We start from the raw sequence: 70,937 nt of genomic DNA on the forward strand, positions 1-70,937 counted from the left end.
TAATTGGGGTGGATCCAGGACAAAAAATTCCAACAGTAAGTGAATTGTTTATTTATAATTAAAAGTGTGTTGTGTAAATTAATGTGATGAGCTAAAATAACTGTTGTATGTTGTATGATATTATAACATATGTTGTTGTTAATTTATATTTTGTATTTATATTATATTAGTATACAATGTCACTGTGCTGAAATTTTTTATCGTCTCACTCCAAAGTATCTTATAAAAATTCAATTATATGTACAATTAATTTATACATAAATTATAAGATATATTATAATATAAATATATTCGATCTAGTTAATCAAACGGAAAAAATATCAAATGGAATCGAACAAATATCAAATGTGCATAATGTATGCTCCCTCATTCCCTTAACAATCTATTTATTTTTTTATTTTTATTCGTCCTATAAAAGTATCAATTTACTTTTTTTTTTTAAATAATGTACTATCTACCTGATATTACAAATATTGTTTTAATTTACAATATATTATACAAATATCGTTACATTTATATTATACAAAACTAATAAAAATTAGTTTAATTTTTCACCTTTATTTATATTACATTTCAATCTAATACTAATATTTCTAAAATTTTATCCCAAAACAAAATGAATATATAGATAGGGAGTATTTGAACTGAAATTACTCAATTAATTAAAAATTAGGTTCAAACTATTCGACGTTTAATTCGATTTTTTTAACAAAATACTACAATCAACACCGCAGCCGCTCCCCTGCCCACCCCCGGCCCCAATAATTTCTTACCCTTTCTTTCTTCCTTCCTCCCTCCCTTCTTCTTTCTTCGACTTCTTCGTCCTTCTTCTTCTTCTCCCTCTCCTTCCCCTTCCTTCTACTTCTGCGTTGCGCCGACGCCAGCTAAACATCCGGTGAGTTTGTTTTCTTTCTTTCTTTTCTTTTCTTTTTTTTTTTTTTTTTTTTTTTTTTTTCAGCTTGGTACTTCCACTGTATATAAGGAAATCGAGTTTATGTTATCATTTTTATTCTTTCTTTTCGCATTTTTTTTACGAAGTTTCTTCCGCCGGTGGTCGTTGCTGTCATTTCATTGGTAGGTTAGCTTTGTGCTTGTTTTGTTGGAAACTAATTTTTATTGGTGTTGTCGGAATTGGTTTAGGTGCTTACTGTTTACTTCCTGTCTTATACATTCCCGTGTGATTCTTTTGGAAAATTTTGTAACATTATCTTCGGATTAATGAAAGATGAACTAGAAGAAATGAGGAGTATTTTGAAGATGATATGATTGATTTTGATAAAATATTGTGTTTGTGCATTTAAACTTTGGTATTGGGGGCTTGAAAAGCTTGATGTTTATGTTGATAAAATAATATGTAAATTTTGTTTATTTTTAACTGTTTATTGATGATCAATTGTTTTCTGAAAACTATTTTTCTAGATATTTCTTATAAATAAATCGACAACTTTTTTATATGATGCATACAAATGTGAATAATGTAAATATTTTTTTAATATTGTTGCCTGCTGCTCTGACAGAAGTTTTCACTAAAAGAGCTGCAAATCTGCAATGGCGTCCACTTCTACTCCACATGCCAACATTGGCACAGGAAGAATGTCAACTGCCGCTTCGACACTTTATGCAGACAATCAGACTCTTATTACTGTAATCTTTGCCGCTCAATATCTAAAATTCTAATGGTGGTGATTGTAGGTTTGTTTCGTGTTCTTATTTGTTCCTTGCTGTTTCAGGAAATTAGGAAGGCTGTGATGATGATGAAAGATGTAGGGATCGACTTTGAGAGGGACAACAATTCTGAAATGGTACTTTTTGTGTTTGTAGTCTAAATTAATATTCTAGTGATCAAGTGATGTTGGATTTGTCTTCCCAAGTGATTTTGATTGAAAGCATATCCTATGTGGTGATTTTGGATATTCATTGTAAACAACATTATTCGGATGGATGGGGAAAGAAAATAGGCGTTTCTTTTTCAAATTGTGCTTCAGATTTGTACTCCATATTAATCACCATGCTTTATATAGCTGGTTAGCATATAGTGACAGCGTTTTGGTTCTAAGCACCATTCGATAAATGCAAAAAGAAATATGTTTAATCGAACTAATTGTCACTGTACATTGTTTGTTATTTTCACAATGCACTAGCATCATTCAACATGAATATGGTTTCTTTCAATGCTTTTTTAAACTTGATCTAGGTCCCAAAACCGAGCTTACTAATGGTTTCTTTCAACGAATATTATGCTCACTGCATTTACTAATGTTCTAGCAACTAGGGATTTGTTCACTTTGTGTTTTTGAAAGAATTTGTTTTTTATATTAGGTAGGAAAATTGTATTGGTAATATAAATAAAGATATTTTGTATTGAATTATTGATATTTTGTAAGTGAATAAAAGTATATATATTATACATATTGTGTTAATGTGTTAATGTATGTATATAGTATTTTTTAATAATATTTATGGAAAATCATTTTATTAAAGAAACACTAAGTAACCTCAACTTATTGGAGTGTCATACATTTGCTGCTGCAAGTTACTAGTGTGCTAGCAACGTAGAAAGGCACGTGCAAACATATGATATTTATTTATTAGCTCAAAAGCTGAGTTGGACCGCTGTGAGAAACCATTGTTCGTTTAATTATCAAGATGTTTTATCTAATGGCACTGCAGGTGAAAGTTCTTGAAAATGGTGTTACTGAATTAATGAAATCTTCAGATGAGTGCACTCAGCTTTCCAATGCTATACAGTCTATCAAAAATGAGTACCAGCCTGGTGCCGAGGTAGTAGTTGCCCATGGGCTTTGATCTTATAGTTGAGATGAGGTAATCTAAATATTTTTTCTTCTTTTTCTTGTTATATGTGCTTGGACTTTTGGTTGGTGCTGCAGCTAACCGATTTCACAAAGCTGTTTGATGAGAAAATTAAAAGATCCAGGAAGGATTCTTCCTCTGTCTCACAGAACCAGACATTGCTACGGCAATTCCGTGAAGCTATCTGGGTATGTTAGTAGTCACTGTCAGCGGTCGCTGATTCAGATTTACATTCTTTCTTGATTTATATGTGGTGGGCAATGGAAGTAGCTATTTCCTGTTGCTTTTAATGATCATGATTTTTTTCGCATATATTCTAATTAATGATAATGTTTTCTCTGTTCTTGGGTTGTTATATCCTGTAGATTCAGGAAACAATGGTATCTGTTGCAATTACATTTTTATTCTAGGTTTAAAGTTATGAAAAAGCTTAATTGGATCTCAATCCAATGATAACTGATTAATTTGCCGATGCTGATCTATTAAAAAATAAAAAATCAAGTTCATCTCTCATCCTTATAAAAGGCTTGATAAACTCCTCGCCTTGGCACTTTGTTTAATTATAGGCATTAGGATGTACATGCTGGCTTCATATCATACCTTCTATTTTGAAATGCCTTTTCTCTGAACTAGAAGCTATTCTTCTGTCCGCAACACTCACTTAATAGTGTATGTGAGATTAAAAAAATGATGAATATGTGATTATGTGTAGCGATTTCCATTAGCAAAACCTTTTCGAGCACTTACAGAAATAGGTAGAGAGATTTGCATGAAAAATTTAAAATTGATATAGTAGAATTAAGGGAGAGACGCTTGTCTAACACTGCAACCTCCCGAGGAAGCATCCTTGTAAAGTAACAAGTTTTGATTCAGTTTACTCTCCCGTGTATATTTATAACAAGTGAATGTCTGAAACATGTAAAAAATGTTGTAGAATCAAAATGAGTCATAATTAATCTTCTTGCAACTACTGAATCAAGGATTGGATGAAATTCACAACTTCTCTTAATTTTTGTGCTAAAGATTCCTAGGCACTCTCAATAGTTCTTGTTCTGTTCTCTACATACAATTAATAAATAAAATGTGTTTTTCACTTTGATAGCTTTCGGTTCACAGTCTTTTCATTTTTCTTTGCAGAATGTTCATCATGCAGGGCAGCCTATGCCAGGTGAAGAGCAGGAGGACATAGTAATGACTAGCTCACACTGCAATCTTTTGAATATGACATGCCCACTGACTGGAAAACCTGTCGAGGAATTAGTAGAGCCTGTCCGAAGGTATTATGAAGTATTTATTTTATCGTTCAGATTAGATTTCTGTTATCTAGAATATCCATTAGATTAGATTGTTATTACTTGAGTTTATTAAGTCTGTGTCACATCTATCTATAGGTCCCTTATTTCATTATTAATAATAAGCAACTCTGGAACTCCGCAAGATGTAACAAAATCTTAATTTGAATTTAGTACCTTGCATTTTTCATTGGCTTGCTGAGGCGAAATGGTGTCTATTTCCAAATAAATTGTGAGACATTAAAATCTTCGGCTTGTTTTGATATATTGGTAGTATGGACTGCAAGCACATATACGAGAAGCAACACATCATGCAGCGTATTAGGTCCAAGGTTGCACAGGGTCAATGCCCGGTATCAGGTGCGCTGCCTGCCTTCTCCACTTGTTAACAAGAAAACAATGTTACCATGACAAATTTAAGTTATTATGAAAATCTCCTGTTTTAGGTTGCCCAAGAAGGCTGCAGGCAGATAGAGTAGTGTGCGACGCTTTGTTGCTTATAGAGATTGAGGAAATGCGATCTATGAAATTACAAGAAGCCTGCAATGATGTAATAGAAGATGTTACAGCTGATTGACGAAAACAATTAGGTAATGGAGACTACTTGTGCTCATTTTGAAGCGCCGTTGTTGTCTTTCTTGTAGATTTGTAGCTGTTTGGTAGTAGTTAGGTGATATACACTTATGTTCTCCTTTTGGACTGATGATTTAATTTTGAAGTTCTTTATATTGTGTATATATATATATACTATATCCTTTTTCTTAGGTTGCTTTTCCTTTGTTCCAATTAAATGCACACAGCACACACCTCATCTCCCTCTCTCTCTCTCTATATATATATATATATTTGTGTGTATATATATTATATGTCTTATGGTTGATGAGATCAGGCTATAAAGATTTAAAGAAGAAGATATATCTTTTTGCTCTGTGAGAATTTTAATTCAGCACCAGGCTTGAATCATGTTGGTGACTGTTCTTTAGAGCCAGCCCTGTGAAGATGATGATGATGATGATAGTGGCAAGGCAAAAGCTGCTTGAAGAGTGCTGGTTTTATGGTAAGGATTTGATTTTGATTTGAGGATGCCGAGAAGTTTTTTCTGACAGGCCCTTCTTAATTTGTCGACAGACAGGCTATTGCTGGAATGCCCGGAACTCTCGGGGGACTGTCAAGATGAATAGACGGAGTTTTGATGGGGAAGTTGATCAGACAGGCTTATGTGATTGATTCAGATACTTCTTTGTGCTAATTAAGGTACCGATTACATGAACACATGCACGCATACACATATATTGTAGAGTTGGAATATCATATGATTTGTTTTGTTTTGTTAAGTTTTGTTTCTAAATATCGAATTCCAATTCCGGCTCATCAAGAATGAAGGTAGATGATAGGTAAGTCTAACTGTATGAACACAACCGTGTTCGACGTAAGATCAATATTGATTTTTGCTTTATATTAATATTAAGGTGATGAATAATACTATTCCCTCTGTCCCGGAACTATAGTTTTGGTTATGTTGGACACGGAATTTAAGGAATATTGATATTATATTGATAGTGGGTTAAAAGTATAGGTAAAAAATATTTTTGTTCTGTATTAGTCTAAAAGATAGTGACAATTGTGTAATAATAGCGAAAGAGTAAAGATAGTTATACAGTGATATCGGATAGAAATAAAACTATTATTTTGGGAACGGACAAAAATAGTAAACATTGGGACGGAGGGAGGGAGTATTATTCAACAACACATGTTCCTTGACAATCTATCTATTTTTTTATTATTCATTTATTTTTTTTTTAGTAATTGTACTATTTATTTAACATTACAAATAGTCTTTTAATTTACAATATATTATTTATCCAAATATAATACTAATAATTCTAAAACTCCGTGCAAAAAGCAAATAGATATATATATGGGACCGTGGGAATACTTTTTTATTTTTATATACAAAGTAAGTAAATAATAAGTTTTTTTTTTAGAATAATGAAGGGGTGTGTTTACATGTGAAATTTTGTTTTACTCTTCCAATTTTTTCTAAAAAATAAAATCAAACTAATGTGTTTACTTGTGAGATTTTAGTTTTGGATTTTGATTTTGAATAGTAAAATTTTGATGTGATATAAATATGTGTTGATGTGATGTTTGATTTGATTTTTTGAAGGGAAAAAAAAAAGTTAGAATAGTAAAATCAGGTCTAAAGTCTGACAAGTAGACACACCTTAAATATTTATTTTTTTATTTATTATATTACACTAAAATTTTATTTTATATCTAAAACATCTCATTAGTATATATTTATATCACAATAAATAACTATTTCAATTCAAAATTTTACTATTTAAAATTAAAACAAAAAAATCAAAATTCTACTGATAAACATCTTTAACCATTTTATTCTTTTTCTTGTATTCAACGTGTCCAAATGGGTCGGCATAGGACCATTGACCCAAGCCTTCAGTTTAGCCCATGATAAACAAGTATGGTTGATTCTAGATTGTAATATATTAGTTTTTTTTTTTATATAAAATACTAAAAAAAAAAAAACAAAAAAAAAAAAAAAAACAGATAAAATAAATATAAAAATAGGGCCAGACAAGTTCCTAACTACTGGACCATATAGGGTACATATTAGGACACGAACAGGCTTGGATGCGGGCCTAAATTCGGGCCAGGTTAAAGTGGATTGGGTTATGTGGGCCTAGACCAACTGGGCCTGTCAGACAAGTCGGTGTGATGTATTTATAATTTTAAATATTTTTATTATAAGAATTGTGAAAATATTATAAAAAATATTGTTTTATGTGTTTTTGTTGGATGTTATTGTTATATATATATATATGTATATATATTATACATTGTATAATGTATATTACACATTTACACATTTTAATATAAATGTGTGCTTTTTTGTTATTTTATGGTAATAAAAGTAAAAAAATAAATAAATAATATTACGGCTTCCTACTAAAAAAACATTTTTTTTTTGAAATGGTAATCCTAAAAGAAAGTGTGAATAAAATTGGAGAGAAAAAAAAATATTTTTTCGGTAATATTTTGGAGAGTTTAAACCATTAAAAAGTTAACACACTCTATCAAATAATCCAAATCTGAAATTGAATTATTTTGTTTAATGAATTTTGTATGGAAGTTAATAATTTCTTTTCTTTTTTTTTTTTTCTAATTTATAATACAATTATTAACTATGATTCCACAAATTCAACATATTGGTTACCTTCAACAAAAATGGTAGCAGAATATATATACTACTCTATCATTTCACATTCAAAGTAAACATTTTCATTACAGTGAGTAGTTAAAAGTAATGTAACGACATTTTGCCATTTTTTGTGTAAAAGTAATGATGTGATATAAAGTAATGGTATTTGTGGAAAAAAGTGAAGTATTTAATAAAATGTTTATTTTGTAATTGGACGTCCCAAAATAGAGATATGTATACTTTCTAGTTGGACGGAGGGAGTATTATTTAATTTTCATTAAATAACTTTTTTTTTTTATTAAAAAAAGAACTATTAAAATTACTATAAGTCATTGTATTGGGCTGCTTATGGGCTAAATTTCTTAACTTCGGGCCCATAAATTTAGTTTTTCTCCAACTCATAGTGTTGATGAGTGTGAGGTTAATTGTCTTTTATAGTGTTATCTTTATCGTATTTATTTGAATTGAATTACATTGATTGGTCACATGGATAGATATTATATATATATATATATATAAAATTAAATAAATATTTGTAACGACAATATATTGTTATCAATTAATTATTGGGAAGCACAGTAAAAGGGTAGAGGAAAATATTGATTGAAAATACCAAACTCCATAATAACCCATAACCTTGGGTTGTTATTTTTAGGAAAAAAGAGGCAAATAAAGGGTGTCTTATTTAATAAAGTTTTATCAAAATTTTACAATTTTTTATTATTATTTTTTTTAAAAAAAAATATCAAATCAAAGTACCCATTTTTTCTTTCTTTTATATTATTAAAATTAATTTTATATTCAAAATATTGCATCAATATTTATTTATATCGTATTATATAACTAATCTAATTCAAAATTTTTAGTATTCAAATCCCAACAAAAAATTGAAAGTGCCAAAACAAATACACCCTATGTTAATTTTTCCTTGTAGCACAGGATAAAACAAACAAATAATAGTGATGGTTAGAATACTGATTTGATTCGATTAGCAAATATAATTAAAATAGTTTGCACAATATTGTACTCCCTCCGTCCAGTTAGAAAGTATACATATTTCTATTTTGGAACGTCCAATTACAAAGTAACCATTTCATTAAATACCCAATTTTTTCCACAAATACCCCAACTTTACATCACATCATTACTTTTATACCAAAAAAGTAAGGGCAAAAATGTCATTTTACTACTTTTACCTACCCACTATAATTAAAATATTATTATTCCTTAATCTCCGAGCCAAAAGTAATTGCATACTTTTAGCTTGGATGGAGGGAGTATCATATAAAAATATGTATTATGTAATGTATATATTACTCTCTCCGTGCCAATACAATAGTCTTGTTTATTATTTTTGTCCGTCTCAAAACAATAGTCTTATTTCTATAAATAACCATATCACCATAAAATTATCCATATTTTTTCATCTTTATTATACAATTGCTACTACTTTTTACACTAATACACTCGCAAGGGCAAAAAAGTCTTTTATCCATATTTTTTACCAACTACCAATATAATAACAATATTCCTTAAATCTCGTGCCCAACCCAATTAAGACTATATTTAAGGGACGAATGGAGTATATTGTATTGTATAAATAAGTTTTACTGTGCTGAAATTAATAATATATTGTACTATATAAAATTATATTATATGCTTTCATAACATAAGTTGCATATTGTATTATCATACATTATCGAGCATATGATATCTACTTTTATTAAATATACTGATTGAATCAAATCAGCACCACGTTGATTTGATACATTGGACCAGTCAAACAACGTATAATTATATCGTATATGTGTCCTATATTAATATTTTTTTGTGTTGAAATCAATATATATAACATGTTCATTGTATTCTTCTTATATCATGTATTGTGCAAGACTATATAAATATAATGTATTGTATTTGTATTATATTAATATAATTGATGTGTTATTTGTAACTATGTATACATAACGTGCAATTGTGTGTAATATTTCCGTATATTGTATACTATCAGCACTGTACTAAATTTTATATGTTAGGCACAGTAACTACTGTCTTCAAACATAAGCCAAAATAAAAAGAAAAACCAATTTATTACTAAAAAACACACCTAGAAAATATTAATAAATATTAATGAAGGATATAAAGTTTAATGCAAGAACACTACTTAAACAATCAAAACAAATTTTAATAGAAAATATATGGTGATAAATAATATTTACCGTGGCGTCCAATTGTGTGCTATTTGATTGAGTACGACTGGACGAGTTTTAAGAAAAATAAGTAAATATCATTTTTTTTTTCACTTTTTAGAGAAAAAGAAAATAAAAAAATATGGTACTCAGTATTTCAAAACAATGGTCTCATTTTGTAATTTTGTTATGTCAGTCATATTTCTATTTTTAGTAACTATCTCTCCACATTTTTACAAAATTATCCTCATATTTTCACAATAATTACATAAAATATAAATATTTTGGTCTTTTAAAAAATACTTTTACATCAATTATTAGAATAATACTATTATTCCTTAATTTCTGTGCTCATCCCAAATATCGAAATAGAGAGAATATTTTTTACTAAAAAACAAAGATAAATTTAAATTAAAAAAAGAGATAATAAATTTAAATAACAGAGATAATATTTTTTACTAAAAAAACAAATATAAACTTAGATTAAAAAACAGAGATAATAAATTTAAATAATAGAGAAATACCAAGACAATAATAAGATTACAAGATGATTGCAAAGACAGCAACATCTATGGTTGTGTTTGGTTATATTTTTTTAATTAATTTTTTGTTCCAATAATTAAAAATTAAAAATATTATATTAAAATACTATTTAATATGAACAACTCAAATGTAGAAGATGTTTTCTAATTTTTCAAGGAGTTTGAACATACACAAATTTGTAACAAAATGATTAAATATTTATTTTTTATATTATATTAAAAATTAATTTTATATTTAAAATATCACATAACATCTATTTATATCATATCATACTATTATTATAAGTATCATGCTAACTTGACCGAATCAGTATGTTCGCAGTCTATTTTTATCATATCATAATTAAAATAAATACTTTTCGGTGAACAAACAAAAATAATACTCCTAGGGTCCCAATTATAGTAACATATTTATCATATACATTGAAATTTAAGAGGGTTACTTAGTAAATAATTAATAATATATTAGTAAAATTAATTACAATATAATACAAATTAAGAGGGTAATGATTAATAAAAATTTAAAAAATTATAAATTATAAAATTTAAAATATAATTAACATATACTCCCTCCGCTCCAATAGAGTTGTCTTGTTTTTTTATTTTCGTCTGTTTAACAAAAATTGTCTTGTTTCCTTATTTAGTAATTGTGGTCTCAATTTTATAATAAAATTATTTCTAATTTTTCCAAATTATTCCTAATTATTACTTTAACCTACTTTTTAAAATCATTGAAAAAGAAAATATTTGAATCTTTTATTTTCTATTTTATACCCACGTTCAATTAATTATTATTATTTTTTAATTCCTATGCTCACTCCAATAAAACATTATTTCTGAAACAAAAAAAATAAAATACTTTTTTAAAAATAAAAATTGACATAATATATAGAATTAACTAAAATAACCAAATTTGTGACGTAATACATGGATGGAGTAAAAAAAAAAAATTTCGTTAGGTATATTTGAAAAAATGCCTAAATCCAAACTAGATCCCCAAATGGGCCCCTGAATTTGTGGTGCATTGTCTGTCTATCACATGAAACTGAATTTTGCTATCGGACAACATATGCCAACTCAGCCTCCACCCCCCATCACTCATCACTACACCCATCCTCTCTTCACAGCCGTCGATCTCCATCATCTCCGCCCCAAGAGTTTTTCATCCAACGGCCCTAAATCCACGCAGCAATTCCCACCTGTCCTTCGCCATTCATATCTCCTTCCCTTTTCCTACCGAGCGCAGAAACTGTACCAGATTCCAGACCTCAAAACCTCCATTAAAATTCGTCAAATTCACTGTTCCATTTCTCCAATTATTCAATTCCATCTCTGCTTTTGCTTTCACACTCCACCCAATTAATCGACGACAACCCTAATTGAATATTATTTTCCCCATACCTTCCTCTGCTGCATTTAAAAAATTACTGCAATGTGTGGAAAAGGAAGCATCGAAAAGGCGTTATTCGATTGATTGATGTCTGAGGTTTATTCTCTAAGCTTTATGTTTCTTCGTCAGTCAAAGGTCAGTTCTCGCGGAAACCCCCTTTCTGCGTATTCGCTTCGTTTTGTGCTTTCAATTTCGATTTCGATTTTTTGAATGGTGTAAGATTCTGGATAATTATTGGCTGTTTGGAATCGTTTTACTGATTATTGATTGAAGCAATTAGAAATTTCATGTCTGGGGATGTCGATTGCTGTGTGTGATTGATTATTGAAAATCTCATAAAACTGCTAGGGTTCGTAAAAAGTGGATTTCAATTTGGGGGAAAATGTGCCCTAAATTTTCCCTTTGTTAGTTGTAAGTATGCGGCGGAATTCAGGATCCGTTGGGTACTCCGGCGCCCATACAAGCCCAGGCACGCCGGAATACGGCGACGGCGGCGAGTTTCCGAAGCCGTGGTCGTCGGAAAGAGTGCCATTGCCGGCGAGTAGTAGCAGCAGCAGAAGGCACATTAGTGCAGCTGCATTGATGCCCTTCAACAGCGGTAGAACTCTGCCGTCGAAATGGGACGACGCCGAGAGATGGATCACTAGCCCGATTTCCGGCCATGGATTGGTCAGAACTCCGGTGGCTCAGCCGCAGAGACGGCCAAAGTCGAAGAGCGGTCCGTTGGGCCTTCCGGGGATTGTCTACGAATCGAGATATTCTCCGACGATGCCTGGATTCGATGCCGGCGGGAATCCGAGGAAGTTCATGGAGCATTCGCCACTTACTACCGGCGTATTCGTCCCTGATGGCGTATCCATTCGCTACGGTTCTTCGATTGTCGCCGCAACGAAATGCGTCGGAGGTGAGAATCGGGGAGTCGAAAGCGTTTCACATTCGATAATCGATCGCGTTTTAATTTGGCATCGGTTCTTGACGTGTCGTCTATGTTTTTCGAATTGAAATTGTGTAGATGATAAGGTTAACGACGCCGCCGCCGAGGAGGAAGAATCGCCGGCGGCAGCGGGAGACGTTCGCCGGAGGGACTCGGCGACGCAAATGAGCCCCGAAGGCAGCGGTTGCTCGTCTTCTGATGCGAGGTTTTCGTTCTCCGCAATGCCGTCGACGACCCCCGCGGCATTCGCTCCGCCTGCCGTTAAAGACGAGGTTCGAGATGTCCAGGTCGATCGAGGAACGACGACGTCGAGCCACGGGAAGCAATCGAGGCCGAGAAAGGCGAAAAAGACGCCGAATAATGCGGAGAGCTTCCGGTCGTCGCCGTGGAACGCTTCCGAGGCTTCGAAGGACGCGGCGAAGTAAATTCGACAGCGAAATTAATGATGTTTTTTTCGAGAAATATCCTTCTCGGGTAGTTATGATTAACGGTTAACGTGTTTTTTTCTTCGGGTCGAAACAGGATGCGGCGGGAGGAAGCGAAGATTGCGGCTTGGGAGAATTTGCAGAAGGCGAAAGCGGAGGCGGCGATTCGGGAACTCGAGGTTAGTATATGTTCGTTCGTCGTCGTTTTCGTCGTTGTCGTCGATTTATTGATTGATTGATTGGTAGATGAGATTGGAGAAGAAGAGGTCGGCATCGATGGACAAGATAATGAGGAAGCTGAGGGCATCGCAGATGAAGGCTGAGTCGATGAGAAATTCGCTGTCGGAAAATCGGGAGGATTCAGACAAGGCTTCTGGTTCTGGTTCTGGTTCTGGTTCTTCATCGTCTTCTTCGCGGCGTATGTTCGTGAATGTTTTGTCTGTGCGAAACTGGTTTGTGTGCCGCAGGAATTAGTAATGTTTGATTCAATGATTCGATGCATCGATCCCTGTTTATGTTCTGATGCTCAGATGAGATGAGATGTTCTTCATGAACTCATCCAATTGAACTACATTAATATATATATATAAAACAACATAATGATGTATTAAATAGTACTGCTTTCTTTCGGGTTTCATTTATTTTTGCGTGTTGATATTTGAATATTAATTATTATATATAAATTAAAAAAAATTGCAATTAGTGTATATTTGTAACCAAAAAAAAATATATAAATATAATAATATATTTACTGTTAAGTATAATAAAATAAAAAATAAATATGATATAAGACGGACGGAGGAAATAGTATGTAATGTAAAATTTTATATAGTGTTGTGTTGTATATATATTTATTATGTTGAAATCATGATATATGATACTATATAAAATTATATAATATGCTATCATACTAATTATAAATTGTATTATCATATGCTATAAAATATGCACGTGCATTTGAAAAGAATAGTATCTATATATTTTTTTAATGTCCCATATTTTTCTATTTTCATGTACGTCCACTATTTTATTGTTTTAGGCCGTCCACTTTTAATGTATGTGTTTTTAGTGATTGTATGTTTTAATTCAATAAAACAAAAAACTCTTATATTTGACACAAGCATATAAAATATTATAAAAAAACAAATGAGTTTAAAGATAAAATTATTATTATTATTTTTTATCTCTTCTCTATTCTATTTGTATTGTACTACTATTATCTGCATAAAAAAAAAGTAAGTGATTACATTCGCTATGGACATAGGAATTATTATTTTTACTATTTTTATTTTGTTTTGTTTTTATTTTAAAATTCAAATGTATATTTTTTCTACACAGTAAATGTGTATATATATATATTGTATTTCCTAATAATATTAAAAAGAAATATGTCGAAAATATTGCATATTTGTTTGGTAATTTTATTTTAGTTTGAAGTAGTCTTCAGGTTTGTTTTGGTTGTTTAAATAATTCTCGTTTCTTAGCACACATATATATAAGATTGTGAACTCCTTTTTTGTTATCTTTATTTTATTTGTTTCTTGTAAAGCTATATAAGCCATGGAATATAAGCAACGACTGCAGTCTCAAATTAGTGAAGAACAGACTTTGAGGTCACTTCTACAGAATCATGGAGATGACGACGACGAGGTGGAATGAAAGGGTACGATCGAAGTGGAGCTAGACACAACTTTGACAAATCATCTAATGATGTTATCATTGTCATAACTTGAATATTTTTGTTAGAATATGAAACTGAAATTCTCTATTGCAATCATAAGAATACGTACATATATATAATAATCTCTTAAATAAGATAACTACCATAGATATAATATATGATCAAACAAACTTGAGTTTGTCAAAAGTGATCGAAAAAAATATAGCCGAGATTTTCCATATACGAATTTGAATTCGCCAAAATTGGCTGAAAGTGGTGTAGCCGTCCACTGGATCAAAGTCAGAAGCAGAACTCTCAACACTGTTAGAGTTGAAAACAAGAGTGGCTCGCTCACAACGGAACTAGAGTCGAGAACAGGACTCGCTCACTCTATGGAGATAGAGTCGAGAACAGGACTCGCTCACTCTATGGAGATAGAGTCGAAAACAGGACTCGCTTGCTCACAGCAGAGCTAGAGCCGGAAATAGGACTCGCTCGCTCTCAATAGAGTTAGAGTTGAAAGTAAACTCTGTCAGTGGAGTAGTAAAGACGAAGACGACATGAAAATAACAGCATCATCATGAATAGAAGCAAATACATGAATAAAATATAAAAATATATGCGAGATATAACGGGTCATTGAGGTACCTGGAGAGAATTTGACTTTGATACCATGTTAGAATACGAAACTGAAATTTTCTATTTAATCATAAGAATACGTACATATTTATACAATACTATACAAATCGTTTAAATAAAACAAGAATCCTATAATCTCTTAAATAAGATAATCTTATAACTACCATAAATATGATATATTACTTCTGAATATATTTTAACAATTTCTACAGGAAAGTTCGTAGAGGGCAAATAAGATCCTTGAGTTAATACATGCCCGACATTTGTAGAAAAGGTAACCGATCACTTTTATTGATGATTTGAATCGAAAAATGTTGCACATTTTTAAGATAAAAATAAAATTTCATATACTTTGATGAATGAAAAATTAATCGAACCATTGTATTAAGAATGTGATCATTGTGACTTCATGGCCTCTTGGGAAACCATGGAGTTAAAAACATCTGAAGATCCGAGGCTAATCGAATTGACGTAATCGGGCGGGCAGTGGGCGGGCAGTCCGGCGACCAGAAGCCCGGCTGCCCGGAGTATGCGAATGAGGCCGGATTCCGTGTATTCGAAGTTTCCGGTGTACAAAGGAAACGTGAAACTTCTGATGAGCTCCCAACAGGCGTTTAGGAACTTTGGTATTAACCAAAATATGGAGAAGTAGTTCTTGTTTGGCTCTTCTGCCACCACCTGAACAAAATAATTAAGCCTCTAATTAATTATTTGTGTTTCTAATAATTGTACTATCTACCTAACATAATTAATACCCTTACAATTTCCAATATATTACACAAATATCATTATTTTTATATCACACAATCTAATATGACATTTTTGTCATTTTCACTGTAAACTAATATAATATTAATATTTAAAAATTTAAGTGCAAAAAATAAATGTTACTCTTTTTACGGAACAGAAGTAGTATTATTTTTTAAACAAAGATTACTGTGAATAAATAATGATAAGTTTTAAAAAAATATTGCTGTAATTTATTGGTTAGAAAGGAAGTTAAGAGTTACCTTGCCCTGATAGAAGCTGTTGTAATAAACGCACGTGCCGAAATGTTTAAACATCATCAAAGAATCGTCGTACGGCAACCTGGGAACCAAATCGAAGCTGTAAACAAATCTGTAGTGACGGAATCCGTACGTCGTCATGACGCCTTCCATGAATTCTCCGAACGCGCCGTCGCCCACGCGCGGCTGCCCGTACGTGTACACACCTTCCAGCCTCTCCAGCACCGCCGCCTCCTCGTGCAGCGCCAGGACCGCCGGGAACAGCGCCGCCAGCGCGCCGCCGAGGCTGTGGCCGGTGACGACGAGCCGGGCCTTGTCGTTCTTCTGCAGGAGGTCTTTCAGAAGATCCCGGACGGCGTAGTAAGCCGTCTCCGGCTTGGCGGCGGCTTGGCGGCGCGGCCAGCCGTGGTTCCTCTGCAGGCCGAGGGCCTTCATGAAGCCGGCGTGGATCCTGCCGAGTCCCGGGACCTCGTACCAGGAGATGTCGACGTCGGTGGACCAGTCGTCGGAGTTGAAGGTTTCCGTTCCCCGGAAAGCTACGACGACGGTGCCGAGGTTGTCGTGGAATATGAAGGCTTGTGTTGTGGATTTTTGCTGGTAATCGTTCCAGAAGTCGTATGATCCTATAAGCTTCATCTGAAATATCATAATCGGTAACTTTCATTACAATCGTGATGGTATCAAATATTTCATTTTTTTTTCCATTTAAATTATTATTATTATTTTTTTCTGATTTTTTAAGGTGGTATCTATTTGCAATCTTCTATTTTTATCTATTTTGAATAAATAAATATGGTTGATTTTGTTTTTGTTAGTTTTTTATAAACTAATTTATGTTAATTTGTATAAATATAAGATTTTATTTTGTAGAAATCATGTTCATTTGCCAATCAAAAGTTCTGACATAATATACATATATATATATATCTAAAGTATTTTGTTTTAGAAAAAATTAATATTTAACAGAAAATATTATTTTTTAATATTAAGGATACAATTTTTCTAATTTAAAAAACTAAACAAACGAACCTGGTATCTCTTTAATTTTTTTTTTTAAAAATCTTTTATTAATTTATATTTAATTATATATAAATATATAATACTCCACAAGATTTAATTCTGTAAAAATAACATTTAATAGTTTTCTAAATAACAGTTTTTAAAACGTTTAAAAAATATTTTAATAAAATATATATTAAATTATAATTCAATCTACGATCAATTAAGATGTTATTATTCAACAGCAAAACCAAAATTAGATAAATAAATAAGCACCGACAATATGAACATAGCCAAAAAAAGAAAAAAAAAAGAAAAGCAATATTTAAAAATTCAATAATATATATATATATAATAATGAATATGAATTAAAATATTGGTGTAATAAATTAATCAAGGAATATTAATAATTATGGCCATAAATGGATTATTGGTGTCGGATACTTAATTGGCTAATTAAAGTATCCTTAATGGATAACTATATGTAGAATTAATTATCAGCAATATAATTAATATAATCCCACGTGATAAACATGCGTTAAATAAATAAATGGATACATACGTTCCAGACGTCATTTACGGTTGTCCGAATGAAATTGTGATTCTCGTAGGAGAGCTTAGCTGCCATGATGGACAAATAGGCAAAGTAGGCTTTATCGCCTTCTCCATGTCCGAATAATCTGCTCTTCTCTAAGTCCAATCTCTTGTCCATATTTCCTATAAACGACACGAAACTTGCTGATGCCCGATCTGGCTGTACAACCTTCCCTGCACAATGTACCACTCCCCCATTATTCAATTAGAGAAATAGTAAGCACTATATGATACTATTTTTTACGACCGATTCTAAGGATCATATTTAGTCTTTATACGTTGATTTTTAAATATTAATTGTTATATTAAAATATAATACAAATTAAAGAAAAATGACAAAAATACTTGTATCAGTATTTTATAAAACTATATAATGATATTTGTATGAAAAACTATATAAATATAATTATATTTTAATATTAAGTAGAATAACGCAAAAGATAAATGTAATTTTTAGAGATGGACAGAGGTAGTACATTTGAAATATAAAAAGCAACACAAGCTTGTGTATTATGAGATTTACAAGAGGGAAGCCATAAAAATTTGTTTGTGGGAGCACAATTTTTTTAAAAAGATATATTTTGTCCGTCCACTTACAATATTTACATATTTTTATTTTGGGATGTTCAATTACAAAGTTAACATTTCATTAAATACCTACTTTTTTCCACAAATACCCTTACTTTACATCACATCATTATTTTTACATAAAAAAGTAAGGGCAAAAATGTCATTACACTACTTTTAACTACTCACTATAATTAAAATATTATTATTTCTTAAACACCGCGCCAAAAGCAAATGTAAACATTATAAGTGGATGGAGGGAGTAATATATAAGAATTTTAAAGTTATACTCCCTCCGTTCCATAATTAAAAATTTATTTATTTTTTGCACGTAATTTTAAAAATATTAGTATTATATTGGGATGTAAGTAGGAATAAAGGAGAAATGACTAAAATAACCTTATTAGTATGTGTGATATAAAGGTAATGGTAATTGTGTAATATATTGTAAGTTATAAGGGTATTTATAATGTTAAGTAGACAATACAGTTACTCAAAAAAGAAATAGATATTTTGTTATGAGACGGAGTAAAATAAAAAAATTTATACTTTTGTTATGGAGGGAGTATTATAAATTAAAATTTCAATAAAGAAATTACAAACCACTAACATTATTGTTTTCAAATATGTTTGAATATTTAGGGTGTTTAAACTATATATATATATATTTGAATATTTTTTAAAAATAATATTTTTATTAAATTCATAAGGATAGCCCATTGCTTAGATTTAAATTTTTTTACTAGTACTATTTAAAATAAAACAGACACTAAAATAATTAGACACCCTTTGGGCTCCATATTCAGCAAAAAAACAATACAAGTTTAAAACACATATTATGTTAATAAAAGCAAATAATTGTGCTGTATGAATACACTATTTGTGCTCATAAATTCAACTATAAAACTGTATTGTTTTTAATATATATATATATATATATTTTTTTTTTTCTATTATATACGATAATGTTCATGTGTTAACATAAATAAAAATTAAATACATAAACCATCATAGCAAAAAACAAAACAATTTATACTTAAATTCGACAAAAGTAGTACATTCCTATAACATAATTACGCACTTCTATTTAACATTTTACGTATTATTTGTATTTAAACCGTATGATGACTGACCTTTTACTATATATTATTATTATGGTGCTGATTTTTTCAATTCAACAAAGATAAGGGCCGCCTTTTAATTTAATTAAAAAACATTAACATGATATATCAATTCAACCATAACAATTAATATTGCTATACAGCCAAAACCCTAAAAAAAGGCCCTCATTAAGGATTATTTTTTATAATATATATATATAGTTGAAAATGATAAATAAATAAGGATAAACTATTTTTTTAGTCCCGTAATTAAACACCTTTTATCATTTTAATCCTATAAGTGGAACCTGTCGCAAACTAGTCCCATAAGTGAAAAATTTTTGTTGTTTTAGTCCTCCGGTGCCGGAGACGCTCGCGTGGCTCGCCGGAGGTGACGTTTCCGCCAGGTGTCCCGCCAGGTCAGCGACACCTGGCGGACACATGGATTTATTTATTTTTTTAATTTTTTTTAATTAGATCAAATAAAAAAATACAAATAAAATTAAAAATAAATTATAAATACGTTTTAGAAAAATTTAAAATAATAAAAAATAATAAAAAAATCCACGTATCCGCCAGCTTAGCGACACCTGGCGGACACGTCACCTCCGGCGAGCCACGCAGGCATCTCCGGCGTCAGAGGACTAAAACAGCAAAAAATTTTCACTTATGAAACTAGTTTGCGACAGACTCCACTTGCGAAACTAAAATGATAAAGGGGTCCAGTTAGAAGACTTAAAAAAACAGTTTACCCAATAAATAATTGATTTTTGTGACGTAAATGGTCATGAGGAGAGTGGTTGAGATGATTCAATATATATTGGAGGACAGTGCGTGTATACGTAAATAATAAGCCGTGAGGTGTAAAGCAATATAAATGAAATAATTCAAAAAAGTAATTATTCACTAGTAAGGCATGTTAAATAATTATGGACATGGAAGACTTTTCTTAGTCTTATATATATATATATATAATTTTATTATTATTATTTTTAAAATCAGTCACTTCATTTTTCATACAAATATTATTTTCAATAATTATTCTATTTTAGAGCTATAAAGGCGATCCTTCTTAGTCCGGGTACTAGCTTGAGCCAGTTAGGATTGACAACTTTAGCTTAGTTGGAGAACTCCAAAAAAGTATGTTCTTTAAAGCGAAAGATAGTTTCAGTCTTTTTAAAAATATTAATATTTAATACATAATGGTTACATTTGATATTTTTTTTGTAAAAAATTATTATATTGTATTAAAATAACAAGATTGTATAATAAACAAAAAATTGAAAAAAATTTAAAGAGAAATATGATGACTTCCCATTCTTTAACTTTTATGGGATGGAGATCTATCGACTTTATGCGTGTTTTTTTAGATGAGTTTCCATAAATTTAGTTTGAATTTAGTATTAAAATAATATTTTGTCAAATCTTTTATGAGAAAAAAACACTATTATGGGTGTGTTTACTTGTGAGATTTTAGTTTTGAGTTTTGATTTTGAATAGTAAAATTTTGAATTGAAATAGTTGTTTGATGTGATATAAATATACGTTAATGTGATGTTTTGAATGTAAAATTAGATTTTAGTGTAATCAAATAAATAAAAATTGGATGTTTGATTTGATATTTTTGGAGAGAAAAAAGTTTGAAATAGTAAAATCAGATGTAAAACCTAACAAGTAAACACATTTATATTTTTTTGAAAATACTGAATATAAGTAATAAAATTTGAGAAAATTTGACAAAAGAAACATGTTCATACTCTATCCCATAACCTAAACCGATCTCATAAGGGACGAGCTATTGTTTAGATATATTTTTTTATAGTGTTAAAAAATTTTTAAAATATTATATTTCACGTAATATTCTACGAAAATTTAGGGATGTTTTTTTTGATATAGGTTTTGAAAAATTTTGGTTTTAGTTTAATATTAAAATAATGCATAATGAGATGTTTTACGAAAAAAATTATTTTTTTTTGAAAAATATATAATTCAAATAGTAGAAATTTGAGATTTGAGTGATAAAAGAAATACACACTTATATATTTAATGTCATATTAAAAATTATATATATATATATTTTACATAAATAGCTTTAAAACTAATTTTAAAATTTCTTTCCCTTACACAATTAATTTACCTCTGAAGAAATTAAGGATTAGTGTAAAGAAACCCCCATTTAGGGACAGCAAATTCAGCCAAAACTCGACGGCGGAGCCGAATCCCGACAGGGGTCCGGCGATGGCGTGCAAGAGCTTCATGGCAACCACCGACACGAAGACGAGCCACCGGCGGCTCAACGGCTCCCGCCGCGGCTGAGCCGCCGCCGGACTTTCGACAAACTTTCTTCTTCCGACATCACTCCAAAACAACAACCTCAGAATATCCACCCACCCTGCTTCTTCAGGCTTCACCAGAAAATAATCACTGCAAAAAGATTTATTACAAGAATTACCAGAAGAAGCCATTTTGATTACTTAGAAATTTTTTTGGCGACGAAAAGGCAGATCATTGAAGGGGTTTTATAGACCTGGAAAAGGAATGTGAAAAATATTTATTTTATTTAAGGATGACTTGTCGTTATGCATGCAGGAATAATATTAATTTATTTATTTATTTACTTTGGAAAAAGGTAAAATTAAAGTGTGTTTGTTCGAGGGATTGGATTTTTTTTACTAATCCAATTTTTTTCTCTAAAAACATCAAATCAAACACATATTTTTTATTTTTTATATTATACTAAAAATTAATTTTACATTCGAAACATTACATCAACACCTATTTATATCACATCATACAACTATTTAAATTCAAAATTTTTACTATTTAAATCCCAACTCAAAATCCAAACCTCCAAACAAACACACCCTTCAAATTTGAAAATCGTGAAAAATATGGGTGGGGAAATTTCTGGGGAGGTGATAGTTGAATTTTCTTCTGCAATTCGGTCATTGGAAAGTAAGTCCAATCTGACCAAGCCAAAAACGTGGGTTTCAAATTTGAAAAATTTAGGGTGTCTTTCTTTTTTACGTGTTCGAAAAAAAATTTGATTTGAGTTTAGTATCAAAATAATATTTGATGTGATGTTTTATGAATAAATATTTTTTAAGACAAAAAAAAAAATATTTCTTTTCAAAAAAATGCAGAATCAAAATAGTAAAATTTGAAAAAGCTTTGATAAAGAAACATACTTTAGTACTTTTTCTTGTAGGATAGTGTCAATTTTTTCTATTTTATCAGTTGTATATAATTTATTATTTTTTTAAAAGATGATTATACACTTTAATTGTATTATAAATTTTATATATTTTTATTATTTTTAAATCTTATTTAAAATATTAAGTTATAATTATTTTTACTTATACATTTCTTAATTACTAATTATACTTTACTTAAATTATCGTGTCAACGACAACAGTTGACACGGGATGAAAGGAGTAATATTTATTTATATGTACATATTTTTTAAATAATTAAACGTTACTTATTAGTGGGATTTGAAAAAAATTTTATTAAGTCAGTTATTTTTAGAGAAAACAATTTTTCAGACAATTTTTTTTAATTTTTTGTTTGGAAGAGGTTTTAGTTGTATGACTAGTCAAAGTACTAATTTAATTGCTTCATATATTAATTTTTTGAAATATTTTATTGGTTTTAAAATTAGAAATATTTTATTAGTTTTAAAAAACTAATTTTAAAATGATTAATATTCCAGCATTTTAGAATAGTATTTTTTTTTTCTTTTTGGTCCTAGCAATTATATATAAATTTAATATATACTAATATATTTTTTATTGCACTGATTTTTATTTTTTAATTTTCTTTTTGGTCCTAGCAATTATATACTATAAGTTTAATACATACTAATATATTTTTTATTGTACTAACTACTGTACTAATTGAGTTAAATCAGCACCAATTAACAAATATCTATTAAGAAAATAACAAATATTAATATAACATATATTTGAATAACATATAATATAATTATATATAACAAAATATATAATGATTATAACGTGCTAACTTAGTAATCTACTCCCTCCGTCTCAGATACCGTGCTACACTGTAAACACGGTATTTTAGGAGAGGTGTAATTAGTAGATAATTAAGAATGTATCAGTGAAAATAATTATCCTATAATATAAATAATTATAAATTAAGATTAAGATAACTAAAAGTTTAATTAAAATTAAAAAAAATAAAAAAATTTAAAATGAGATTAAAGTGTGTAATCATTTTCCAAAAAAGGAAAGTGACATAGTATATGGGACGAGCAGAAACAGCAACGTGGACATAATATCTAGGACGGAGGAAATACTATTTATTGTGTAATAAATTGCTAATTACCTAGGTTAGTTTGCTGATATGGGCATTCTAAATGAGGCCACATTTTTATTGCATTATTTATAAATTGATTTAATATAGTTTTTTAATAACTTATATATTTACTTTTATAAGTTTAAAGTAATTGAAATTTTTTTTTTTTATGTATATTATTTTTTTTGTAAATTTTTTTAGTTTGTTAAAATAAAGACAAAATAAAAATATTACTCTATATATTTTTATTACATATAATTTTTTTAAAAAAATGAATATATTAAAATAAAAATATTTAAAATTATAATTTTAATAAAAAAATTAATTAATTAAAAATCAACCTAATAAAAAAATATATACAAATAATTGTTCTTTTACATTTTATACTATTCCTAATGAAAAAAAAGCTCACATTTTCAATAAAATATACAGTACTATCTCCATCCAACTTCAAGAGTCTCATTTATATTTTAAGTATTGATATTTGAATATTAATTATTATATTAAAATGTAGTACAAATTAAGAAAAAATTATAAAAATACTTCAATCAGTGTCTTATAATATTAATAGAAGGACATTTGTACAAAAAATTATAAATATTTTTAATGTCAAATATAATGACGCAAAAATAAATATGACCATGCAAACAAATAGAGTATTTATAATTTTCTTTAAATATAAAAACAAATAGTTTTAATAAAACTTTTATAATTTTTAATAATTAATAATAAATTTTCTTAAAAAAATATATAAAGAATGCAACTAAATATTTTAAAAATAAAATACAAAATATTTTTAATTAGTATTTTACCATGGTTAAGTGCAGATCCAGAAATTGATGGCAATAGAGAAGTGTCGTGGGTCATCACTACAAACAAGCTCACTCCCCGAAAGGAGAACCTCAAAATCCCCAAAATCCAAGATCCAGATCCGCCCCAATCTCTAACAGTCCACTTTTTTACCGTTTTAAAAACCCCTCTCCCCCTTTACACGAACCACTCATTACAGCATCCAATTCCTTCTTCACTTAATTAATTAATCAATCAATCGATCAGACAATGTCGCTTCTGGTGGAGAAGACGAACTCCGGTCGGGAGTACAAGGTCAAGGACATGTCCCAGGCCGACTTCGGCCGCCTCGAAATCGACCTTGCCGAGGTCGAAATGCCAGGTCTCATGTCCTCCCGCTCCGAATTCGGGCCCTCCAAACCCTTCCAGGGGTCCAGGATCACCGGCAGCCTCCACATGACCATCCAGACCGCCGTCCTCATCGAAACCCTAACCGCCCTCGGCGCCGACGTCCGCTGGTGCTCCTGCAACATCTTCTCCACCCAGGACCACGCCGCCGCCGCCATCGCCCGCGACAGCGCCGCCGTCTTCGCCTGGAAGGGCGAGACCCTCCAGGAGTACTGGTGGTGCACCGAGCGGGCCCTCGACTGGGGTCCCGACGGCGGTCCCGACCTCGTCGTCGACGACGGCGGCGACACCACTCTCCTCATCCACGAGGGCGTCAAGGCGGAGGAGGAGTTCGCTAAGTCCGGGAAGCTCCCGGACCCCAACTCCGCCGAGAACGCGGAGTTTCAGATCGTTCTTACGCTGATCAGAGACGGACTGAAGGTTGACCCCAAACGATACACGAAAATGAAGGAGAGGCTTGTCGGAGTGTCGGAGGAGACGACCACCGGCGTCAAACGCCTCTACCAGATGCAGACCAACGGCACCCTTCTCTTCCCCGCCATTAACGTCAACGATTCCGTCACCAAGAGCAAGGTACGTACGGACATTCATTTACAAAATATTCTAATTGTAAATTAATCGAGAAAATTCAATTCAAATACAAATCAATTTTTTTATATTATTGTATTTAAAAATTTATGTTAATAATATATATTTTATAAAGAAATTTTTATATGAATATAATTACACAATTAAATATAAATGTAATTGTAATATAGTTCTATTCGATTTGAAATATTTGTAAATATACTTTTTTTTTTCTATAAAATATTTTATATAGAGTTTGTTCTTCTGACTCTTTCTTCAAACAATCTCACTAAATAAAAAGTCATATAGTTTTTGTTTTTGTTTTTGTTTTTTTTTTAAAAAAATTCAATTCAATTTAAATTATTTGCAAATATTTTAAATATTTTTTATTAACAAAAAAAAATAGTTCAAATATTTCAGATATTTATTTGTTCGAATGACAAATATCTGTGTATTTATAAATAATCTACCCATGCTAACCCTTGTATTAACTCTTTACTAGTTATAGTACTTATTTTTTATTGAACTTTTTACTATTTATAAAGTGCACTTTTAATCGGGTTTCTATGGTAGTTCGATAACTTGTACGGCTGCCGTCACTCCTTACCGGACGGCCTAATGCGCGCCACCGACGTAATGATCGCCGGGAAGGTGAGTGTGGTGTGCGGCTACGGAGATGTCGGGAAGGGCTGCGCATTGGCATTAAAACAAGCCGGTTCGCGCGTAATCGTGACAGAGATCGATCCAATCTGCGCCCTCCAGGCGCTAATGGAGGGCTTCCAAATACTAACTCTCGACGACGTTGTGTCCGAGGCCGACATCTTCGTCACGACCACGGGCAACAAGGACATAATCATGGTCGACCACATGCGGAAGATGAAGAACAACGCGATCGTGTGCAACATCGGACACTTTGACAACGAGATCGACATGCACGGGCTGGAGACCTTCAAGGGCATAAAGCGCGTGAACATCAAGCCGCAAACGGATAGGTTCATTTTCCCGGACACCAATTCGGGTGTCATTGTCCTCGCCGAGGGCCGGTTGATGAATTTAGGTTGCGCTACGGGGCACCCGAGCTTTGTGATGTCGTGCTCGTTCACGAATCAAGTGATTGCGCAGTTAGAATTGTGGAACGAGCGCAAGAGCGGAAAGTACGAAAAGAAAGTGTACGTCTTGCCGAAGCACCTCGACGAGAAAGTCGCGGCGCTTCACTTAGGTAAGCTCGGCGCGAAGCTCACCAAGCTTACGAAGGACCAAGCCGACTATATAAGCGTTCCCGTCGAGGGCCCGTACAAGCCGCCTCACTATAGGTACTGAGAGAAGACGACCATGACCACGACCGCGACCAAGATCTAGTGATCATGAGATCAATATTATTTTTGTAGTTTAATTTTATTAGGGTTATTGATTTTTATTTTTTTCTATTGGATGAGTGAGAGAAAATAAGTTGATGGTTTATTTAGTTTTTGGTTTGATTTCATTTATTTTGTTCCATGATTGAAATGAAAGAACATACTAGTATGTTGAGTTCATGAAACTTGACAGCTAAAGATATACTCCTTTCGTGTCACATATTGTGTCAACATTATCATTTTTGTATATTTTATATTTTATGTTAGTTTTTTTTTTGGATGAGTACATGGAACTTGATGCCACCACTGCTCTGTTGCCACAGCCACCGCTACTGCTGTGGAGAAGGAGGAGGAGGAGAAGGCCGCTCCGCCGCCACTGCCACTGCCACTGCCACCGCTCCCGCCACCGCCGCCGAAGAAGAAATAAATATGCTCAAATTTAAAATTATCACTTTTTATAATTGTATATGGTTGATCTAGGATTTTGAATTTGATCGGTCGATAAATTAATATAATTAAATTAAAATTAAAATAAATAAATGTATCAACAGAAATTTACATTAGAAAAATACGAAATTTAAAATTAACAATCACTTGTACATCAAAATAGTTACAAGTGTTCACGACGAGATCTTATATTTTGGTATAGGCTAACAAGAACATCTATACTAACTTTCGTAAACACGTGTATTTCTAGAAAAGTAATTAAATAATCATTTACTAATTACTCTTTCATGTTATTCCGTAATTTTTTTTTATGATAATTATAGTTGAAAATGATATTTTTACCGTTTGTAGTTGCTATTTTTCTTTTTCTCAACAAGTTTCATAGATAGTTCATTTAAATTCTTTAAATCCCAAAATAATTCATCACATTAAATATCAATAATGAAATTACCTAATAATAATTCGAAATTCATCAATTTTGCTTCTGACAATTCTGTAGAATATAATTATGCAAGTAGTTACAATATCTTTTTATTAAAAGAGGAAAGTCGATTGGAGGGAAAAAAAGTACGACATCAATAATTCTTTTGGTGGGTCTTGTCAAATACCGAAACTTATTCATGAAATAAAAATAAAATTAATATTTAAAAATATATTTGTAATTTAGTGATAATTAGTATTATTTTAATTTTTTTTTTTTCGTGGGGTCAATTAACCCACCTTGCCTAATATTGGATTCGCCCTTGGTTATTTTGGTTGTTAGTTTACGAGTGTTGAGAGAGAAAAGAAGAAAAGTAAGAGAGAGGGGCAGCCCCATGGCATTCCCATAAGTTTTTCGACGTGCTTTGGCGACCATTGAGTTTTTTAAGAGAGTTCTTAGCAAGGATTTGAGGCCCCTTTTTATGAAAGTTTTATGGTGAGTGTTGAGGCTTAGAGTGTCACCCGAGCTTTACCTTGAGGGCGTGAGTGATTACCATGGGGTCATATATATCTTGGGTCTGAGTTGATACTACCTTCCATTTCCTGTTTGTTTTGTTCAATAATGGAGAAGATCAACACTGTTTTGGAGTTGTTTTCCATCGGAAAATGAATCGTTGTTGGAGTCTATGTTTGAGCGATCCAAATGTTGTTGCACCACCGGAGAAGATGATATTGGATGAGTTTGTTGTATGTCACCAAGCCGCTATCGGAGATGTTCATTAAAGGCCTTGTTTGGTCCTCATTCTTACTTTTAGAATATGTTTATATCCTTAGTTTATATTTCAGTTTCAATTATGGTCTATAATGTCGTCGATTATTTGGTTTTAATTTTGTAACATAACTCGTATAATTCTGTATTTACTTGATATTGTTTCAAAGACCCCCCTTAATATAGGAATAAAAACACAATAAATATTTTTGAAATTTTTTATACTATTCATCAATAGTAATATTTTCTTAAAAAAAAAAAACTTCACATTAAGTATTTATTTTCTATTGCATATCATCATATTAAATACCTATTTTATGTTACGAAATATTATATAAAATACTCCAATTTTTTACTATTTATATAAAAGTGATCAAAAAATTTTGAGTCGGTCGTACAGAGGAATACTCCCACCGTCCACAATATTTAGTCTATTTGGGCTTGGAACTTAGATTAAAAAAAAATAAATATTTTATTGAAAATGTAAAAAAGGTAAAAGGATAGTTGAAAATATTTTTGAAAATTTAGTTAGTAATTAAAAAGAATGAAGAGGAAGAACAAATAAAGTTAGTGGTATTTATTGTAAATAAGTGTTGAATGAAGGATAGTAATTAAAATATTGACTTTTTTAATTTTCTAAATATAATAATAAAATAAACTTAACAGACAAAAAAAATGAGAATAAATTTGACGGACGAAGGGAGTAATAATAATAATAATAATAATAATAATAACAATAACTAAAAAATTATAAAATATCTCGGAAAGCTCAAAGTTGTATATGGTTGTCGGTTGGGCCATAAATTCATATTGTGCGGTATTGTATTTTTATTTTGTTTTTGTTATACTATATTCACGTTATTTTCGACGCAGTCCCCAACTAACTTTACTAAAGCCTTCCATCTCTCGCATCTTCTCAGTCGGTCATAGAAGTCTCACAACCAAGCCATATATCTTAAATCCTTCTTTTTTCTTTCCTTTATTGCCAAAGAGTGCGGTTTGTTGTGGGAACAAGTTTTTCCTTTCCTTTATTGCCAAAGAGTGCGGTTTGTTGTGGGAACAAGCACCGGACGAGTAAGGTAAATATTGAATTTCTTTCAATTTTTCCACCTAGATCGCAATCTATTCGGGTTTTGTAATTTTTGTGGTTGATTTCTATCCTTTTTCTAGAAGTGATTTATGCCCGTTGTTTTTCAATTGTGCACCTGTATTATTAATAGTAGTTTTGGAATTGTTTTTACTCGATGTTCGAGTTGCAAACGATTATATGTTGTTCTATCTTCTTCTTTTTTGACTAGTTTGCATTTTATGTTGCCTGAAGTATCTCACGCCGCTTGGAATCCAGCTTGTTGGTAGGCAATGCTTTTATGTTCTTACTTTAAATATTTCCGATTTTTGCAGAGAATTTTTCTCTAGAAGGTAAGTTATTCTTATATTTTTTATGAGCTATGGTCTCTTGACCAGGGCCAGTCCTGGGCCCAAGCGAGAGGAGCGCCAGCCCAAGGCCCAATATAAATAGAAAGTCCGTTATATATTTATGTTATATATGTATAATTTTTATATATAAAATTTATTTGATATATACATATATATATATATATAAATGAAGTAATTTTGTGGTATGAGAGTATATTTACATTAATGAAGTTTTTAGTCAAATCGTTAGTGTCTCAAAATTCTTTTAATACTATTTTCATTTAAAAATATTAGAAAAATTATTTTATTTAATTATTTATATTTTTATTATAAATGAAAAATATTATTTATATATTTAAGATCTTTTTTTCACTCTAGGTCCTTCGAAAGTCAAAACCGACCATACTCTTGATATAAGGAGTGTTGGATTGTGTCACGGGGGGAATTTCCATAACGGTTTCTTGTAATTGAAAATTGCATTGTCTTAGTTTATAATTTTCAAATATGGTTTTGTAATGTTAGCCTTTCATATCGGTCTCGAAATGGTGCCATTAATCATTCCTCACGGTTAAAATCCATTGTTAGATTTTGAAATTTGTTGTGTTGTGTAGGTTAATAAATACTTGTGTCATTCATAGTTTTAAAATATAATTTTTTAAAGTTAGCATTTCACATTGGCCTCGAAATGGTATCATTAACCATAGCACAAGGTTTACATCCATTGTTAGATTCGACGTTTGTTGTATAGATACTCGTATCATTCCATTCTAAGGCGATATTTGCATAGTATTCGAGTTCAATGATATTATACCTTGTATATTTGTTCATAAAAAATTCAATCTGCTTTGATTGTATATGTAATAAATAACCCAAGAGTGTTGGTCTTTTTGCAATTTTTAATTGTGTTGTCATTTTTTTATGGGTTTTAGTGGTATGTTGTGATCTTTATACTTATAGTAGAAGATAAATTTTGTGTTCATTTTGATCTGTCTCGTATAATTAGAACTATGTTAAAATAGATGAAATCATGTTCAACACTTTGTTGTAGAGTCGCTTCAATTGTTAGTTAAAGAAATATTTGTGATTAATGAAGTGAATGTCTCATTTATTTTTATTTATTCTTTTAAAAATAGTTGTCCATCAATGCTTGGTTAAGTGGTTGTACATGGTATTTCATTTGCAATAAAATTATCTTCTTCTTTTTTTTAAAAAAAAAATTATGAATAATGTTGAAGTGCCTTTTTTTTTTTTTTTTTATAATTGTAGGGGAAGTGTGTGGTGTATGATACTTCAAACCTAGATAATCAACCAATAAAAAACTCTCAAAGCTCCGTTAGAAGTTCAGATTCTAAACGCACTCAGAAAGATATTTTAAGGTACGTGTTGTTGTGTGAATTACAATATCAATGTGTTGTATGTGTTTATGGTAGTTATTATAAGAAAAACTTCTTGTCCGTATCTTTCTATCAGATCCATCCTCAATGGCGTGCATTCCTTAACATCGGGGATCTAGACACCATTGAGGTCGGGTACCATCCGTTGCTTAGCCTACAATATGCACCGGATGTGGATAGTATTTGGTCTTTTGTTGCATATGGCGTAGTGCGTTAACTATATGCGTCATAAGGGCACCTGCAGATATCTATATTGATATGGATGTCTAGGCCTTATAATTTTTCAATGACTTGAAAATAATATTTGTGTCGATCTCATGGGATTATTGACACTTGAAAAATCTTATAGACAAGAATTTCACTAGATTGTATAGGACAACAATGCACGAAATTTCACCCAAAAAATTGGCAAAGCCTATAAGTTTTTTAAATTGCATGACTAAACCACAATCACAACTACAACCATAAATCAAATGTCACTTTAATAATTTTACCGAAAAAAATAAAAATAAAAATAAAAATAAAAATAAAACTCAATCGCAAACAATCAAATAGACCCAAATCCAAAATCTATGGTTCCAATAAATATAGTATTAATATAATGAACTTGTGTAAGTAAATAAAACTAAAAAAAGATATCTAATATCCGTAAATAAATTTTAATTTACTTCAAATTATCCAAAGCTATTAGAAATGTTAAAGATTTATTCTTTTTAGGTTAAGTAGTATTTTATTTGTCTCAATTTAAAGTATTACTTTTACTTTTTTTTTATTTTTTTTATTTCAAAGTATATATTTCCTATTTTAAAAAATGTTACGATGTATTAATATCATAATACCCTTAATTTTTACTTAAATTACAAATATATCATTACAGATGCGTACAATTACTTTATACATAAAGTCAATTGACAAAATATCAAAAAAAAACTTTTACGCACTTCCACTAACTAATAAAATAAAATTATTTCTTAATCTATTATAAAATTCCAAATGACTCATTTGATTTGAATTGGAGGAAGTATAATATAATATATATGTGTTGAATTTATGAACTTACTCGTTGGACTATATTGTTTCATCTCAAACATCCTATAATATTTTATTATTATTATTATTATTTGTCTATTTTAATCACTCTACAATATTTTTAAAATAAAAAATATGTTCGAATTACTAAGTATATTTTTCTCTTCTTCTTTTGTGAAATTGAAAATTCTTTTTTGTCGTACCCGCCACGTGGCAGTCATCAATCATGTCCTCTTTTTCTTTTAAAATACGTAGGAATTTTTATTTTTATTATTTTACTAGGATAACACTTGTTGCAATATAAACGCCTATATTGGTTTTTTTGCTTCATTAGGCCATAAACCCTAAACCCCTTCTTAATTTTAGCTAAAACGGTCTCTCACTAATGCCTTGTTTGGATGTAAACTTTTGTCAAAATAGGTAATTAGCACGTGTTATTGGAGACACGTGTCAAGATTATTGGGTGGCATGGTTGTGTGTATAAATCCCATGAATTAGGACATCAATTATCAATCCCCCCAAACTTGCGGCTGCCCAACACTTTCTTGACACATACATCTATAAAATTTATTTTAAATAATAATAACAAAAATAAAGATTAATTAATTAATTAATTAATTTCACTACAGATTACCGTGTTAGCCCAAATGCCATTGAAAAGAAGCTTTTGATAGTAGAAGTTAGAAACGAGGCCAAGGAAGTCAATATATATATATATATAAAGCGGCAATTTCGAAAAAATGTATTCCATAGAAAATTTGAAATTTTAGAAAATATTAGAAATAGTAAATTGTCATGCATTTGATTTAAAATTTTATGTGATACTTTAAAAAAATAAAATTAAATTAATTTTGTTAAATAGTATTAAAAATTCCAAATGACTTTATTAGCATATCCATCCATAATCAACGTATATTTTTGTTATTGATCAATTATCTACAATCACTATATAAACTTTCTAATTTAGTAAATATAATATTCATAAGTTCAATAAGGAATAAGCTAGTGGTGTAACGATAAATTAGTGATCAAGGCATGCAACTTTCGTGAGTAAAACACTTTCAACATGATGCCAACACACAAAATATATGCAAGTAATACATATAATGCTACATAATAGGCAATATCATATAGTTTATAATAATATATAGATTGAATAGACTATTTATATCAACAATGTTCATATTTTTTTTCGGGAATCCTATTGAAAGAACTCTAGAATTAAATGTTTTTGCCGTAGAGTAATTTGATGATAGGTGACCCCCTGGAAAGTCTCATAGGGTGCGCGTGAATGAGAACAAAAGCTCGTTGGAAGAACACGTGTTCACCTATGGAGTCAGTCTACGATCCCGACCCACCCGATTTTGTGTTGCTTGCAGGTTGGGGTGTCACAGTATTTTTTTGGATAGATCATTAATTCTAAAATTTTGGCTCACTTTTAATAGCTATTTGATGAATCTTGTCCATAATCTTCTCACTTTCCCATTTCTGTTTCACAATTTTCTCCACTTTCCTATATTTTAGGAAAATTTTTTGACTCACCATACAAAGTGGCTTGTCGTTATCCATACCCAACCTTGGGCCGAAATGGGTTTGTTCGGTCCGGACTATCCACTCCTCTGAATTAGGCTGTCAATCACCTCCGGGGGGCTCAAAAATATTTGGGAGTAACAAATGTCCCCCACAAAAATATAACGTTTGCCAAACTTTTAAGTCCAATATTTTTGTATGAGATTTCAGCAGTATGGCTCGAGCTTCACAAGATACTTTCATTACGGTAGCTCTTTATGCCCGAAATTGGTTTATCCATCTTTATTCGTCTTTTTTTTTTTTTTTTACCTTAGACAGCAACTCCGAGTTAGATCGTCGTGGGCACTGCTTGTGGAGCTTGAACGACGACTTTTTAGGTCACTAATATCCCACTAAACTCCTAGATAAGCCAGGCATCTCGTGGTGATCCCACGCAAAGCAACCTTGGTACTCCCAAATCAAGCCGTAATCGTTATTTCTGTTCCAGAGGTAACAATGAGCTGATCTACATCATTTGAAAGTAGTAACAAACTGATCTGCATCATTGGAGGGGCTGAATCGTCACCAAGATTGATATCTTCGACAGGATCCTAAGCCTCGATCAATGGGGTAGCCTTCTGGATAGGCGATGAAAGTTCTGTTTCGTTCTGATCCTCCGGGGAAGGCGGCAGATGTGAAGAATTTGTCTGCTTCTCAAATATACTTCATATTTTGGTCCTTCGATGTCACTATATGTCTCATTAATCCACCACTTCAGGTTCCGTATCATTCTCGATCCTTATTCATCACGAAAAAATAGGAAAAAAAACTGTGTGTTTGTCTATATGTGGATTTTGAATTCTTTAATAGCGAGATTGCATTCCGTCAAAATTTCTAGAACTTGTTTTGCAAGAAGACGCTAATATTTACCGGAAAATCATTTTTGTAATATAGCGCTCGCTTCAAATCCCGGTTGAAATAGACGTTAGTAGTACCTTCAGAGGTGTTTGTTGCTCTAAATTGTCTGTCTTCTGAGACAACCTGTTTTGGCCTTCATTCTCGTCGTCTTCTCCTCCGGGGGGTAATTCCTTCATCTTTGGTACTTCTTCATAATCAATAGTAACCCTTGACTTTTCTGGGGCTAGTTATGTTGTTGCTCCTGTTTTTTCGAGATAAAGCGTGTAGCCCAGAGCTGACGACGTCGCCTCTGCTGTTGAGTCCTATTAAGAGGCTGATTCTTCAGTTTTTGGTTTTTTGTCCAGATCTTGTCTTTTGTGGGTTGTTTCGGTCGTCACATGGCGTGAGGAATCATCCCCACTAGATCAACCAAAATCGTTCGTCACACATCGCCGTCTTTTTCAAAGATGGCCTTGACGACGGTATTATGGGGCAAAAATGATCCCACATCGAGCTTCTCCATGGAGGTTTGATGGACTTCTCGAGACACTCGAATGCATTCCTTCTTATGGCGGCTCGTCCAAGATTACCTTCAACTCCCGGTGCTGACTGGTTCCCGCCGATGGCATTAATCGGAACTGGAACGGCTCAATGTCAATTTTCATTTATGGCTTGTTGGTCAGCCGAATGAGGCCCTCCTTAATGGCTTTCTGTATCGCATTTCTGAAAGTTATACAACTCCAACTTGATGTCCGTATAGGTTGTGCCACTTACAATAATACTTTCTATTCAATTTTTCGTTTGATGGCATCTTATGGCCTTCTTTGAATCGGAGTTGATTTTCCTTTAACAAAAAATAAAAAATATGTTCATTCTTAGAAATATCAAACATATATTGTACCTTAGGATTTTCTTTTATCCTTCTAGGTATTTGCAATGTCGAGCAAGTATACGTTTTCCCTTGTGAGATCTCGACTGAAAAGGTCTCCTCCAACTTGTCCGAGCAGTCCGGCTCCTCCTCATGGACTTGGACAAGGTGTGCTTCATTTTCAAACTTCTGATTTCTAGCAGCATAGACGTCTTGGAGGAGTTTTTTCGCCTTCGCTACTTTCTCGGTAAGCTCAAGGAGGTCGTTGTATTCTTGAAGGCCAGCTTCCTTGAAAGCTAGTGTGCTATATTGTTTATGGCTACATCGACCACTTGGTTTTCGGAGATACGGACCTGACATTGTTCCTCCGTCCTGCGAAATATTTCCTGAAAATGCTCCACTAATTTGTCGTATTTTTTCCGAAGATAGATGTTGTTACCTCCGGCAATGGACTATAAAAGTGCTTATGGAACGCTCTCTCGTGGTTCGTCCATGTGTGGAATGAAGTTGGCAACGAAGATGCATACCATGTGAATTTCATCCCGGTGAGGGACAACGAAAAAAATAGTTAGAGGTTGAACCACTCATTCCCGAATTCCCTTTCATATTGCACCGTGACCCAGCTCAAGTGTTCGATGGTGGAGCGTGTATTTTCCTCTGAAAATAGTGTGAACTTCGGAATCTAAACATTCCGGGAAAGAGGGTGGTCGATAGCAATCTGATCCAAAAAAAGCTGCTGATAATGCAGCTTGACGGCCAACCAGATAAGATCGCTGAACAATCTCCAAAATTCCTCCTCGATCGCTTGCGGGTTGATTATTGCTCGCATTGGAGGATCAGCCTCGGCGTGTCCTCCGGGCTGCCCCGGACCTGTCGAAAGTCGAAACGCACGAGAGAAATTGTTGATGTCCCTGTGGAAAGTATGCTGGAGAAGGTGGGCGAGCTCGATTCTCCTCGGCGGGCACTCTTTCCAATATTATCCGTGAAGGGAAAAAAGTTCTCAAATTGAATCGGAGCCCCCTGGTGCGGAGATCCATATCCATGGGGTTGTCTGGATGCCTCGGGAAAAGTCACCTTTTGTGCTATCTGCCCCCCGGCGGACACAGCACCGCTGGAGCTGGTAGACTAGATTCTCACGCATCCGCTACTACTGACGGAGTAGCACCCTATAGGCCCAGAGGTGGTAGGAGCGTAGGGCTGCCCCTATGATGTGTTCAGAGGTGGAGATAACGCCCCCCAAGCAGCTCTAGGGGTCGATAGAGTGAATGGAGGTATCGAGGCCATCGTCGGGCATACCCCCAAGGGTCAGTGGCTCCTAGTCCGGCCGGGATGTTTCCTTGAGCGTTTACATCCGTTGCCAATGTAGGGGCGCCCATTCCACCGAATAGAGGGTTGGTATACTATTAGGACGTAAGTAGTGCACATCCGCGGCTTTTCGGATGTCCTTGATATGCTAACGGCCCTAAAATAGCTTGTCCCGAAAACCGCCCAGGTTCTTCACCCTTAGCTTTGTCCAAAAAACTCCTACCTCCATTTCCTTTGACTAGTATGGTCACGTTGTCATACTGAAGTGATGCTAAAAGTGGTCCGGCTATGCCCTCCCTGCGTTGTCTTCTTTGGCTAGTATGTCCAATGTTTTTTGGGTTGGCCGCTGATATCTTGCCCTTGCACGTTTTCTTGTTCCTCATCTATGAAAATTCTTCGCGGATGGTAGACTTTTAAGACATTCGTAACGTACCGAGAAAGTTCTAGTGCTGACTCGTGAAGAGCCATTTGGATCTTTTTCCGAATTTGGTTCTGTAAAACACTGGTAGAAATGGTTACCATCCTTTCCACCCCTCCCGAAATCGCAGAGGATTAATCATACATTATCTCTCCGAAATTGCATGGTGCTAAAGTTTCACCGGCGATCTTGTTGTCTTTCAACATTGTACTGGTATCTGGTGACGCTAACTTACAATTTCTAAGTTGCATAAAAGATGCGAGAATAGTCCGAGTCTTGCTGGATGTGTCAATTTATTATCGCTGAAACTTTCGTCGACGCGACCTACTAGATTTGGGTCTATCAAAATTGGCGTGAATTGAGTTCTCCAGCCTACTCAAAAAAATATGTAGGTTTTGTCTCGCAACAAAAATTAAATGATTGTAATTATACAGAAAATTAAACTACTGAATTGAAAAAATTAGAACAAAATAGTATAAACAAATATGAATCATATTTGCTATTATATAACGGCTAATTGAAAAAATAACATGAATTTATGAACAACAAATAAGAAAAACAAACAATAAAGCAAAATAGAAAAAAGAGTTGGATCGTGTGTATTGTCTTGGATAGATCATTCTTTATAAAATCTTGGTACCCCTTTAAATAAATATTTGATGAGTCTTGTCCATAATCTTTTCACTTTCCTCCTTTTTGTTCTACAATTTTCTCTATTTTCTTACTTTTTAGGAAAATTCTTTTACTCACTTCTCCATCACTTCCATCGTCCAAAGTAGTTTACCCTTATCCATGCCTCACCTTAGGCTAAATTAGAGCTATTCGGACCGGTCTATCCATTCCTTCGAATTGGATTTTCAATCACTTTCGAAAGCTCAAAAATATTTGAAAGTAACAATTAACATAACACATTATATAATTATATGAAATACAATATATATCTCACACAATACAAACATAATTATTAATTAATAATATACGACAATAATTCACATACTATCATTTATTTAAGCTAATAAGATATATTTATAAAAAATGTTATTTGTGAGCGCATGATTTCAAAGTACGTATGTCTATTTCTTTTGTGTGGATATTCTATGCTTAATACCTCTAAGTAAGTTCCTAATCATCTTCTAATAATGGCTAATGAGAGTGTATTAGAAAGAATTATATGCTTTTCTTGATATTCTATGCTTAATACCTCTAAGAATTATTTGTCGTGTCGTGTCGTGTTTCCCTTTATGGAGTTTAGGATATTTACAACCGAATTAGCAACCATTTAGTATTATTATTATTCGATAGTGGGTAAAAAAGGATATATAGAGATCCCAACTTGTCAAACTAAATTTGAAATTAAAAAGGTTAATATACATATATATTAATGGATTTGGAAAAACAGTAGGAGTTGATAAGTACGAGCATAATATATATTCTGAAATCCAAATTCATTGGATCCTGGATAATTCTTGAAATATGTTTAATAATGTCCTAATAGTAATAACTATCCTCTGTATGTATACATATGATTCCTTCCAAGTCAATCAGAAGAAGACTTGTTGGACTTGAACTATTCTTCCCAATGATCTCATCGTGTCCAATAAACCTAACACACATACATATATATCCTTTTCTCAATGGTCAATTCCCTATCCAATTTCAACTCGGAACTTATTATTACTGTTCATAACTCTGTTTGATTTTCATGTATTAACTTATGTTTAAATAATATTTTTTAAAAATATTTATTAAAAAGAGTTGAATAGTATTCATTTTGAGTCAAAATCAAACAAACCCTTGATCTTGGAATAATTGTTTAAAACAAAATGACTAAAACTCGGTTTAGTTATATAGAAGTTTTGAAATTTTAAATCTTACAAAAATATATATTTAATTTTAAAATTACTATATCCGAGCCATTGAACTTAGAGTGGATGTGGGAGTGGGCAGGTGAAGAGATGCCAACCAAAGACGACGCCGACGACGACATTAAAATATGTGATTTTCTTTTAGTTATTACAGTGACTGCCTAATTGCATCTTAGTTAGAAGGAATATTATTATTATTTTATTATTATTATTATTATTATTATTTTATTCTATAGTTTGTTGTTGTTGAGGTTAATTATTTGTCGGCTAAGTCTAATTGTCCCACGTTTTTTCAAGCAGGACTGCGCATTTGAGGTTTCGTGGAAATCCCCGAGCTTGATAAACACGTGCTTTTTTACATTACCTCCTCATCCCCATCGACAACGGCTATAAATACACTTCCCCGAAATTATCCATCTCTAGTCTGAATAATTATCTTCAATTTCAATTTCTTAGATTCCACAAATTTGGGAATTCGGATATACATGGACTGGGTTCGCGGCGTCAGGGTAGGGCAGGGGAGTTTCGCCACCGTCGATTTGGCGGCGCCGAGAGGCGGCGGCGCTCAGGGGCTGCCGCCGGTGATGGCGGTGAAGAGCTGTGGGTTTGCGAAGTCGGCGGCGCTGATGGAGGAGAAATTGATTTTGGATGAGCTCCGAGATTGTCCGAACGTTGTCGGTTGCTTTGGAGAAAGTGTTTCGTACGAGAATGGCGAGAAATTGTACAATGTGTTGCTAGAGTACGCCGCCGGCGGCGATTTGGCGGCGAGGGTTAGGAATTCCGGTGACCGGAGGCTGCCGGAATTTGATGTCCGGCGGTACACGAAGGGCGTGATCAGAGGGCTTGATTATATTCATAAAGCGGGAATTGTTCACTGCGATATTAAGCTTCAGAATATTCTTCTCCAGGGCCAAAACGGCGTCGTAAAGATTGCTGATTTCGGATTGGCGAAGAGGTTAGGCGCTCGAAACGGCGACGTTTTGAGGGGGACGCCTATGTACATGTCGCCGGAGATGGTCGCCGGCGGGGAGGTGGGTGCGGCGGCGGACATTTGGGCCGTCGGATGCGCGGTGGCGGAGATGATCGCTGGAGCTCCGGCGTGGCGGTGCGCCGATTTGGCCGGGTTGTTGTTGAGGATCGGCGCCGGAGATGAGCTGCCGGAGATTCCCGACGATCTATCGGCGGACGGTCAGGATTTCTTAACGAAATGCTTTGTGAAAGATCCTAGTAAAAGATGGACGGCTGAGATGCTTTTGGATCATCCCTTTATCAGCGGTCAGGATTTAGCTGACGGAGAAGCGGCGACGGCGTCAACGTCTCCGAGATGTGTATTTAATTTTCCAGACTGGGCGTCGTCAATTACATCTTTGCCCTCGCCGGAATATTCCTCGGAATCAAGCTCGCAAAACGGGTCGTGGTCCAGCGCGGCGGCGGGGCGACGGCTTGGGATAGTCAGCGGCTCCGATGGTCCTAAGTGGTCTGTGTCGGATGAATGGGTCACCGTCAGGTGACGGAACAAATATTACAGTCAATCTTGATCAGCACAGAGAATAGTCAGAACCATTTTTATTTTTTATTTTTTATTTTTTCTCGAGGACCATTTTTTGTGTTTCTCAGCTGTAAATACATACAAATACAAATCTTTTGAGTTAGGCAGAAAAATAAAGTTCTTTTATTCACCATTTGATTCAATTGGCGTTATGATTAGTTACGGTTTGAAATTGAGAGAAAATAATAATTTGTTTGTTCTACAAATTTTACAATATTTTTTATTTCTAAGTACCTCAGCAATATTACAAAATAGAAAATAATCAATACATTTTCTCTCATTATATCATTTAAATAAAATAAAAATAAAAATATATACTTATATTTCGTGACATCATTTAATTTTCTTTTTATTCTACCTGACTAAAACCAAATATTGCTTCTTATTGTATATGATATGCATAAAATATATTTTTATTAAAAATTCTGTCGGAGTGATAATATTAATTTTGATTAAAATACTAAAAGTGCAAACTACGAGAAAATAAAAATATATTTGTTTTGTTATATAATGTGAATGGGTATTTTTTATATAAGGTATGAAAAATTGTACTCCTTTCGGAACAAGGGTGGCATTTGCTTTTTACACATAGATTTTTTAATATTAATATTATAATAGATTGTAGTGAAAAATATGAAAATACCCCTATTAGTATTGTGTAATATAAAAATAATAGTATTTGTGTAATATAGTGTAAGTTGGGAGGGTATTTATTATGTCAGATAGGTAGTACAATTACTAAATTAGGAAATAGTAACCTTATTTTGGGACGGACAAAAATGAAAAATGGCAACTTTTCAATAAGACGGAAGGAGTATAAGAAATATTTTCTCCGTCCACTTACAATATTTACATATTTTTATTTTAGGACGTCCAATTATAAAGTAAATATTTCGTTAAATACCCTACTTTTTTTTTCACAAATACTCTTATTTTACATCATATCATTACTTTTACACAAAAAAATAAGGACAAAAATATCGTTACATTATTTTTAACTACTCAATATATTTAAAATACTATTATTTTTTAAACACTGCGCTAAAAGTAAATGTAAACAATGGACGAAAGAAATATAAAACAATGAATATATATGTTAGGAGAAAATATGTGGACGAAAGGAATATAAAACAATGAATATATATGTTAGGAGAAAATATGTAGTTATAAAATGTTAAAAAACCACACCTTAAAAATGTCCCTTTAATTTTCGAGGATATTTAAATTAAAATGAATATAAATAATAGTAAACGTGGAAGACATGGAAGTTCGTGGAGTGGAGGAACTTGTGCATCTCCAAATTGGATATAGTCCACTAATTTTCTTGCCAACAAACTTTGCAATATTTATATTCGAATTTTTTAAATATATATTTATAGAACATCATAATAAATTTTCAATTTTTTCTTGTTAAATTTTCCAAATTTTAAAACAAAAATAAAAAAATCGTTATCTAAATAGAACATGAACTAATTAAAATGGCACTAAAAAGAATACTGCAAATGCTTTTTCCCATGTAATGACAATGATCATCATTCATGTATAATAATAATAATAATGATAATAATAATAATAATAATAATAATAATAATAAAATAATAATAATATGGCCAATGGATCAGTGTATTGTCATTTTCCCACCACGTTTTACTTGTTTTTTGGATTTCCTTATTTATTTTTCTTACATCTGTTCCATTTCATGTTTCCTATGCTTATGTGCATTGGACCGTTCTGTTTTTAAGCCCACATTACATACATGCATTGAATTTGAGATTGATACATCTCTTCTCTGTGTATTTTTGTCTATCTTATAAAGAAATTTTTATTTTTATTTTTATTTTTTTTCCCTCTTTCTAATTTTCTTTCTAACTTGAATTTGTCATGTGTATTGTCCTGAGAAATAATTAATAACAAAACATAAAGCAGTATACATATCAATTGATACAGAAATTTCATAAAATCAAGAAGAGACAAAGAATGATACAAGATTTGATGACCAGTTTGATCAGGATGATTTATGTTTGGAAGCGCTGTTAAGTCAAAAATTTTACTATAAAGTACGCAGACATATGTTAAAGTGAGAATACATGAATATCTATAGGGTAAGTGTTGGGACTCCCGTTTCCTGACATATGAATAATGGTTGAGTTTTCCTAACAATTCGAGCTTTTAAGTGAGACGGTCATTCAGCATCTGATATAGTATCAGAGCCTGGCTAGGTCTTGAGTTTGAGTCTCACCGTCCCCATTTGCACACATATGCATGTGCAAGTTTCGTATACCTCCACTTGCACCTAAGGGGGCGTGCGCCAAACCTTTTCTTCACTCATCGAGGCCACTTGAGGTTGAACACAACCTCAATTCATCTAAGGTCATCACCTTAGGATGTCTTTCAGGATTGCTCATAAATCGGCTCACTATTCCCACTACACGTGCTTTCCACCTCCTAAAGGTATCAAAAGCATCATATTTTTACACTTAAGAAAATATACTCATACCTCCCTTGTAGCGTCATCAATGACTGCAGTGTAGTACTGTGAGCCTCCAAGGGTCGATACAAAAGCTGGTTCCCGCAGGTCCGTATGAACCAACTCCAACTTTTCCTTTTTTAGGTCTCTCCCACCCTTTGAGAACGACACCTTTCGTTACTTTCCAAAGATATAGACCTCGCTTACTCCAATATCGACAGACTTGAGACCTGACAATCTTTCCTTTGAAACGAGCTCCCTTATCCCCTTCTCACTCATCGGTCCGAGACGAGAATGCCATAAATTTGTGTCGCTATTTATGGTCGCGGAACTGATTTCGTCTTGCATGGTTTTTGTCATGTAGCGAGTTCAATCTCTTCTCCCTTGGGCCACCACAATGGATCCTTGAGTTACCTTCCACAACTTAGTTTCAAAAACTGTCGAGTAACCTACCTCATCCAATTGTCCCACAGAAATCAGATTCCATTTCAGACCCGAGAAATGCCTCACGTCATTCAGTCTCCACTTCCCACCATTTTGTGTTCTAATTCGAACCATACATTTACCTACAATTTTCAGTGTCTCATGATCTGCTAGATAGACAACACCAAAATTACTTGTGGTATAGGATTCCATGATTCTCAAATCACTGCATGAGTGGAATGACGCTTCTGAGACCAAGATCCATGACTCCATGGGACTCCTGACGCTCAGAATCAACACATCGGATATCTCCTCCGCTATGTTTTCCGAACCCTGATCCTTCTCCGGCGCCCCGTACTCTCGTTTCAAGTGCTCATTGCAGTTTCAACATACCACCTAACTTGCATGTTCCTTGTCCTTGTTCTTCAACTTCAACTTTGACCATTCTTGATCTTCACATTTCCCTTTGCCTCAGATTTGAATTCAGTCGAGACATTCTCCCAAATGGTTAGTCGAACCGCACTCATCGTCTTCTTGTCGATCTTCTTGTACTCGGCTTCATCCGCGTCTTCAGGTTTCTCCTTTAACGCCGCTTCTAGATCTTTACCATATAGATAATCTTCTATCTGCATCTTCCAGAAACCGAAGTTCATTACATCGAATACCTTGACAACACGACGATCACTCATTTTGACTCCCACAAACAAACCTAAGGTTCACTTAATATGAGAGCAATCGGATATCTCCTCCGCTGTGTTTGCCGAAACCCTTATCCTTTCCTGCCCACCTTGCACCGCCTATCACAAAGGGACCCAGTGTCTGACCTACAAGAACTGTTGGGACCAACCCAACACCGCCACCGCCAAGAGACTTTCGACAAAAGGCACCTCCACAGGTCAAAAGGGATTTCCACAGCCACAATGAATATCCGATGCCTCCCAATCCACCTTACCAACGAATCAGGCTCTGATACCACTTGATACGGAAATTCCAGGAAATCAAGAAGAGACAAACAATGACACAAGAACACAAGAATTTGGTAATGTAGTTCGATCACGATGATCTACGTCTAAGGGCGCTGCCAAGCTAGGAATTTTATTATAAAATACGCAGACACATGTTAAAGTGAGAATACATGGATATTTATAGGCTAAGCCTATGCCAATAATATTCAAATCATATCTTTAAAATTTAGAATATAATAAGTAAATCATATCCCTAATTTTAAAATATAATCAGGTTTCATATCCCAACATAAATAAATTTAATACAAGTCACCGATCTTAAATGAAATTATCATTCAAGAGGATGGTTGTTAGAAGATTAGAACAATATTATTCAACATCCCACCGATAACACATTATATATGCAGAAACAATTCATTATAAATAAAAGACAATATATAGTTTATGTTAATATTATATAAATAAAATATATGTACCGATGACATATAATGATAATAATAATTTAGATAACATGTGCACATATCATATATTAGTATAACACATAGTTTATGTTAATATAATACAATGCAATATATAAATTAACATCACATGAAAATAGTTAGCACATCACATATCATTATTGATCTTAGCACATATTAATATATAATTGACAATACATATGATGATATGCAAAATGCATTATTTTAACAAAAATCATATATTATCTATAAAATTACAATGTATTGAATGAGGTTAGAGCATACATTGTGGTTCATTTTTAGAGACCCTCGCAGGAGGTATCGAGGGGATCGTGTCAGACGCTTGAAATAATTCCTCCGCAATGGTTGTATTTTCTACATCAGAATCTCAATTCTAAATCGCGATCGCGTGATGCGGGCGAGGCCATTTCGAGGTAGGTTTTCTCTTAATTTCTTCTTTATCTCCCCATCTGCGTTATCGTAGAAACACAGTCGCAAATGCCCACCACTTTCAAACCAAATCTGTTTTTTCATCGAAGATCCAACATCTTAATTGCAAGACGACAATGAAAACACCGAGAAAATCTTCAGAACTTCACTGGAAACTCGACAGGTGATTGTGATTTTGCAATCGGGGTTTGAAAATATGTTCATTGGTTTCGACTACATTCGGATTTCTTAAAGGATTTTTGTTGTTGTTCATCTTATTATTATCCTTCTCAGATTACCTATACTTTTCCTTCCTTCAGCAAAAAAAATTGATTTTTTCCTCTTTAGGTGATTCCTTGGTATGTTGGTGTGTTGAAAATATTTTTGAGAATTCATAGTACTCTTAATCGAAGCCAATTTGTTTACGAATTTTAAAGCCATTATGCATAATGTTGTGTAGGAAAATCGATCTTCAAAATTGATGCAGGATACGTTATCATTTTTGTCACACTCAAAAGGTTGTGTTCTTTTATGGGTTTTACTATAGGTTTTTACTATTTAGATTTTTTTTCTCAAAAAATATCAAATCAAATAATTTCTTTTCTTTTTTATATGAAACTATAAATTTATTTTACATTCAAAATATCACATCAACTTCTATTTATATCAGATTAAACAAATATTCAAATTCAATTTTTTTCTATTCAAAATTAAACTCAATAACTAAAACCCACAAACAAACACACCCAAAAATATTTTGCAATGGACTATTGTGTGCCCTTATTTATTCAAATTCAATTTTTTTTTCTTTTCTTTTATAGGTATTTTAAAATCAATAATTCAATTCTCATTTTTCTTGTATTTGAACCCATGACATCATGGTCACATGTCCAATCCCTACATCACCAGGCCATCCCTTGCGGGGACTTGTTTTTGCTATTTTTTCTTCAATATAAATGTGCATCAAATTGTACAAAAACCCATAAATAATTCTCACACGATACTCAAGATCAAAATCAATTTTTCTAGTACAACAATTTTTGTCTAAAACAAATAGTTATGAAAAAGATGCGATAACACCAAAAATTATTACAAACATACAACACAACAATATTCGATTCAAGCATACATATTATTAGCATCGCAAAATATTAGAACAATCGTATCGGTTTACAACACCACGAAAATACCAATACGTAGTTCCATCGTTAACAAAATGCTCGAAATTATTACCACTTTTACCTTCTTCACCTCTAGATGTTTCAACAAAGTTCAAGATCGCCCCATTATGGTTTCCCAGGTGTTGTCATCAAAAAATTTGAAATATCGTTAGGAATAAGTACACTTGTTCTTCAAAGGAACGGCCATACTCATTTTCTTCGGGTCCAAAACCACCGAACATTGGACCGTTTTAAGAAATTTGGGCTTCACAAGATGGCCCAAGACATAGGCCCGAGCCCGAACTGTGAAGTTCAAATTCAACGGCACCGGAATCTCGGGTTTACCCTCCTTACTACTTAGAGTGGCGCCTCCTCCGTAAAGTGGTATTCCGTTCCCTAAGAGTAACACAGTCACCGTTTTATGACTTTTTCTCGACTGATAAAATTTTTTCATCTGCAACATTCCAATCAAAAGACTTAAATCGAGATCATGTCTCCGTAGATTAGTCATTTTATGTAGGCTAAATTCAAAATGTAAAGTCGAAAAATAATGAGTGATTTCACTTAGTATTTTTCTATGGCACGATTTCTATCAATATTATCAAAAAAAATATTATATATCCAGATAGTAATTAACACAATATACAAATTTTATAAAAATTAATATTTTAATGTAAAATATTATTTTTTATATTATCGTATGATTCTTTATACTCTATAAACACACAATGGCGTAGTACTTACCATCCCACTTGCTACGGTGAGCTCGGTGAAAGAAAGATCCAATGGCGTAGAAGTGACATGAACTCCAAAGAAGGTTCCCCTGTTTCGGAAAACAAATTTGACGGTCGAGTTCATCGTCACCATTTCCGTGCCCACGCCCGAGGAATCCGAACCCGCTTGAATTATAAATGTATCGAACAAAATACTCTACATTGCATCAAACAACAACATTCATATGTATAATTAGAAGGTTTAATAATGTAGCAAATTTAAGTAAAAATATCGGCAAAATTTGAATCCGTGACCTTATGGTTAACTAATTTAATATTTCACTAATTAAAATGCTATATTAGTATCAATTATGTATATATCATTTATATGATCAATTAATCAATCAATCAATTCGGCTGCTATAATAAATACAATTCTATAATGTTTTGATAATGTAATAATTCAGACAACACATTATGCTATGTTTGGTTGAAATTAATCAATAGAATCAAGAACTTGAAATTTCTGCCCTAAATTGGATTGCATCCCAAATTCAAGAAAAGGGTAATCGATATATATCTGTATGTATTCTGTACCTTCATGACAATGACAGGTGTCTGATTTCTACTGGCCCCCCAAAGGATGAGAGCAAAGAAGGCGAAAAGAACAAAGAAGCCGACAACGAAGGCGAGGAAATAGTAGCGGCGCGTCAGGCCACGGCGGCCGCCGTCGTCATCAAGGAGGCCCTCCTCCTCGATGGCGTCGAACTCCTTCCACGGCTTCCCGGACTTACGGTGGTGGTGGTGGCGCCGGGAGGATCCGGTGTTGCTGGACTTCTGAGACCCGGGCTTCAAGGACCCGGAGTACCTGGTTGAAGACGAGTCCCGGGACTGCCGTCCCGGAGACCCCATCGGACTGAGGATCGGCGTCGAGTGGAACGAGTTCGTCGTCTTCTCGCCGTCGTGCGAGTCACGTGACGGGCTCTGCACGTAATAAACCGCCCGGTTCGGCGACGACGGCGCCAGGCTGCTCGTCGCCTCCGAATCGGTTTTTGTGTGCATCGACGACGACATTGAACCGGCCGGAAAATTAAATAAATAAAAAAAAAAAGAATAGCTCCGATCAAACTGCAGATTGAAAAAGAAGAAGAAAGAAAATTGATAGATCTCAGAAATAAGACATAGCACGTTAGATTTTCATTTTCTTTATAGCCTTTTCTTATGGAATAATATGGGTGATATAAACAGATATAGATGATACTAAAATAAATTTATAATATAATTAATAATTATTTAATTTAATATTTTTTAAAAAAATAATAATAAAATCTGTACAGAAAACCCAACCTATATATGTTCCGGGCTGTTAATATTAGTCGCTCCCGGGTGCGGAGATCCGGATTTGATCGCAACCGTTAATTTTATTATGGACGGTGTGGATTTGTTTGAAAGTTTGGAGCTGGAGTGGGGACCAGAAAAGATGGTTGCGTATAATAAGCAATTAATTAAGGGGACAGATAGAGTCAGATAGTGAGTACACAGAAGACAATGCCAGTTGGTATTTTAAATAAATAAATAATTAATTAATTAATTAAAGTTTGTCTGTTGGGATTTAAGATTATTTTATTATGTGCCTTTTGTTGATTTTATTTGAGAGCTAAATCGTGTTGTCTTCATCAGTGACCAAATTGGGAATTGATTAATTAAAGTCGTACTGAAAATCTTGTGGGTTTTCTTAGTATTGTTCGATTTTAATTTTTTTGCCAATTTTAAAAATTATGGAAAATTGAGGTTATTAACTTAGTATTGTTCATTATGCTGTGTACTCTTCCAAGAAAAAATAATTTTTTAAAATGTCATTAGAATTTTAATAAAATTCTTAATTAATGAAAATAAATTTTCGTGACTGCTGCCCACCGACGTTTAAATAATATTATATATATATATTATATACGTGTTTGTATGTGTAGTGGGCAGTGAATAATACTCCCTTCGTCCCAAGAGGAACGAACTCTTTTGTTACAGACACTGTTTTTTGAATAGTGTAAATTAGTAAGATATTAATAATAAGTTATAATATTAGTTTATTATTTTTTATATAAATAATATTATTAGTATTTTAAAAAAATTTAAAATTATATCTCGAAAAAATATATGTATATCATTTTGTAGATAATTAAATTTTATATAATACAAATAAATAAAAAATGAGAAGTTTTAAATATAGATAAAAAAGTATATTGAGAGATAGAAATAAAGAGGTTTTGAATGAATCCTACGTGTAACATGTCAAAAGTTTAATTAAATTGATTTATATTTGTTAAGTATGTTTAAAATTGATAAAGTTACCAAAAATTAAAATGGATCATCTTTTGTGTGACGTACAAAAAAAGAAAAATGGGTCGGCGGGACGGAGGGAATAGTATAATAGTTTATTATTCTCAAGTCCATTATATTATCAATTTTTTTTTTTGTTAAAACACAAAACATATGTATTTTTAATAAATATGATAATATGCCTATTATAAATATCATCAAATTTATTTAATATTATTATATCAAATTCAACTATAAAAGCAAAAAAAAGAAAAAAAAAAAGAAAAATTTATACATATAAAAAATAACTATCAATTTATTATTTAAATATAACACACTCTTATTTTTATATTTTCTATTCATATGGTCGATTTAATTTATCTCATACTCCCTCCGTCCAGCTACAAATTATGCATATTTCTATTTTGGGACGTCCAACTATAAAATAACCATTTCATTAAAATCTTTATTTTTTCCACAAATACCCTTACTTTATATCACATCATTACTTTTATACCAAAAAAAAAGAGCAAAAATGTCATTACACTACTTTTACCTATCCACTATAATTAAAATAATATTATTTCTTAAACTCTGCGCCAAAAATAAATGTATACTTATTGCTTGGACGGATGAAGTATTTTTTTTCTTATTTCTTATTCTCTTTTTGAAAAAAAAAATAAAATTACACAATGTAGTATTTTTTTTTAATCTTTTAATTTCAATTAAATTACTTAATTATTTTAATTTTAACTATAATTATTTTTATTAATATTTTTTTTAGTAATTACTAAATTATAAATGCAATTAATGATTGAAATAATTATAGAGTGGTAATATCAATATGGGCTGGACAGATAGATTGGATCAAGCCCATACCCAAATGTATGTTTTATTATTATTATTTATGCAAGAAAGAACCTACGTATGTCTTATTTTTGGAAAACAATTTGCTTTGTGTTTTGATTTAATTTGTTTTATTTTATTTTAAATAGTATCTTAATTATATATATTATTAAAAAAGCAAATATACTATTATTTAAAATATTAATATTTTGAGATAAAAAAATATGTTATTCGTCATGAAAAAAGTAGGTATATTTACTTTTGGCATATATTTTTATGTGATGTGGATTTTTAGTAATTTATAATTAAAAAAATAATATGGGTTTTTCTTATGCTAAGAAGGTATACCAATCAATTTTTTATGATTAAAAAAAAAAAACTTCTGTTTTTTGGTGCAAATAAATTATTTTACTATTTATTATCTTAAGTTCTTTATTTAAATAATACTCATTCATTCAGCTCATTTAACAAGTTTATATGTTATTATAATTGATATTTAATTATTTTAATTATCATAATTTTAATAATTAAATTTTTTTAAATATTTTCTTTAGTTTTCTCAATAAAATTACCTTTCAAAATTTTGAGTCAATTTCAGTGAGACATTTTTACTGAATAAAAAGAGTATATATGAGTATATTTAAATATATATATATTGAAAAATACTCATTCGTGTTAATACAATAGTCTTGTTTATCATTTTTGTCCGTCCCAAAATAATTTTCTTATTTTCATAAATAATCATATCACTGTAAAATTACACTTACTTTTTCATTTTTATTACACAATTATCACTATTTTTTACACTAATACACTCAATATCTTTTATTCATATTTTTTATCAACTACCAATATAATATCAATATCCTTTAAATCTCGTGTCTAATCCAATTAAGACTATATTTATGTAACGGAGGGAGTATCACGCTGGAATCCAAACATATAACACAGCCATAGATTATAGTCTTTAAACATGATAGGAAGTTTCAGGATGGTCAAGCGGTATGATATTCTTGTGAAGTAATTAAAATATAAGCTTGTTGATTTTTAAATATTAATTATTATATAGAAATATAATATAAATTAAAAAAAATTGACAAAAATATTTCTATAGTATTTTATAATATTATATACAATGACACTTATGCAAAAAAAAAAAAAAAATACAAATATAAAGATATTTTTAATGTTAAGTACTATAACGCAAAAAATAAATGAGATCTCAACAACCAGACGAATGGAATATAAATAATTATATATTCAAATTAAAATAATTAATTAAGATTATTCAATTTATAATATAATTAAAATATGTTACAGGGTGTGTTTCTTCAAAAATTTTATTATTTGAATTTTATATTTTTTGAAAAAAAAAAAATATTTCTTCCGGTCTCATTTAATTTGTCTATTCTTTTTATTTTTATTTGTCCTATCTAATTTGTTTTTTTAAATATAATTATACACTTTTATAATTTATAATTTATTATTTTAATTAAATCATTTAAATTTTAATCTATAATTATTTTTATTAAATTATAATTATTTTTATTAATACACTAGTTCTTAGTTATTTACTGATTACTCAATACCTAACAAAAACTCTCTGCCTAATTGAAAGTAAGCAATTTAAGTGGCACAAAAAAAATATTTTTTTTACCCATAAAATATTTATTATACATTATTTTAATACCAAAAAAAAAATAATAATAATAATAATAACGAGAGGTGGAACGAATGGATCATGATCGGCCTTACCTTTTACGGAGGATAACAGTTTAAATTAGTAAAGTTACAATTCAGTCCTTTTCAGTGTTACTGTTACAGCTTACGCTCACAGACTACAAAATGTTCAAAAATCAAAGAATGGTGAAATCATGTCAAAAAGATGACGACACTTTTTGCTCAACTCATCGCTCTCGTCCTTTCTCGCGCCTCGTTTTCGGCTACATTTTCTCCCAATTCTATGCCGTCTACGCGTCGGAGCAATGGCCGGAGCAGACGAAGCGGCAATCGATTGCCTGCCGGTCGATTTATTGGCCCATATTTTCTGCCTAATTACTTGCTTCAAGGATTTAGCTCAGTAAGCACTGGATTCTTCGATTATTCGCCTTTAGAATGTTCGATTTTGGTTGAATTGATTTTCCGATTAGGTTTTGCTTTTTTCTTGTGCAATTAAATTCCTGTTATCTCTGCGCTTGTTCGGTTAGGGCAAGCAGAGTATGTACGAAATGGAGGCAGGGAGTGGAACAATCGTTGGCGCGGAGGGAGAGCTTAAGCTTTTCTGGTTGGAAAATGGACGATGAATCCACCGCTCGCTTGGTGAATCTCTCCTATGGCCTCAAGGAGCTCGATATGTAAGACGCTGTGTTCATCTTTTTCCCTCAATTTGTTAAGAATTAGGGCTTGACAGTTGACATTATTTAGGGTGTGTTTGTTTGAAGGTTTGAATTTTTCTTTGGGATTTAAATACTAAAAAATTTGAATTAGAATAATTGTATGACGTGGTATAAATAAGTATTAACGTGATATTTTAGATATAAAATTGATTTTTAGGATAATAAAAAAAATAAAAATAAAAAATAGGTGTTTTGATTTGATATTTTTGGAGAAAAATTTTGGTGCGAATAGCGGAAGTCCTCCAAAATCGTCCAAACAAATACACCATTAAAGTTAGTTTTCTGGACACAAATTTGAATAGCTTAAATTATTTAGTGTTGCTATGAATCCTTTCTTCAAAATAATTCAATCTAAACCATTGTGATGAATTATTGCTCGAATGTCTTATCATGATGATCTGATCGAACGAGTTTCAAACTTTGAACAATTGTGATCAAATGCTATAAATTAATGGCAAAATTGTCTATAACTCCTTTGTAGTTTTGAAACTTAGCCGATATTCCCTCTTTACTTTAAAATGATACTCTTTTATACTTTTAAAACCGTTGTATGAAACCACTTTGGTTTTGAAATTCAGCTTAAATCTCCACTTTACTTTAAAAATTGCATAAAAAATGTTGCATGAAACCCCTGTCATACAAAAAATATAGATAGAAAATCATCTTCTCATCACACAATGGAGGTTTTATGGTGGTGGGAATTCATGCAATATTTTTTAAAATATAAGGTGGTGTCATATAAATTTTAAAATATAGAAAGATTTTATGCTGAAGTTCGAAACCACATGGGAGTTATGAACAATTTTACCTAAATTAATTATGATTGAAATTTGTGTATAGTGTGACGCAGAAACTAGAGATGTATGCCTTTGATTCTTTAGTTTATGTCATTGAAATCAGATCAAGAAGTCGATGGGGTTGCCAAATAACAGATCGTGGAATCGAGCACCTGTCGAAGGCAAAATGTATTAGCAATCTGTCGTCGATTTCTCTGTGGGGTTCGACAGCAATCACAGACAATGGAGTTATTCAACTTGTATGTTGTCGATTCTACAAGCATTCGCCATTGGTTTTAACATTATTTCTCGACACTTAATTGACAACCATTTTTATCTTTCAGATTTCGCGAACTAATTCTCTACGACACCTCAACATTGGAGGTACATTCATCACAGATGCTTCCCTTTTTGCCATTGCCGAAAGCTGTCCTAACCTAAAGGTACGAATCTCTTGCAAAAAATTAAATAAGTAAACTCACTAGATCGAGGGTAAATTTTTTAGCAAGATGGTAAATTTTTCGTGTAGTCGCTAGTTTTGTGGGGATGCCGTCAAGTAAGTGAGATTGGACTTGTCGACATTGTAAATAAATGCCAAAAGCTCGAGTCCATCAACGTATGGGGCATGAGGGTCCCTCTTGATTGCTTCTTAGGTCTCCTCACAATTCGCCCTTCTCTTCGAATAAAACCCGAAGGTGTTTTGTTGAGCGACTACAAGTCCCGGACATTTATCCGGTAAGGATAGGCAATTTTTTCAAACGAATCTTTAAGCATTTCTCGTATTCTACGGTTTGATGGTGAAGATCCTTCAATTTATTGAAGTTTGTATATTAAGAAATAAGGGAATGTTGAAAAAAATATCTCGCATGTATGCTCAATTATTAATTTTGTCTTTTAATTGTAACCCTAACAAAAATATATTATGCATCTATCACAATTTCGTTATTTTAGTACATTACCTATGCATGAATTTTTATCCTAAGTCGCAATGACTGGCACTTCATAAACTCTAGAAAAATATATCATGTACATATCACAATTTTACTAAAAATACCATTTACATATTTTTATATTATCCAATATTATACCATGTGTCAATCAATGGCACCAAAGGGTGGATATGACAAGCCGTGAAACCCACTTGCGGTCACAGTAATAAAATAAGAGACTGTGACACTCAAGGGTGTGTTCGTTTGATGGATTTGGATAAAATTTCACTATTCATCCAAAATTTTTCCCCCAAAAATATCAAATCAAACACCTATTTTTCATTTTTTATATTATACTAAAAATCAATTTTACATTCAAAACATCACATCATCACCTATTTATATCACATCATACAACTATTCAAATTCAAAATTTTTACTATTCAAATCCCAACTCAAAATTCAAACCCCCAAACAAACACACCCTTGATATATTTTATTAGGACAATAATTAAAAGACAGTATATAGGCAATTGTACTTAAACATTGGTATGTTTTTTAGATAAGTACTTTTTATATTAGATATAGGCAATTATATCAATAATATAATGAAAAAGATTATGGTGCTGAATTTAGAAATTTAAAAAATTAGCACACTTAAAATATATAAATAGTACACATTTTTATTATATACAGGTTCATAATTATAGCGTCTGCTGTATAAGAGTATGTCAGTTGCTGAAATTAAGTATTGTATGTGTTGTGTGAGATTATATCATATATCGTTAAATTTTGTACTTATTATAAATTCAGCACTGTAGCAGCCGCCTAATATAATCAATAATTTTTTGTACTTATTATTGATTTTTCGTGAGTGAGTAGATAAAGCTTATATATATATATATATATTGTATAAGTATGTATATAAGTGACGCATGTTTATTAATGATTATAAGTTAGCATGCAGCAGCACTTAGCTGAAATTACAATTTTAATTAATAGAAACAGAACTGCCAATCTACCAAGAATGTGTTCCCTTAAAATATTATCCAAAAAATACAATATACATTTAACAATAAAAGTCGAAACATCATTTCTTACAATACTTTCACAGAATCATATATCTCACAAAAAAACTATAAGCAGTAAACAAACACACTTTAAAAATCTTGTTTTAATATTATACGTGTCCTTTAAAATATTATCCAAAAAAATACAATATACATTTAAAAATAAAAAGTCAACAAAACACCATTTTCTTATACTACTTCCACAATATCCTATATATCTCACAACAAAAATTATAAGCATTAAACAAACACACTCTAAAAATCTTGCTTACTCTAAAAATTTACAATTCCCAAACTATAAGTAAAGACACAATTATTTGTCTCCCCACACATATAGCTAATTAGACGAGATGCAATTATCGCAGTTTCTCTAGAATATACATCTTTGGTACCAACTTGTTAAAGAAAATCACGAAAAGATCGAAGCAATAATTGAGGCAACTAATCGAGATCAATGAAGCATGCATTTATCATACACGATTACAAATCCATAAACAATGACAAGCAGAACAAAAATAAATTGTACCTTAAAAGAGCCTAATTGTCCGCCTTTGCTTTGCGTGCCGCCTGGAAAGAAGCATGATGACAGCCATACATCGCTTAAGGCAGTCCTACATGCAAAGACAGAAAAATGTAGACAGTAAACATGTAATTTGAGTTCTACAACAGTAATAAATCAAATTCAATGTTACTGTTGTAGTCGGGATTAATAGCATACAATGAATTAGCAAAGAACAGATAAGTACCAATTGGCTTCTGGAGTCCACGTGCTTTGATGGTATTACCCCCAGCAGATACATGGCCCAACCGATAATTGGGAAAAGAAATATCGAAGTCTTGCTAATGAACTTAATGCTTCTCCCAAGCGTCAAAAGTGCGTATATGTTCAAAAGTCGAACACAAGGATCTTAAGTCATAAAACTAAAATCCTTCGTACTTAATCTTCATAAAGGGAGCAACAGTCACAGAAGCCCAGGGTTTGGCAACAAAGTAATGAGCTTTTCTGCGGCACCAGTCGAACATGAGCACAAAAGGATGTTCTAGAAGCATTGGAACAAAGAGGATGATGGCAGCAAGCTGTTAGGTTGTAAAAGCATATTCCTCTGATGTTTGAACTTGACACAGAATCCGACCGTAAATATTTGAGTGAGTAGTGCATATGATTGTAAAGTTTAACAGGAAATGGGAATCAGCTAGAATAGTAACACACCTGACAATGGATATGAAGCATCGGAAGACCCTACGCCAGTAAGTTCAGACCAAACAATTACATCTCTTGAAACTTTTTTCTTTGAATGACAATATCGATCACTAAACGATCTACCGAGGTTTGCTTGTGATCCAAAAGGCCATGAGCTCGAGGATGCCCACTTGAACCACATCTTGTTTCATGAGGGAGACAATCTAGACAAGAAAGTCCAGCAGAAAGGAAAATGCACAATAATTAAAAATTTTAAATAAAATAAAAACTGAAAGGATTTATCAGATCAGATATAGAATTTCACGGAGAAATGAATGGTAGAAAATAGTTTATCTATTAAAATCACAATCATACAAGAAAGGCGAGCGAAAAGGGAAATGCACAAGAATATATACACATATATATATATATATATAGAGAGAGAGAGAGAGAGAATTTACCATATCCAGAGGAACAAGAAGAATAAGAGGAAGAACCAGAGGAACAAGAAGAATAAGAGGAAGAACGTATACAACCTTTTTTTGTCTTTCATCAGGTATATACTTTCACTAAGAAACGAATGGTAGAAAACAGTTCTATCTACCAAAATCACATTTCGAAAATGCAAAGCCATGTTCTAAAAATGTTTTCAATCTCGAAATTCATTTGAAAACACCAAGCATAGGTGTATAAGCAATTGAAAGAATAGGTTAACTCCAAATAATAGCATATTTACTGCTTGATAAAACTGTATATTTCTTGAATTTTTATGTTGATTTGTTTCGCTTGATATAATCCAAAGCTCGCTTGTGGATATTATTGATATTTTTAACCTTTTTAAGAGATATTTTGGCCCAAAAATTGTCAAAGTAGAAGACCAGCGTGCTGCGGCAACAACGCTCTTTCCGCATGCACCCAAGTCGGTCCAGCCATACATCCATCATTGACGAGCGAAATTCTGAAATATTAAAGTTGTCTAAATGTTGATCTTCCAGCGGTCAACCATTCGGTTACCGGCCAGCGACGACAGCACCACTTGAATTGCGCCGATGCCCTCCGCCAAGCCAAGTCCAGCAAAGCAAGCGAGGAAGATTTGTGCCTAGCCATATCAATCCAGCAGCGAGCGAACTAGAAGTTAGAGTAGTTCCAACCGATCAACCGTCTAACTGTCCAGTTGTTGCAACAACAACTGTTTTCAATTGCTGTAATCACTCAACTACTGTCAACTGCCGAAAACCTATATAAATAGTCAAATTTCAATTGTATAAAAAGACTATGCAACAGTACATACTACATACAAGTTTACTTAGCTTTTATTTTGTTTCCGAGAGCTCCAATCCTGTAAGAAAATTCTCTCAACTAAAGGAGGTCGGGTGAGTGGAGATAGACTCTTCCCCTGACCGCCCAGTTTTAGTTTCTTTCTTAGGCAATTTTAGTTTATTTTTTAGGAAGATTTATTGCTTTTTTATTGATTTGTTAATGCTTTCATAATGTAGATATTATTGTTATTTCGTAGTTATTAATCAAATATCATGATTTCTCCATCTGCAATTTTATCCACAATTTCAAGTTATCTTTGATTGTTTAAGTCTAGAATTTTGACTTTTGCATCGTATTCGTTAATAGATTTTAAGTAGTTCAATATAGTTAAATATATGAAAGCCTTGTCGACCTGTTTAATTATTGATTTGAATTCAATTTTGATTAAAGAAATGTATTATAAGGGAAATGTTGAATTCAATTTTTATTAAAGAAATGTATTATAAGGGAAATGTTTAATGTTCTGAATCTAAGTATCACTGCCAAACACTAGTGAGTCAAGAATCTGTTTAAAATGGACAAGTATGATCAAATGCATTTATTGTGTCATTTTGTTTTATACATATATGTTTAGATGTTTCACTATCATCGTCCGTTCATTTCATCTATGGGAATTAGCCATTAAGGAACGCACAGATCACACACAAATATCTCAGTACACTCTATTCATTGATTTACTATCGCACACACACACTTTATATTTTTTGTTACAAAAACCGATTCATTTACAAGGGTAATGAAACTTGATTTGTGTAAAAAAAAATTAAAATGTTTTGCATGAAAATAAATATGTATGAAACTCAGTTATTTTTGCAACTCTAATTTATCAGAAATAATGGCAATATTCTCTGGAAAGAAGTGATTTTAAATATATTAATAAATTTCAGTGTTGAGTATAACTCATGCTATACCATTAGAAGAATTTCATTGACAAAATGCTTTTGCTTTTTCCCCACCGGCATTGCAAGCAAATTACCAAAGCTCTGCACACATTAATGAAAATTTCATAAACAAAAATGCGATTGGGTTAATTAATCATTCTACCAACATTGTTCATTAGAAGGAAATACCTAATTTTGGAAAATTATGATAAAAAAATTCTCAGTCAAATACATTAAGATCATTAACAAATGATGTAAGAAAAATAAATATAGTTAATTTTCACACTCAATGATAATTAAATATACCTTAAACTTAGATTTTCTTGTCATCCATAAAGGCTTCAACTCCATATCCGACTTTGCTCCGATAATTCCATTAGGCATGACGCTCAAACTTGTGGAATGCATACTTGTGGAATGGATAGAAAAATCCTCAACGGCAGAAAATAAATATGACTTCATCGTTGTGTTTTTATCATATTACCGAGATCTATCTGACAAATCAAAGAATCACATCTTTTTCCATCAAACCTGTGCTAGAGAACAAGATAAATACTAAAGATCAATCATAGAACAAATCCTTTTTACCTTCAGAGACAGCAATACCATTGTACTAACAACATCGAGTAAATTCAGCACTATTTGAACGAGTAAGAATCAGAGCAGCCAATGAACCAATAACACCAATCTAAACTGAAACATTTCTTTAACAAGATATCCATTCGATCCTCAAATGTCTTTAAAAATTTAGCATCAAACTCATTAAAAAAATCAAAACAATAGCAAAGATCACATCTCTTGAAACAAGATGAACAAGCCCTATTACAAGCTCTTTTCGTAGTAATTAATCAATTCAACCAATCATCCCCTCAACTTTCAGATTAAAATCAAAGATGAAATCTAAATTCTCTTCCAACAATCAGCCAACTCAAATGAAACTACATGATATCCAATTTAGAATTCAACACTTACATCGGCAATAACTATTCGTAGTTCCAAACCTTCCTAAGAATATCAGCATCACTGCCAGTTCTAACAATATAAATCAATCAAATTGATGTGAGTAATTGATCAATATCCTCTAACCCTTGCTCAACATAACAGTTAAATAATAACCTAAACACATACCCATTAAAAATTGACAATATATATTGACTGTGAAGCCCGAACACTATTCTTCGCCATGTTTTAATTCTCATGATAATTTATACTATGCGGTTGAAGCCTAAGATATTGTACCTGTAGAGTTCTCGGAGTTTCATCAAGCTAACTAAATTCTGATTTCCTCTGGGGTGACCGGTGCCATTGAAAAATGAACCACAGTGTCCTCCACAGCGCTCCGTTTGCAAAATGTGGAATGAAAATCTACCTCCAATACGGGTAGTAAGGACGAGGAATCTTAAGCAAAGCAAAAACTATTGCAATAGCAATAAGCTAGGGAACTTCAGCATTCTGCAAATAAATAAAGTAAATTATCAAGCAAAGATGAACGAATCATATATATAATTCCTCAAATGCGTGAAATGCATGGAGAGCTATCATGAACAACAACGGCACAAGAATTTAACTCTTAACCCAACTGTCACAAGACATAACTCATCTACATCCAACAAAATTTAATATGCAACAATATGCAGATTTATTAAATCCAAGCAGAATGTACACCTAACAACTAGATCAATATTATATAATTTTACTAGAATTTTGAAAACAGGATAATAGGGCACATTAAACTAAACTGATCCTTATTTATGCACAAACATAACGAGACGGATAAAACACTAGGAAAAGAATGCAGAAAGCAACTAAGTTCCAAATTCCTTGATACAGTATTCCATTTGAAAGCAGAAACAGAATGGCATCTTCTATGACTTTCTGTACATACTTGGATTTGCTGCAGGAACTCATTTCCCTTTTCATTCCAGGGATGATGCTAACAGTCTTTTCATTCGCCCTAGTTGTGTGTACTTCAATGAATGGGGCAAATATCTCATATGATTATTTTAATGGATTATTATGTCCCAGATTTAATCATATTCCATGATTTAAGTCAGCAAGGGTTTTATTCTATGAGCATGTAAAATTTATCTCACCTACATGAAAGTAAATGTCAGTTCTGCATTGTTCATAATTATCTTAACCGGCTGGGGAGCTTTATCCCAAATTTGTTTTGCCTTGTTCGCAATATTACTGATTATGAGTTTTCTAGAACCATCTGAATGGCCAACAGCCATACCTGTGCTGCAAAATACTTTCATGGTATTTCTACATCATTGATTTGGTCTAAAACTCAATGTACTGCACGGAGTCCCATGAGATAGTGGAAAGCTCTGCAAAATAATTCAAGCATTATTACAAGAGTCAATAACGATACGATTACAAATATCACAGGCTGAGCAGCATAAGAAGATCTATCTGCTTTTGAAGGTTTAATTCCTAACTAGGACTTGTGAATTACCACGAAAGATCTATGGCAATATCAGCAACTAAATATATAACTAGAATCCATATCCTCCAATATCTCTACCACCCCTAAATCCATACCCAATATAAGCAGCAGTTGCCCAGATTTCACTGCTAAATTCATTTTAGCTTCAAAATGAGTTAAAAAGCAAACAGACGGAACTACGATTGCTCATTGCCCCCGTGAATGAATGCAATTTTCGACTAATTCCTGATTCTCGTGAGAACTATCAAATTTATCTCGACGGGTACCGTCTTAGAACAACGATATTACAGTGAATAATTTCAGTTTCTACAGAGAACCGAAAACCGAATATAAACGCCTCCATACAAACAAGTGAAGTTAGACACAGAGGAGGATTAACCTATGGGGAGTGAGTGGCAGACGCATTGAGCTTCAAAGCCATTGTTTAGTGAGGTGAAACAGCAAAATCAAGTGAAGGCGACTATCTGGAACGATTCAAACAAGCATTTTTTAAAAAATTCACCGCTTCTTCGCAAATAACCAGAAACCCTTGCTGCCGACATGCCGAAAAACCCCATTACGGTCGAAATTTTGGTATACTTTTCTGGCAGTTCGTCTTCTTTATTGACACACTTTCAATCTAATTTACTTTTGGGTTTATTTCTGATTATTTTCTTTTTGTTTTGAATTTAATTTTGGTTAATTAAAAACAAAATATTGGAGGGTTTGATTGCCCAACAAATATTTACATGAAAATTTTTAATATATATTTTTTTTAATAAAAAAAATTAATATTTAATATAAAATATTATTTTTAATATAAAATCAAACATGTATATATATATATATTTTTTTTATGTTGGATATGTACCGACTGAAAAACAAAATCAGCATGTGTGTTTGTTTGGGGTTTGGATTTTGGATTAGGATTTGAATAGTAAAAATTTTGAATTTGAATAGTTGTATGATGTGATATAAATAAGAGTTAATGTGATATTTTGAATGTAAAATTGATTTTTAGTATAATATAAAAAAAATAGGTATTTAATTTGATATTTTTGGGAAAAAATTTCGAAATCCTAACAAAATGTAAATAAAAGAATACTTCATTGATTGTGGTAAAAATAGCTTTGATCCTCTAACTATTATTATATAGTTATGATTATTTAAAAAAAAACAACAAGAAAACCTAAATCCTTTTGGATTTTCTTTTTATTTCAAATTATTTTTTACACTATTTATTGGGCATAATTTTCAATAAAATTATACTCTCTCTCTATTCTATCGGAATTGAACCCTTTGATTAGGGACACATATTTATTTAAGATGAGAATGTTTAATTAGTTATGATATTATTATATTATTTTTTGTATAATTAATAATATTTATATTTTTAAAGTAAATTTAATATATATTATTAAAAAAATTATAAATACATGTTTAAATATTTAAAAATTATATAGCAATTAAAAAATATATGTAATATGGATATCATTTTGTAGAGAATAAAATCTTCTATAACACAAGTAAATAAAAAATATATATTTTTGTTTATTTATAATTAACATAAATCAATTTTATAAAAGATGCGTAGTTTTAAATATAGATAAAAATATTTATTTTTTTGAAGAGATAGGTAGAAATAAAGGAGTTTTGAGTGTACCTACGCCATTTATGATGTTGTATGTTATGTAGTTAATTAAGTTGATTTATATTTGTTAAATATGTTTTGATTTAATAATTTTTACCAAAAATATAAAGATGTCAATTGTTACTGTATAAAACAATAAGAATAAGACAATATTCAACAATCGTCAATTTTGAACTTCTTGTTTCAGTAACATAATTTCACTGTCCCGATAGTTGACCTTTGAAGTTTGTTGTTTCAATAACTTAATTTCAACATCCCGATAATTCAACTCCTTCAATAAGACCGAGATGATGCTTTTGCTCTACTGCACATTGGCAGATCTTCTCATTAAAAAAAAAAAAAAAAAATCACATCTTGATCGGGTTTCTCTTTACATGTTTGACGAACGAATAACCATTAGTGTTTGTAATATACAAGCTAGCCTACGATTATTCACAAAATTCAATGCATTTAATTTGTAATAACAATTGAACCTTCTTCCGAGATTATCCATTATCTACCTAGTGTACATTACAATTTTTATTCCGCAATGACACTCCAAATCTGAATGTGTCAACGACAAGATCCCACATTCACTGTTTAAATATACATAAAAATTTTGGCAACAAAATCTCATTCTAAACTACTAAAAAATGTACAAAATTTCACAATAAAAAGTCATTGTAAACTTATAAAAATAAAATAAAAATTAAAAATTTATTTTAAAATTTTAAGTTCACTTGAACTTTGCTGAAAATTCTCCATCAGCACACCGGCAGGCGAAAGCAGGGATGGCATGCGTCGGGGGTCGACGGTGGATGCAGGTAGACTTTAACAAGACGAGGATGATATTTTCGATCCCGACTAAGAAGGGTCCAAGAGCGAATTCACGAGAGAGAAATCAAAGTGTCTGTGTTTGTTCTAGGGTTTGTAATTTGGAGCAATTGGACCAAGTGTATTTACAATTTCCTCCAATAGGTCAAATTGAGGAAATGTACAAATTTTTATGTCAGTAGTCGGAGACAAGGCCACGTCACTTATCACATCGGCTCCGGTGAACTCCATACGAGCACAGACAAGATCACGTTTGTTCATATGAGATGCACGTACTTTTTTTCTAACGTCAGAAAATAATTTTAAAACTTCATACAAATTTATTGTCCTTTATTTAAAAAAATACAAAATAATAATAATTTAATAATAATAAAACTTACATATAGTATATTTTTTACAATAATTTCCTAAAAAAATGTCATTGAATCTCACCGTCAAATTAACAATAAATAAATAAAAACAAAAAAAAAAAAGGATATAAAATATCAGTTTCAACTTGTAACCAAACACCCCTTTAATTCTTGTAATCATGTGATAAAATTAACTATATTATTATTATTATTATTATTATTATTATTATATGTCATGTGAAAATAATGGACCACCTGAGGTGACTTGGGGACAACCTTAGTCAAATACACATATATACACATACATACAAATATTAAAAAAAAAAATGATACTTGTATACATTTTAATAAACCTAGTTGTCACTCAAAAGGTTGCAAGAAAGATCAGACCAATAATTTAATCAAATTATTCCATAATCGTAATTAATTAATTAATTAATTTTATTTTATTATTCTACGAAAGTGATAATAAAGAGGAGTCGTGTCATGATTCACGACCCTTTGCCCACCAAATCATATCCTGTCCCAAAATTGTATTAAAGTAACCAATGAGTCATGATTGTACATATTTATTTTATTTTATTTTACTATATTAAATTTTACATGTAACAGGCTGACAATACTCTCGAATAATTAACACGAATAAAATAATGGCAACATGAACAAAAATAGAAGGTAATTAGTGAATAATTTAATAAATGATGACGTCGCAGATGATGCAAAATGCACATTTATTTTAAATTAAATTATTGTACCCGATTTAGGGTGTGACAATCACATGCTGCATATGTCGATACATTATAGTACATATTGAAAAAATAAAATAAAAAATATATATTTAATAATTGAATGAAAGTTGGTATCATTTTATTTCTAATAAAGTGTTAGTTGTAATTTAAAAATGCAATAAATTAGATATTTAGTGGGTGTTAGCACTTACATTTTTATCGCATTAAGTAAACGCTTGTAACGATTTCTTATAAATATTATTTTAGAAAAATATAATATATATATATATTTTATTTATTTATAAAAAAAAAAGTAATAATTCAATACAAAATATTAGTTTTTCTATTTAGATAAAATATTATGAAGTACATCAGTAAAAATAATTATTGTATAATATAAATAATTATAGAATTAAGTTTAAAATAACTAAATAATTTAATTAAAATTAAAATAATTATAAATTATAAAATTTAAAATATAATTAAAAATAAAAATTATATAAAATAAACCGAAATAAAAAATATAAACATTTTAATATATGATGTGAGACGTAATAATTATTCTTTATATTATCAACATAATATTTCATTACTAACCTAATATAATATATATATATATATATATAATTTGTCATGATTGTGTTCCCAAGTATGTTTATTTGGAATATTTTGTAAATAATAGTAATAATAATACTCTCCATATTCAAATCTAGTCAATCAGTTTTGTCGTTTTGATTTACCTAAAATCAATTTATTTGTTATTTAATAATTATGCCATTAAAATAATTTAACTAGTACATTGTAAGGGGTAAAATTATACTAAGTTTGATTACTTTATTAATATTATATACATATAAAATAGTAATATTAAAAAAATTGTGTGAAAAATAAATAAATTATTACTTTATTATTTGTTTCGTGACGATATTTAAATATTAATTATTATAAAAAAATGTAATATAATTAAGGGGAAAAAATGACAAAAATATTTATATTAGTGTCTTATAATACTGTTACAATGAAATTTGTGGAAAAAACTTATATAAATATAAAAATACTCCCTCCGTCTCATTGAAATATTATCATTTTCCATTTCCGTCCGTCCCAAAATAAGGTTACCATTTCCTAATTTAGTAATTGTACTACCTACTTAACATAATAAATACCCTTTCAACTTACAATATATTATACAAATGTCATTACTTTTATATTACATCATACTAATAGGGGTATTTTTGTCTTTTTTATTACAATCTAATATAATACTAATATTCAAAAATCTACGTGCAAAAAGCAAACGCCACCCTTCCAACGGGACAGAGAGAGTATTTTTAATATTAGGTACAGTGATGCAAAACGCAAATGAGACCCTTAGAGCCGGGCGGAGGAAATACTATTTATTATGTTTCAACTTGAAGTCTTATTTTTATTATTTTCATATGTTTCACTTAAAAGTATTTATTTCTATTTTAATAAAAATAAGCATACATTAATATTAAATTACTTTTAATTACTTTTAATTTTTACATAAATTACACTAATACTATTATACATACAATTAATTTATACATAAAATAAAGTAAAAATATAAAAATTTCTTATATAATTTATAATATTGGTAAAATATTATTAATAAATAATAAGAAATAATTTCACTGATCAGTAAAAATTTCTTATATTTATATTAATGTAAATAAATAAATAATGTGTATTCTAACAGATTAAGCTTTTAGATGTGCAATCGTCCCTCATTTGTCGTCAACAGTTTAGTTTAGTTGTGTTTATCCATATCTAAAATATTTAAACAAAATATATATATACCAATATGGATATTTGGGGTGATCACGAGAATCAATGAATAATAGTATTACATTGATAGTGTGTGTAAAAGTATTTTTAAAAAATCAAAATATTCCTACTTTATGTAATTATTGTAAAAAAAAGTGAGAATAATTTTGTAAAAAAAATTATAGAGATACCAAAAATAGAAATATAACTACTTCATCCGTCCTATTAGAAGGTGACATTTACTTTTTGCACGTAGTTTTTTAATATTAGTATTATATTGAATTGTAGTAAAAAAGATAAAAATATCCCTATTAATATGGTGTAATATAAAAGTAATTATATTTGTGTAATATATTGTAAGTTTAAAATTTATTTATTATATTAGGTAGATAGTACAATTACTAAATTAGAAAATTATAACATTTGTTTTGGGATAGACGAAAATGAAAATTAGTAATTTTTCAATGAGATGGATGGAGTATTATTTTAAGATGAATAAAAATGATAAAATATGACTATTGTTTTAAGATGAAATGAAATAATCCCTCCGTCCCATAAGAAGGGTTCCATTTTTCATTTTCGTCTGTCCCAAAATAAGTATACTATTTCCTAATTTAGTAATTGTACTACCTACCTAACATCATAAATACTCTTCCAATTTACAATATATTACACAAATATCACCACCTTTATATTACACAATACCAATAAAAATATTTTTGTTTTTTCTTAACTATAACCTAATATAATACTAATACTCCGTCCGTCCCATAACAAGGTATCCATTTACTTTTTGCGTCATTGTACTTACCGTTAAAAATATTCTTATATTAGTATTATAAGACATTAATAGAAATATTTTTGTAATTTTTTCTTGATTTGTAATACGTTTTAATATAATAATTAATATCTAAATATCAATATGTAAAAAGTAAATGAATACTTAGTTATAAGACGAGGGGAATATTAAAAAATTGATGTAAAAAAACAAATATTACTCTTTACGCGCAATTGAGAAGGAAATACTCCATCCGTCCCGCGTACCATGTCCATGTTGCCGTTTCTATCTGTCCCACATACCATGTCACTTTCTTTTTTTGGAAAATGATTATACACTTTAATTTCATTTTAAACTTTTTAATATTATTTTTTAAAATTTTAATTAAACTAATTAGTTATCTTAATTTTAATTTATAATTATTTTATTATCGAATAATTATTTTCACTATTATATTTTTAATTATTTATTAATTATACTCCTCCTAAAATATCGTGTCTACGGTACAGCGAACACGGTAAGAGAAGAGCCTACAAATATATAGATAGAGAGAGATTGTATTGGGGTTAGGTTAAGTCACTCTCATCATTAATAGCAATTGTCTGAATGAGTTTGCTTTTGGTCATCAAGAACTGATTCAAAGGACACTACTGATGTTGACAATTCACCCCCCTCCCCCTCCCCCTTCATTTTATTTTATTTCATTTTTCTAATTTTATTTTTCAGTTAAAAAATATTCCATTTTTTATAATTATTCACTCAATTCTTATTAAAATCTAATCTAGACAAAACCCAACTAGGGCTTTAATCAAAATAAATAAATAATAATAATAATAACAATCTCTGCATACAGACAGATAAATAGAGACACCATTTAATTCTTTGTTTTCATTCCTCCAAGGTTGCACAAAAAAATTGTGACATCAGAAAAACTCGACCAGATAGATAGATAGATAGATATTAATTAATTCTCATATATATATATATATAAATAAATATATAAAATTTCACATACATATATATATATATATGTAAAAGATCATGAAGAAGGCCTGATAAGCGGATGAATCCCATTTTTCTGAATCCAATTTTGCTGTCGGATTGTCGTCGCCGCCGCCGTCGTCGTCGGGAATCCTGATGATGCTGCAGCAGTAGCATACAATTGTGGCTGCTGCTGAAGATGATGATAATTTTGATGATGACGATGATTCATTTGCCATTGTTGTTGTTGCAACATTTCGTAATTTCTCCCATCGGAAAATTGACTCTGCTGGTGGTGAGGGACCTGCCGAATTAATTTGAATTTGAATTTCAAACAATAATACAAAAAAGAATTTAGTAGCGCCGATTCGTATTTTCGAATCATTTTCATGTCAGGTTGAGCTATAGGAATAACACAAAAACGATAAACTCAAACCCGATCCGAATCCGAAGTTTGACCCAAAACCCTAGACTCGAATATGACACAAATTCTTTCAGATCGGATTCAGATTGACCTAATTTAGTTTCAGGGTCATCTGAAACCCGAACAAACCCGACACAAATTCGACACTAAACAAATCCAAAAACTTAAAAAAAAATTAAATTAATCTAAAAAAAATGATTTATTATTTATATTTTTATATCATTTTATTTTTAAAATAATATAGATAAATTTAAAATAATAATAATAATAAATCATTTCAAATCAACCACCCACACAACCTGAAATCCAACCCTATTTTTATAATCTAGGTTATCAAGTCCAACCTAACAAAGACCCTATTTTTTGGTTTTTTTTTTTTTTTTTTTTTTTTTCCTCGTTTCGCATTATCAATCTATTTTTTTCAAACCTGAAATACCCAACCCAAACCTGAAAATTTCGGGTCGGTTTATTGGATTGGATTTAATTTTGACACCTCTAAAAAAGATGAGAGTTTTTAGAAATTATTACAGCGTAGTGATTTCTGGTGAAGATTTGCTGGTGGAGATGAATTTGGGGGTCGTTGATCATCATCGTCGTCGTCTTCCTCCCGAATTTGGTTTGTTGAATTTTGGGAGAATTGTTGAGATTTGTTTGGCTGAGAAGCTGCAAAGTTTCTGTCTCGTTGTATGATCCTCCGCCATGATCAATCTGCTCTCTTCTCTAACATTGTTTGTCATAACTCAATCCATTAATTAAGATTATCCACAACAAATCAAATCTGTATCTATCTATCTATCTATCTATCTGTCTATATATATATATATATACCTGATTGGGGTTGGAAGATCTCCAATCGATCTGGAAAGAATTGGGATTTTGAGAAGCTGAAGAGTTTCCCAAACTCAGGTCAAGATTATGGTCGTCTTCTTCTGCTGTTGCTGCTGCTGCTGCTGCACTGGTCGAAGATTCTGATATACATACAGATATATATATATATATATATATATTGGGCAGTGAACAGACAGCATTAATTTTTCAGAAATCCCCAAAATCCAATCGAAGATTTTCTTGCAGTTGGAAATATTTTTATTTTTAGTTTTTTGAATGAATGAATGAAGATGATGATGATGATCACCTGCGGCCTTGAGCTCATCGTCATAAATGCTGGGATCAAAATTGGTCACTGCCTCCTTCCCATTGCATTTTATTGCAGCTTTATCATAAGCCCTGTAATAACAACAACAAATTAAATAAATATATATATATATATATTGATGATTCAATTGAAGAAAACCAACCCACCTAGCAGCTTCAATCTCAGTATCAAAAAGACCCAAATAAACATACCTGTCCCAACAAAAAATGAAAAATAAAAATTAACCAAGATTGAAACTTTATTCACAACCCATTAATCAGATGAGTGAATTTTGAATAAATAAATAAATACAGGGTTGGTTAAATAAATTACTTTTTGCCTAAAAACTGGCCCATTCTTGCCTCCCATCTGCCACATTTGTGCAAAGTAACACCTCTATACTTAGAACTCCCTCTTGGAAACCCTGTACTTTGTCTCCTTAGGACATGCACAAATTCCTCCTTGGTTAGATTGCTCATCTGCGCACACACAAATTATATATGTATATATATATATGCTTAATTAATTGATTAATTAATTTATGTCTCCTCTCTGGGAGTGAGGAAATTAATTCTTAATTAAATCAAGAACAAGAACAAAATGATGATGGGCTAAGGGGTGGATCAGATCATGGGGTGGGTTGTCTAATTGTCTTGTCTGTAAAATATTCTGACCTTACCTGTTTTAAGTCGTCCTCATAATCCTCTAAGCTAAAGTTTATGTCGGCTTCCACTCCTCTGAACTTTATTGCTGCCCTATCGTATGCTCTGAAAAAAACAATACAAACACCCACAATTATATATGAATATATATATATATTTGTGTATGTATATGTTTT

At 31.6% G+C, this 70,937-nt stretch overlaps 8 protein-coding genes and 2 long non-coding RNA genes across 21 annotated transcripts in view; 6 read left to right on the plus strand and 4 right to left on the minus strand.

Moving 5' to 3' along the window:
- Positions 1–751: 751 nt before the first annotated feature.
- On the plus strand, positions 752–5,595 carry LOC127241920 (E3 SUMO-protein ligase MMS21-like). 3 transcript variants are annotated; one of them, XR_007836669.1, is made up of 10 exons: positions 752–895; positions 1,518–1,644; positions 1,731–1,802; positions 2,671–2,781; positions 2,889–2,999; positions 3,949–4,088; positions 4,378–4,463; positions 4,550–4,693; positions 4,993–5,160; positions 5,232–5,595. XR_007836669.1 is itself a non-coding variant. In XM_051261191.1 (8 exons), the coding sequence occupies exons 2-8, from the start codon at positions 1,549–1,551 to the stop codon at positions 4,678–4,680; spliced, it is 747 nt and encodes a 248-aa protein (XP_051117148.1). In that variant the 5' UTR covers positions 752–895; positions 1,518–1,548; the 3' UTR covers positions 4,681–4,864. The 3 variants fall into 3 exon arrangements, 1 of the variants encoding a protein (XP_051117148.1); XR_007836668.1 differs by having other exon boundaries at positions 5,087–5,160; positions 5,232–5,591; XM_051261191.1 differs by lacking the exons at positions 4,993–5,160; positions 5,232–5,595 and having other exon boundaries at positions 4,550–4,864.
- Positions 5,596–11,287: 5,692 nt separating this feature from the next.
- On the plus strand, positions 11,288–13,460 carry LOC127241908 (uncharacterized). Of its 2 annotated transcripts, none has more exons than XM_051261176.1 (5): positions 11,288–11,582; positions 11,796–12,351; positions 12,460–12,802; positions 12,904–12,985; positions 13,053–13,460. In XM_051261176.1, exons 2-5 carry the CDS (start codon positions 11,865–11,867, stop codon positions 13,278–13,280), a joined length of 1,140 nt encoding a protein of 379 aa, XP_051117133.1. In that variant the 5' UTR covers positions 11,288–11,582; positions 11,796–11,864; the 3' UTR covers positions 13,281–13,460. The 2 variants fall into 2 exon arrangements, with proteins under 2 accessions (XP_051117133.1, XP_051117134.1); XM_051261177.1 differs by having other exon boundaries at positions 11,857–12,351.
- A 1,711-nt stretch (positions 13,461–15,171) lies between these two features.
- On the minus strand, positions 15,172–21,870 carry LOC127242492 (triacylglycerol lipase OBL1-like). Its single transcript, XM_051262057.1, has 4 exons — positions 21,510–21,870; positions 17,674–17,879; positions 16,116–16,748; positions 15,172–15,783 (listed from the first exon to the last, which is right to left on the minus strand). Exons 1-4 carry the CDS (start codon positions 21,835–21,837, stop codon positions 15,502–15,504), a joined length of 1,449 nt encoding a protein of 482 aa, XP_051118014.1. The 5' UTR covers positions 21,838–21,870; the 3' UTR covers positions 15,172–15,501.
- Positions 21,871–24,577: 2,707 nt separating this feature from the next.
- Positions 24,578–27,011, plus strand: LOC127241974 (adenosylhomocysteinase-like). Its single transcript, XM_051261279.1, has 2 exons — positions 24,578–25,459; positions 26,027–27,011. Exons 1-2 carry the CDS (start codon positions 24,749–24,751, stop codon positions 26,771–26,773), a joined length of 1,458 nt encoding a protein of 485 aa, XP_051117236.1. The 5' UTR covers positions 24,578–24,748; the 3' UTR covers positions 26,774–27,011.
- Positions 27,012–29,327: 2,316 nt separating this feature from the next.
- LOC127242439 (uncharacterized) lies at positions 29,328–34,867 on the plus strand. Of its 2 annotated transcripts, none has more exons than XR_007836784.1 (3): positions 29,328–29,523; positions 31,127–31,236; positions 34,128–34,867. It is a non-coding gene; the product is annotated as an uncharacterized LOC127242439 (long non-coding RNA). The 2 variants fall into 2 exon arrangements; XR_007836783.1 differs by lacking the exon at positions 34,128–34,867 and adding an exon at positions 31,331–31,785.
- A 4,634-nt stretch (positions 34,868–39,501) lies between these two features.
- LOC127242438 (mitogen-activated protein kinase kinase kinase 20-like) lies at positions 39,502–40,837 on the plus strand. Its single transcript, XM_051261977.1, has one exon. It carries the CDS (start codon positions 39,631–39,633, stop codon positions 40,654–40,656), a length of 1,026 nt encoding a protein of 341 aa, XP_051117934.1. The 5' UTR covers positions 39,502–39,630; the 3' UTR covers positions 40,657–40,837.
- A 5,612-nt stretch (positions 40,838–46,449) lies between these two features.
- On the minus strand, positions 46,450–48,526 carry LOC127241946 (uncharacterized). The gene is made up of 3 exons (XM_051261242.1): positions 47,907–48,526; positions 47,341–47,526; positions 46,450–47,050 (listed from the first exon to the last, which is right to left on the minus strand). The coding sequence occupies exons 1-3, from the start codon at positions 48,381–48,383 to the stop codon at positions 46,766–46,768; spliced, it is 948 nt and encodes a 315-aa protein (XP_051117199.1). The 5' UTR covers positions 48,384–48,526; the 3' UTR covers positions 46,450–46,765.
- A 3,791-nt stretch (positions 48,527–52,317) lies between these two features.
- Positions 52,318–54,596, plus strand: LOC127241971 (F-box protein At5g67140-like). Of its 2 annotated transcripts, none has more exons than XM_051261273.1 (5): positions 52,318–52,551; positions 52,688–52,825; positions 53,768–53,903; positions 53,988–54,086; positions 54,173–54,596. In XM_051261273.1, the coding sequence occupies exons 1-5, from the start codon at positions 52,457–52,459 to the stop codon at positions 54,380–54,382; spliced, it is 678 nt and encodes a 225-aa protein (XP_051117230.1). In that variant the 5' UTR covers positions 52,318–52,456; the 3' UTR covers positions 54,383–54,596. The 2 variants fall into 2 exon arrangements, with proteins under 2 accessions (XP_051117230.1, XP_051117229.1); XM_051261272.1 differs by having other exon boundaries at positions 52,325–52,551; positions 52,679–52,825.
- Positions 54,597–55,725: 1,129 nt separating this feature from the next.
- LOC127242407 (uncharacterized) lies at positions 55,726–62,106 on the minus strand. 6 transcript variants are annotated; one of them, XR_007836773.1, is made up of 9 exons: positions 61,852–62,103; positions 61,260–61,353; positions 60,263–60,475; positions 59,330–59,554; positions 59,054–59,125; positions 57,656–57,921; positions 56,853–57,046; positions 56,389–56,757; positions 55,729–56,253 (listed from the first exon to the last, which is right to left on the minus strand). It is a non-coding gene; the product is annotated as an uncharacterized LOC127242407 (long non-coding RNA). The 6 variants fall into 6 exon arrangements; XR_007836775.1 differs by having other exon boundaries at positions 55,726–56,253; positions 56,853–57,921; positions 59,330–59,517; positions 61,852–62,106; XR_007836774.1 differs by having other exon boundaries at positions 55,726–56,253; positions 56,853–58,059; positions 61,852–62,106.
- Positions 62,107–68,398: 6,292 nt separating this feature from the next.
- Positions 68,399–70,937, minus strand: part of LOC127242299 (floral homeotic protein APETALA 2-like) — a 3,885-nt gene continuing 1,346 nt past the window's right edge. Inside the window, exons 4-10 of one of the 2 annotated variants that reach the window (XM_051261781.1) lie at positions 70,779–70,866; positions 70,433–70,578; positions 70,267–70,311; positions 70,100–70,191; positions 69,793–69,932; positions 69,493–69,684; positions 68,399–68,844 (exon numbers count right to left, since the gene is read on the minus strand). In XM_051261781.1, the coding sequence (XP_051117738.1) occupies positions 68,599–68,844; positions 69,493–69,684; positions 69,793–69,932; positions 70,100–70,191; positions 70,267–70,311; positions 70,433–70,578; positions 70,779–70,866 (949 nt within the window). In that variant the 3' untranslated portion in view covers positions 68,399–68,598. Of the gene's footprint in view, positions 68,845–69,492; positions 69,685–69,792; positions 69,933–70,099; positions 70,192–70,266; positions 70,312–70,432; positions 70,579–70,778; positions 70,867–70,937 lie in introns of those variants that run through there. The other variant, XM_051261783.1, reaches the window with a different exon arrangement.

The sequence above is a fragment of the Andrographis paniculata genome, unplaced genomic scaffold (assembly GCF_009805555.1).
Source record: "Andrographis paniculata isolate CXL003 unplaced genomic scaffold, ASM980555v1 Contig86END, whole genome shotgun sequence".
In the NCBI taxonomy this organism is placed as follows: domain Eukaryota; kingdom Viridiplantae; phylum Streptophyta; class Magnoliopsida; order Lamiales; family Acanthaceae; genus Andrographis; species Andrographis paniculata.

Bases quoted from the DNA above. Each gene is read 5' to 3' on its own strand.
- LOC127242438 (XM_051261977.1), top strand. From the start codon at position 39,631: ATGGACTGGGTTCGCGGCGTCAGGGTAGGGCAGGGGAGTTTCGCCACC.
- LOC127241974 (XM_051261279.1), top strand. From the start codon at position 24,749: ATGTCGCTTCTGGTGGAGAAGACGAACTCCGGTCGGGAGTACAAGGTC. The intron at 25,460-26,026 runs GTACGTACGGAC...TTTCTATGGTAG, and splicing joins ATTCCGTCACCAAGAGCAAG to TTCGATAACTTGTACGGCTG.
- LOC127241971 (XM_051261272.1), top strand. From the start codon at position 52,457: ATGGCCGGAGCAGACGAAGCGGCAATCGATTGCCTGCCGGTCGATTTA. The intron at 52,826-53,767 runs GTAAGACGCTGT...CATTGAAATCAG, and splicing joins GGCCTCAAGGAGCTCGATAT to ATCAAGAAGTCGATGGGGTT. The intron at 54,087-54,172 runs GTACGAATCTCT...TTTTTCGTGTAG, and splicing joins AAAGCTGTCCTAACCTAAAG to TCGCTAGTTTTGTGGGGATG.
- LOC127241946 (XM_051261242.1), bottom strand. From the start codon at position 48,383: ATGTCGTCGTCGATGCACACAAAAACCGATTCGGAGGCGACGAGCAGC. The intron at 47,527-47,906 runs GTACAGAATACA...GATGCAATGTAG, and splicing joins CACCTGTCATTGTCATGAAG to AGTATTTTGTTCGATACATT. The intron at 47,051-47,340 runs GTAAGTACTACG...GGAATGTTGCAG, and splicing joins TCACCGTAGCAAGTGGGATG to ATGAAAAAATTTTATCAGTC.
- LOC127241920 (XM_051261191.1), top strand. From the start codon at position 1,549: ATGGCGTCCACTTCTACTCCACATGCCAACATTGGCACAGGAAGAATG. The intron at 1,645-1,730 runs GTAATCTTTGCC...TTGCTGTTTCAG, and splicing joins ACAATCAGACTCTTATTACT to GAAATTAGGAAGGCTGTGAT. The intron at 4,464-4,549 runs GTGCGCTGCCTG...CTCCTGTTTTAG, and splicing joins GGGTCAATGCCCGGTATCAG to GTTGCCCAAGAAGGCTGCAG.
- LOC127242492 (XM_051262057.1), bottom strand. From the start codon at position 21,837: ATGGCTTCTTCTGGTAATTCTTGTAATAAATCTTTTTGCAGTGATTAT. The intron at 16,749-17,673 runs GTATGTATCCAT...ATGATATTTCAG, and splicing joins CCGTAAATGACGTCTGGAAC to ATGAAGCTTATAGGATCATA. The intron at 15,784-16,115 runs GTAACTCTTAAC...TATTTTGTTCAG, and splicing joins ACAGCTTCTATCAGGGCAAG to GTGGTGGCAGAAGAGCCAAA.
- LOC127241908 (XM_051261176.1), top strand. From the start codon at position 11,865: ATGCGGCGGAATTCAGGATCCGTTGGGTACTCCGGCGCCCATACAAGC. The intron at 12,352-12,459 runs GTGAGAATCGGG...GAAATTGTGTAG, and splicing joins CGCAACGAAATGCGTCGGAG to ATGATAAGGTTAACGACGCC. The intron at 12,986-13,052 runs GTTAGTATATGT...ATTGATTGGTAG, and splicing joins CGGCGATTCGGGAACTCGAG to ATGAGATTGGAGAAGAAGAG.